Source organism: Amblyomma maculatum, chromosome 7, assembly GCF_055883805.1.
Source record: "Amblyomma maculatum isolate TAMU_Amacu chromosome 7, ASM5588380v1, whole genome shotgun sequence".
NCBI lineage: Eukaryota > Metazoa > Arthropoda > Arachnida > Ixodida > Ixodidae > Amblyomma > Amblyomma maculatum.
The window spans coordinates 106,700,173-106,772,261 of NC_139350.1; positions in this window are offsets into that span (position 1 = coordinate 106,700,173).

A 72,089-nucleotide genomic window follows, 5' to 3' on the forward strand; every position below is an offset into this window, starting at 1 on the left:
TTAATTCGGCAAATCGGTTAATTAGACGTGCATGCGAGGTCCCTCCAATTATACATAGGAGTCTATGGGGCAAAACTCTTGTTAATTCGACCAAATTTTGCCACACGTCTGTTAATTTGACGTAGCTCCATAGGCCCGTAGCGCGCCATTTCGAATTTCACTGCGAAAGGGGTAAAAAAAAAAACACTGCCAAGAGCGGCGCAAGGCAGCGTATGCCATCCGCACTGTCATCGCCATCAGCAGAATGACGCGAGGTCAGCCGGAAGTGCGTTCTTTCCTAGCCCTACCTTTGCGCAGTGAAGTCGTCGAGCTTCGCCTCAGCGTGTGTTGTCGCCACGTGCTTTTTGCATCTACGGTCACGCTTCGCCTACGTGTTTACTGCTGCGTGTGTGTATAGAGTGCTGTGCCTGCGCATCTTGACGCTGAGTGCTGCTGCGATGGCGACACCAGCAAAGCAGCTGAAGTATGAAGCGAAGGACCTGGCCACAAAAGTGCAAATATTGAAAGCGATCAAGGACAGCGTTACACGCCAAGACGCGATGAACAAGCATAGAGTGAAGAGGACAACCTTGGCCATGTATGTCAAAAATGAAAACAGCACCTTGGAGGCGTTCGACAGTGAAAGCGTCAATGCTAAAAGGAAAAGACTGCGGACGGTGGCTTGCTGATTACATCACCATCAATGATGGCGTTGCAGTCGTTGGACAGCTGACTGAGGACATAATTCAGGAAGTTAAAAGTACCAGCAACGACGATTCATCAGAAGATTATTGTGAACAGCTGCCCCCGTCGTCGAAGCGCACGGTTAAAGAAGCCGCAGAAGCGCTGTCTGTTCTGGAAGAATTATGCGAACAGATTACCGATGGTGCACATGCCTCGGAGCATCTGGCAGCGATTAGTGCTATTGTCGCCGGTCAAATTCGCCCGAAAAAACAGATGGTGATAACTAACTTCTTTACCAAATAAAAGTATGTCATCCAGGGGCTCACTTCGTTTTTTTCATTCGATAATTCAACAGTCGGATAATTCGACAATTTTTCACAGTCCCTTCGATGTCGAATTAACGAGCTTTTACTGTACTGTGCTGTTCGGTATGAATATGTTGGATAAACACAAGCTGCCGCTACTGGTTGTCAAGGAGATTTATCGGCACGGCACAGCTACGATAATGACAAGGAATACATCACCCTCCTCGGAGTCCTATGCCTCGTGGTGTACGCTTAGAAATAAGAGGAGCCCACATTGATCAGACGGTGTTTTGAAAATGTTTGCTTCTTCAGTGAAAGCATTGTTGACGCCGATACAGACTACCGATGTATGCTTGACGTGGGAGCAGAGTATTGCGACCGCATCAATGCACTCTGCGCAGAAGATGGCGAGTCCAAAGCAGTCGGCTTCGCAGAATATCTGAACTTTGAGAGTGCTGAGCAGATAGTTGAGAGTGAGGTTACTACTGTTGTCCCCCACCGGGGTGGCGCAATGGTTATGGCGCTCGACTACTAATTCCAAAGATGTGGGATCGAATCACGGCCTCGGCGATCCCTTTTCGATGGAGGCGAAAAGCAAGGCGCCCGTGTACTGTGCGATGTCAGTGCAGGGTAAAGAACCCCAGGTGGTAGGAATTTCCAGAGTCCTCCGCTACGGCGTCTCTCATAGCCCGAGTCGCTTTGAGACTTTAAACCTCGCAAATCAAACCAAACCAGTTAATGCTGTTGCAAACATACTTATTGACTGTCGCCATTAATGCTTTCGCATGAAAAGAGTAACCCCAAACCCTTTGCAATATTTTTCTCATAGACTGTTCTATGGTCGTCAGGTGGTGGCGTAGCACATGCCACCAATCTTTCCATACGTGGACTGCAATGGCTCGCCGGGCTAATCTTCACTGGCGCTGGGAGGTCCGATACCTACTTGCACATCCATGGCAACCGTTTTTTTTTTTTTTTTTTTTAATCAGCCATTCGCAACTTTTGTTTTCGACCCCTAGGCATCACGGTAGAAGGGCAAAGTGGTGAACTACACTGTTTCGTGCAGCAAACCATGCTTGCCGGCGTTCGATCGGGAGTCAAGATTTTACTGCTTTCGATTTTGAGCGCGTAGAACGGAAAACCTTGTGAGCCAGTAACATACCAGCTAGGTTCTACTGCAAATGCAACTGGACGGAAACACAGCAGGACATGCTTTCACCTGAGTGCTCGTTCATCCAGGGCACGTTTGGCTGAAGCCAAGGGACAGCTCGTCTAGGAACCGCGCTTTGGAACACTAAACCTATTCATGCTTAAGTCCCTCCACCTGCCTTGCTTTACTAACACTTTTGGGAAAACAGCTCTAGTTTGAAAATTGGGATGCCCAATCTTTCGGGCATGCTTGAACATTTGCAGTCTTTCATTGCATCATAGCAAGCCCCATAGATCAAATATATATGAGAACACTTGAAATTTCGGATTAAAGCGACTATAAATTGCAAATAAATTGGCATATTAAGTGCCTAGCAAGAACAATGCCACGGCTAAAGTGACGACACTTTTCCAAACTAATCGGGCGCTCTTGATTTGGCAAACTCGAGCCATCAAAGGACCGAACGACTCTGCAGCGGCGTTAAGCATACAAAGCAACGTGCACTCAAAGACTTCGAATGTCACATTCGCCCCCGTGCTAAATATAAAGAAGAGAACTCTCGAGATGAGGCATGGAAAATCAGCGACAACTACCTGAACACTGCGCAATTCCGGCCAGTAAAATGGCATGCTTCGGAACTCTTCAGCAGTCGCTGACATTTCCATATTCGCCGCACGTGATGGCATGGCAATTGATCTGTTGCCTTCCTTCGGCCCGAGGGAAAGATTGATGAACTATTTCGCCTTCAGCACAATCGTTTGCGAATAATAAACGCGAACTCAAGCTCATTGAACGCCCCGCTGGGCGCCATGCACACATTGCCCTGCGCGCCGCCATGTTGCCGTTACTGCCGAAGAAAATAATTCTCGCAATCTGCGATCTATATTTGTCACCTTAAATTACTTATGGCAGCATAAAAAATAAGTTAGTTTACTATTTTATTGTTATTATTGTGGAGTCCGTAGTTTGCATTAGTAAAATACGAAACCGACCACCAGCTCGAAGCAAACCATGGAGAAAGAAAAAAATTGTGCAGACGGAGCAGACGATGGCTTGCGTGCTGTGGTAAACGACTGGTCAGCGAGAACGGTGCCCGAGTACGGCAAAGAAAAGGCAACGCTTACTTCACATCACGTCTAAAAAGTAAGCATGCACATGCATGCCCTACGATGTGCATCCATACTGGCTTTTGTCGTGATCAGTAATAACGTGAAGGTTTTTCCATTTATTTCGTTTGTGTATTTATATATCTCGTTAGCCACAGCGCCTTTTGGCATTACAGTGGGGGCTTTATTGTATTGGCATTATTTTCGAATAGCACATATCGCATTAAGTACATGTTGCTGTTATCCAGCCTCTAGGACTACAGTGCACATGATCACGACTAAGTGCCAGCATGCATATCGCATATATTTACCTTATGTGCGTGTTGTACGTGAATTATGCGCAGCCGTTTCCTCGCCGAACTCGGGCACCGTTCTTGCTGGCCAGTTCAATCCTTTTGCAGTTTGCTACAATGCGCAGGTCATCGGGCGCTCAAGCCGCGTTCATCGAAGCTGGCTCATAGCAACACTTCGTTGCCGTGGGCTATTTGAAAATTCGTCACGTTATTCGGGACGATGGTGCCGGTTGATGAGAGGGGTGCACAGCCGACCTCAGCTTGCCGGTTAACCTTTGAAGCCAATGCATGCCACGATACATGTGGTCGGGTTACACGTGTACAGGCAAAACGAGGGTGGCAGAATTTATTGGGGCAGTCCGATTTGCTGCTTCAAAATATTGAAGTCTGTCAAAATGTACACTATGAAAATTCGAAGTCCCCAATTCAAATCCCGCTGAGGTTCTAAATGGTGCTCAGTTACCCGGGAGGCCGCCTAAGCCTTGGCAGCCATGTTGAGGCCGGATGGGTACGACAAATATTAAAGTTTACAATTAAGCGCCTGATCCCCTTCCGCTCGAAATACCGCAGATGTGAAATTGAACGTCTCATTAAAATTCATTTCTGCAATAAAGAAACGGCAATCGTAAACTTACTCTGGCGATGCAGTTGGATCGCTTAAGTTGAAGTCGGAAGAGCAAAACACCTCCATCATGGCGCAAAAATGCACTCCTTTTTCGAACTAGTACTGCATTCAATTTTACTTTTATGATAACATTCGCTGCTGCAATTAATAAATTGCAATCGTAGAGTATAACTTTAGCGGTAGATTTGGATTTCCAAGGTAAATTCAGAAAATCGAAGCGGTAAGAAAACGGAAGTTGAACTTACACAAAACTGTCGTCTGGCTGATTACAACGCTGTTCAAAGATGGTTCCGTGCGCATCGCTATTTATACATTTTGGTCATGTGACCCTATTTGTTCACGTGACTAAATTTGTTGAATGGATAGAATATAAGAGCATCCCCTTTGAAACGGAGTGGTGGCAGATGCCACCATGTTCAGATTATTTTTTGTATATCTTGAAGTTATGATAAATTGATCAACTAATTCGTCATTACAGTTCCTAGTGTTTTATTTCTACACTGCTATCCTTATGTCACCTTTCTCCTCAGCCACTTCTTAAAACGCTTAGTTTGGTTTTTTATTGGATTTAGCTTCCCAAATCGGCTCAGTGGAGGGCTCCGGAAATTTCGACCACCTCTGGGCATAGAGTTCCTTACACTAACTAGAGGGAAAGCTGAGGGCGCTGCACTTCAGCCACCAAGGGCGCGCTAAGAATCATGGGCCGGTGTGCTACTTGTTGCGGGGCAGTCGGTTTTCTCGGGTACGGGGAGTGGCGTTACTGCGATGTGTCTTTTTCGTCATCATCATCATCATCTGAAGGTGCGTACATAGACCGCGAAAGCCATAGTAGCGAAGGCGCAAAAGCAGACGTCACCAATAAATGGTTTTTGTTTCCCGAAATGCCTCTAAAAGCTTCCTTCAGTGATTCCACAACCATAAATTTTTTGTTACGTTTTTTTATTTAAAATTTTGCCTATTAAGTGCAAAATATTGGTATTTGTGCTGCTCAAAACTAAGCCAATAGGGGAAAAAGCCATCGCTTATATTGGATAAATATCACACTGACATGCTGTTTCTCTCTCTTTTTGCAATTTACAGTCACAATATTCAATCTTAGGATATTATTTATGGTAGAACAACGTTTACCTTTGCATTAGTTTTGGCCAAAAGTTGTAGTTCTGCACTCGGTACCTCTCCGGCCCATGATGCTTTGAGCGCCCATGGTGGCTGAACTGGCCGTCTGGAAACTCCATGTAAACTCCCATAGACGGCAGCACAGCTTTCCCTCTAGGTAAGAGTAAGAAACTCTATGCCTCTGGGGTTCTTAACGTGTACTCCACAACGCACAGCACAAAGGTGCCTTGCTTTTCGCCTCCATCGAAAAGCGCCAGCCGCGGCTGGGATTCGATCCCGCATCTTTGGGCACACTACTCAAATGCCGTAACCATGCACTGCACCACCACGACGGATTTCAAACGCCTGCTTGATAACTCATCGTCCCACCACGGTGATGCAGTGGTTAAGATGCCTATAACGGCTGTGCCGGAGAACCCGGGTTTGATCCGGGCCGCCGGTGGCTGCGTTTCGGTGGAGGCGCAACGAAGAGGCGTCCGTGTGCAGTGCGATGCCAGCGCACATTGAATATCCCCAAGTGGTCGAAATTATTCCGGAGCCCTCCACTACGGCAAATCTTTCTATTCACTTAGACACACCCGCCTCACCCACAATTTCTTACTGACAAAACAAGACAAACCGCTCTGCGAAAGGCGCGGTAATGAACTCACAACTTAGCTACATCTTAATTGCCAGTTCAGAACTAGATCTAAGGAAAAAATATTTTACATTATTTTATAAAGAACACATCCCATTACACCCCATGCTCCTTTTAGGTGAACAAGCACTTCTTAAGATTCTGCGCATATTTTTAAATTCCTTAAGATGTCAACATTTTAAACAAACTATAACAATCAAGATATGCCATTTTCACATCGTCAGTTTTAACCTTGTGTTTGGCGCAGCATAGCCTTGGTCGCTTTTGCGCCATAAAACCCAACATAACTAGCTAACTTCTTTCCTCCCTTCCTTTACGGCGTGGCACCGAAACAAATGTGACAGATACTGCGCGTTTCCCTTCATGTGAACTGTTAGGTTTGGGGGTCGCGTGCGCCTGGGTAGCATACCGCTGCCAGCAGATATTACGTGCGGCGCGCGGCCCCTCGGTAGCGTTGGCCTGGCGGCTCCGTGGACGGCGGACGGCATCAACGGTTCCAGCAAAGACGAGGCGTCTTCTAACGAAACAACCTTTACTAAAACATCATAAAGGAGCAGGCAGAGAAGCTGACCCGGAGAGAATACACACACGTTCACACAGCTGGTGTCTAGCGTCGTCTCAACGGCGCGTCAAAGTAGTCTCTATCTCAGCGGAGTCGGCCGCTGCTTTTTATAGGTTTTCCAGTTCACAGGGAAAGGGCAATCCTTCGCAGGAAATGGAGCGCCCAACACGTCTGGGCAAGATGGGATGACTCAATCGGAGGTGGTCCGAACGCATCTCCTCCGCCTCCTGCAGACGGGCGAGGGCGGCGCACTCTCTCACGAGCTCCAGGCTTGGCCGGCGTTTGCACACACACTCACGCACACACATTTGGCGCGTGGCAGGATCACGTCGAGTCTTGCCCGCGGGAGGAAGCGTTGCGCGGCCGATGAACGGCGTCGAAATGGCCGATCCGCTCGCGGTTCTGCCTGTTGCTATGCGGTGGCCGCGTCAGCTGTCCCACTTGTCGGTGGAGAAACGTAACAGACTGGCCCGCCGGTGGAGGGAGATCCCGAAGGGCAGGGGACTGCATCCGCTGTCCGGAGGGATCGGGATGTTGCTGCTAGCCGGGGTCGTCCGACTCAGCTTCTCTTGAGCCCAAACAGCCTGAAGAAGTCCTTGGCAAGTCCGGTCTCCAAGGCACTCTGCAACTTGTCTTCAGGAGAGTTTGCTGAGAACCCACAACGTCACAACCACGCTAAAGATTCAACCGTTCAGCCAGTAAGCACGGCACAATCTTCACGAAGTTATGCCAGACTATTTCCCTCTTATGCCCCCATCTATATTAAAGGGCAGCTCAGCAGCACTTGGAACGCGTTCACAAATTTGAAAATCGCGCTTTCAAAAACACCATTCTCAAACAAAAATAGTACAATGCAATCTGTTCAAAATCGTATGTCAGGAAGAAAAACACCAGCAAGTGAAAACTGAGGCTTCTCACGTTATGGGCTTCGACTGAAGCCATCGGCATTGCCGTTGAGATCACCCTTTTCACTAAAGCTTCGGCTGTCCGTTTCACGGAGCAACCTTACCTTTCTGTTTCTGTGCAAAGGAACACATGAGCATGAATCGCTCATTTTTTTAAACAACTTATCCCTCTCCTTACGGGTTGCGCACCAGTCACGCATTTTCTCGGCACGGGCACATTTGTGCCGTTGGGATAGTCGCTTTCTTTTTCGCGATAGCTTCAACTTGCTCCGTTCTTTCTCGCGCCTGCCTTTCCGCTTTTTTCTACAGCAGCCCTGAAACACAGGGTTTCTGCTTTCTTTTCGCAATCTTTGGAGTTTGCTCTCCTTACGATGGCAGCATTCTTTCTCGCGCCTGCCCTTTAGCGTTTTTCTTCGGCAGCGCTGGAATACTAGCCTTCTGCTTTCTTTTTGCAACCGTTTGAGCTTGCTCTCCTAACGACGGCAGCAATCTTTATCGTGCCTGCCTTTCCCCGTTTTTCAGTGGCAGCACTTGAATACTCTAGTCCTACTTTCTGTCGGCGCGAGCTCCGGCAAGCTAGCGGTCAACGTTCTAGCGCGGTAACCGGAGCTAGTAGGGTACGGATGTCGTCGAAACGGTCAAAGTGCGGCGCCGTGCCTGATCCGCGGCCAGCAGCGCATGATTCACTCTCAAACAAGTCCGAACAGCAACGGCTGACGTCAGCCGCATCAGTCCCCCTTCTAGGCGTTTGCTCTGGCGGCTCGCCACTCAGTGCGTCGCCTCACGATCCAGCTCTTTCGACAGCTGGGGCGCTTCGGATTGCGTGAGGGTCATATGTGCTACGTCCGCGTTCGCACTGGGGTTGCTTTTCTCGTGAACACAACCTAGCGTGGTATTGGGGCACGAACGATTCTGACTTTGCTCTGGTCGTTCACTGTCGCCTTCGCAAGTCCCGCTCTCTACAGCGGACGCGCACTCCTCGCCGGTCTGCCCTGGCTGATCACAACTCGCGGGCTGCGCAGTTTCCCTGATCGGCACTTCGTTTTTCTGCGTGCCCTGCTCTACGACACAGCTGATTTCGGAAACTGAAATTTTATCCTCTCCTAGCTCGTTTCCAGCTCCGTCGCGCTCTACACAAGCTTCTGCATTCGACTCGAGAGGCGGTTCAGTTACTACCAGTTCCCCACTTTCATTTGATGGAACTGTATCTTCTGCAGCTACTTGGGTCGGCGTGCAGTTCACCTCGCTTAACGGCGTCACCTCGGATTTCTCGCCGATCAAGCCTGTGCTAACCGTCTCAGCTGGTGGCTCGACCAAGGTAACAGGATACTCTTCTGTTCGAGGCTCGGTCGGCTCGCTACTGCGGTCACATTGCTCGGCCGCTTCCCCAAGCTGTTTCTGACACTCCGATGCAAGTTCGATTTGCTCCGGAACTTCCGCACTGTCTAGCCATTGGCTTACAGCGGCTTTCAACTGATAGGCCAAATCAAAGTATGCCTCGTCACAATGTTTCTCGCTCTCATATCTCTTCCGAAGATCCTGAGGCGTTATCTGATATCGCATCAGCAGTGACTTTTAGTTCATCGTAATTTTTCAAGCGGTCGCCAACCAATCGCTTGATTTCTTCCGACGCTTCAGCGGAGAGAAGAGCTACCAACTTCTGCGCCCAACTATCTCGCTCGAAACGCTTACTTCTGCAGACATTCTCGAAGTCTGCCAAATACTCGGCCACATCCTCGGCAATGAGGAACGGTGGCGGATCATCTGGTGGTATTGAACCATTACAGTGAATGGCATTGCAAGCTTTAATCCTTTCCACGCTCCTTTTATGTGCTGAAATCTCTAGCTGCATCAGTTTCCTTACGCGGGCGTTCTCTTTCTCGTAACGTTCCCTACGTTCACGCATCTCTTTCTCGTGACGTTCACGTTCCTCTTTCTCATGACGTTCACGTTCCTCTTTCTTGTGACGTTCGTCAATGATCTCAAGGCATTCCAAAAGCTCGTCATCTTCAGCTTCCAATGCAAGAATAGCCTTTAACACTTCTGGTTTTCTGAGTTTGTCTGACAAATTCAGACCCAACTCCTCCGCAAGCTCCAGCAATTTCGGTTTGCGCAACGTCTTCAAATCCAAACCCATGGCTGTTCCGAGTGCTGCCATCTCTTCTGCCCACTATTGCCTTGCTGCAATTAACCCAGCAACAACGACAACACAATTACCAGCTCTGTTCTCTACTCAACAAAAGCCTGGCAAAACCCAGTGGAAGAAAGTCCCGCACTCACCAAACCTCGCAGCCAAGAATCCAACGCAGTCGTTCCGCTGCAGGCAACCAGTCATCACACAGGGCTTGTTGCACTGCTCCCGACTTTCCGCTGAGCTGCTTTGATTCACGGGTAACGCCTGGGACATCTCCGCTCTTCCCACCAGATGTTGCACCCTGGTCAGGCCTAGCTCGTTTCACCGACCACGGTCACTGCTTGGTCATCCTCGTCCTTCCGCTGTTCACCAGTTGTTGGACGGCGGTATCGCCTGGCTCGTCCCTCCAACCACGGTTACGGCTTGGTCGTCCCACCGCTGCCTACCAGTTGTTAGGTTCGGGGTCGCGAGTGCCTGGGTAGCGTACCGCTGCCAGCAGTTATTACGTGCGGCGCGCGGCCCCTCGGTAGCGTTGGCCTGGCGGCTCCGTGGACGGCGGACGGCATCAACGGTTCCAGCAAAGACGAGGCGTCTTCTAACGAAATAACCTTTACTAAAACATCATGAAGGAGCGGGCAGAGAAGCTGACCCGGAGAGAATACAGACACGTTCACACAGCTGGTGTCTAGCGTCGTCTCAACGGCGCGTCAAAGTAGTCTCTATCTCAGCGGAGTCGGCCGCTGCTTTTTATAGGTTTTCCAGTTCACAGGGAAAGGGTAAACCCTCGCAGGAAATGGAGCCACCATCTCTTTCTCTATGATGGAGCGCCCAACACGTCTGGGCAAGATGGGATGACTTAATCGCAGGTGGTCCGAACGCATCTCCTCCGCCTCCTGCAGACGGGCGAGGGCGGCGCACTCTCTCACGAGCTCCAGGCTTGGCCGGCGTTTGCACACACACGCACGCACACACATTTGGCGCGTGGCAGGATCACGTCGAGTCTTGCCCGCGGGAGGAAGCGTTGCGCGGCCGATGAGCGGCGTCGAAATGGCCGATCCGCTCGCGGTTCTGCCTGTTGCTGTGCGGCGGCCGCGTCAGCTGTCCCACTTGTCGGTGGAGAAACGTAACAGAACCAATAAAAAAAATAGAAAACTCATTCATCCGACCACTGCCCTAGGGCATCAGGGAGAGCGACTGTGCGGGCTGTATCTGCATCGGTGGTGATAGGGCGCCGATGTCAGTGCATTCATTCATAAATCTTTATTCATAAGGATGACCTGGGGCCAAGTGATGTTGAGGGCGCCAGACTGTGACATGAAGTCTAGCAGGGCAGTAAGCTTGCTTTTGACATCGGTATTGTGTGGGCTATCCAGTCTTCGTAGGTCATGCACGGATGTGGTACGTGAGCAGATGTCTAGCGGTCGCGGAGGATCGACACGCCAGGACAGGTCCGGATCAAGTGCTGCAGGTGAACGAAGTCAGCAGGGCAGTTGTGACAGCCGATCCTGGCTCAGCGCCGTCGAGTGTCCGGAGTGTACGCTGCAGAGGCTCGATTGTTCCTTGTGAGTGAGAACATGGCCAGAAAGACTGGCTCAGGGCAAGAAGGACCGGAAGGAATCCGAGGAGTAATGTCGGGGACAATGTCCCGCAACAATTAAGCCCGCTTATTTTTAAGCCGTGTGATGACAGAGCGGTATGATTAGGGGGATGGGAGAACAGTAATTAAAGGGCAACTCCGATGGTTTTTTTTTCATTATTTTATGTTTTTGGTTGAATTACGTTCCTCGGCACGTCCAGACTCCAACACAAAAAACCGTTTTTCGAAATTTCAATTAAAAGTATTTTCAAAAAGGAAAAACAGCAAATCGACACCGAAACTGCTTTCATGGCCAGAAAAAACGTCCCAGTTGGCGAAATGGTGACGTCACACTCAGTATTATAAAAGCACTCGTACCTGCGTCGGATGGTGAAAATAAAGTATGGAAATCATGACGCACTGCATAAAATGTCTGAGGTAGTTCAATATAAACCTCACAATTTCATAATCACGCGGGAAGTGGACAGTAACGCCGGTATAAATTGTGACGTCAGAAATTCAGTGTTGCCCACAGAAAGAGTCTCAACTTAAGCCATGAAAACTGCATTTTTAAAGTCGTGTTGCGCGTGAACGGATGATTGTACGGCACCTAAATTTTGTAGAATGCGTTTGGACGGAGAGGAGAACCAACAGTAAAAATTTTACTAGAATATTCGAATGTCAAAAAACCTCCGGAGTTGCCCTTTAAGGTGGTCCGAGTTGGACGATGTCAGAGCTGCTAAAGCCCCTACGCCTTTTCACAGCCGCCGCGCTGCGACGCAGTAGGTAGTTTGAAGACAGAACCCGGGTCTAAAAGTAAAGCTGTTAAAGTTGGGTCAAAGAGACGCTCCCGCGACAGAGTTACGCGGCTGCGCACTCCTCAACACGCTCCATGACCGCTGCGGCGGCCGCGGCGGCGTCGACGTGTACGGGGTAACTTTAAGAGCGCGGTTCGAGAGGGAAACTGAAGATGGAGGGGGTGAAGAGGCCGTCGGCTGGCTACATGGAGGATGGAAAGAAGAAGGAAAGGAAGGAAAGAAAGAAAGGATTAAAGTGGAAAGGAGGATATGTTGCTCTTCTGGACGGATGTGACGTCGAATAGCTTTTAGTACTTGTTTTTTTCTAGAAGTAAGCCTCAAACCCAGATCACCCAGATGCTCACTGAGCCGCCCAAAGTATGGCCCAAAGAAGGAAGGCTGGCGCGCTTTTCAGACAACGAGCATTTGCGCTCGTTGTTTCATGTTTTCCGCGCCGATCGTGTAAACGGTAGGGGCGGTGGTTTATTAACTTTGATATCGTCAAAATTATGTCACCGGGCAAAAATAAGCAAAACAATAATGAATCCTGAGTGTGAGATTTTGGCTGTAGATATCACATTGCCGCATTGTGGCCCTGTCACAGTCGCTAACGTCTACTGCCCCACAGGTGTACGTAGCACAGACTATTTTAACAGATTACTTACAAATTCTAATAGGGTGATTTTAACTCGAACCATACTCTTTGGGATAACTACTCCGACTCATGTGGACAGCTGTTATGGACGTGGATGTCGGCAAATGCTGTGCGCTGCTGCAATTCTCGGGCTATAACCTTCATGCGCGGAAATTCGCAATCTGTCATCGATTTATCCCTGGCAGCAGGTGGAATAGGTATAGGAGGTGTTACATTTGTGGTCTCGGGCGCTCAGCTCACCGCTGACGCCAGTTGTTACATGCGGCGCGCGGCCCCTCGGTAGCGTTGGCCTGGCGGCTCCGTGTACGGCGGACGGTATCAATGGTTCCAGAAAAGACAAGGCTTCTAACGAAACAACCTTTACTGCAACATCATGAAGAAACGGGCAGTGAAGCTGACCCGGAGAGAATACAGACACTCTCACACAGCTGGTGTCTAGCGTCGTGCCAACGGCACGTCAAAGTAGTCTCTCTCTCAGCGGAGTCGGCCGCTGCTTTTTATAGTTTTTCCAGTTCACAGGAAAGGGAGAGCCAAACACGTTGGTTCACGGGATGACTCAATCGCAGGTGGTCCGACCTCATCTCCTCCACCTCCTGCAGACGGGCGAGGGCGGCGCACTCTCTCACGAGCTCCAGGCTTGGCCGGCGTTTGCACATACAAGCACGCACACACATTTGGCGCGTGGCAGGATCACGTTGAGACTCGTCCGCGGGAGGAAGCGTTGCGCGGCCGATGAACGGCGCCGAAATGGCCGATCCGCTCGCGGTTCTGCCTGTTGCTATGCGGTGGCCGCGTCACCTGTCCCACTTGTCGGTGGAGAAACGTAACAGACTGCCCCGCCGGGGAAGGGAGATCCCGAAGGGCAGGGGACTGCATCCGCTGTCCAGAGAGATCGGGATATTGCTGCTAGCCGGGGTCGTCCGACTGCTTCTCTTGAGCCAGTCAGCCTGAAGAAGTCCTTGGCAAGTCCGGTTTCCAAGGCACCCTTCAACTTGTCTTCAGGAGAGAATTCTGACAACCCACAACGTCACAACCACGCTAAAAACTCAACCGCTCAGCCAGCAAGCACGGCACAAACTTCACTAAGTTTTGCCAGACTATTTCCCTCTTATGCCCCCATCTATATTAAAGGGCAGCTCAGCAGCACTTGGAACGCGTCCACAAATTTGAAAATTGCGCTTTCAAAAACACCATTCTCGAACAAAAATAATACAATGTAATCTGTTCAAAATCCTATGTCAGGAAGAAAAACACCAGCAAGTGAAAACTGAGGCTTCTTCTCACGTTGTGGGCTTCGACTTAAGCAATCGGCGTTACCGTTGAGATCACCGTTTTCACTAAAGCTTCGGCTGTCCGTTTCACGGAACAACCTTACCTTCCAGTTTCTATGCAAAGAAACATACGAGCACGAGTCACTCGCTTTTCGGAACAACTTATCCCTCTCCTTACGGGTTGCGCACCAGTCACGCATTTTCTGGGCACGGGCGCATTTGTGCTTTTGGGATAGTCGCTTTCTCTTTCGCGATAGCCTCAACTTGCTCCATTCTTTCTCGCGCCTGCCTTTCCGTTTTTTTCTACGGCAGCACTGGAACACAGACTTTCTGCTTTCTTTTCGCAACCGTTTCAGTTTGCTCTCCTTACGATGGCAGCATTCTTTCTTGCACCTGCCCTTTCGCGTTTTTCGTCGGCAGCGCTGGAATACTAGCCTTCTGCTTTCTTTCTGAGCCGTCTCTGACAAGCTAGCGGTTAACGTTCTAGCGGTAACCGGAGCTAGTAGGGTACCGGTGTCGTCAAAGTGGTCGAAGTGCGGCGCCGCGTCTTCACCGCGGCCAGGAGCGCATGACTCGCTTTCAGTCAAGTCCGAACAACAACGGCTGACGTCAGTCGCATCAGTCCCCCTTCCAGGCATTTGCTCTGGCGGCTCGCCACTCAGTGCGTCGCCTCGCTCAGAGCTAACCGGCGCACGATCAAGCTCTTTCGACAGCTGGGGCGCTTCGGATTGTGTAAGAGCCATGTGTGCCACGTCCGCGTTCGCACTGGGGTTGCTTTCGCGAATACAACCTAGCGTGGTATCGGAGCACGAACTATTCTGACTCTGCTCTGGTCGCTCGCTGTCGCCTTCGCAAGTCTCGCTCTCTACAGCGTCGGTCTGCCCTGGCTGATCACAGCGCGCGGGCTGCGCAGTTCCGCTGATCGGCACTTCGTTTTTCTGCGTGCCCTGCTCTACGACACAGCTGATTTCGGAAACCGCAATTTTGTCATTTTCTAGCTGGTTTCCTTCTCCGTCGCGCTCTACACAAGCTTCTGCCTCTGACTCGAGAGGCGGTTCAGTTACTACCAGTTCCCCACTTTCATTTGATGGAACTGTATCTTCTGCAGCTATTTGGGTCGGCATGCAGTTCACCTAGCTTAATGGCGTCACTTCGGACTTCTCGCCGATTAAGCCTGAGCTAACATCTCAGCTAGTGGCTCGACCAAGGTAACACGATGATCTTCTGTTCGATAATCGGTCGGCTCACTACTGCGGTCACGTTGCTCGGCCGCTTCCCAAGCTGTGTCTCACACTCCGGTGCAAGTTCGATTTGCTCCGGAACTTCTGCACTGTCTAGCCATTCGCTGACAGCGGCTTTCAACTGGTACGCCAAATCAAAGTATGCCTCGTTACAATATTATTCTCGCTCTCATATCTCTTCCGAAGATCCTAAGGCGTTATCTGATATCGTATCAGCAATGACTCTTTTAATTCATCCTCATTTTTCAAGCGGTCGCCAACCAATCGCATGATTTCTTCCGACGCTTCAGCGGAGAGAAGAGCTACCAGCTTCTGCGCCCAACTATCTCGCTCGAAACGTTTACTTCTGCAGACATTCTCGAAGTCTGCCAAATACTCGGCAACATCCTCGGCAATGAGGAACGGTGGCGGACCATCTCGCGGTATTCAACCGTTACACTGAATGGCATTGCAAGCCTTAATCCTTTCCACGCTCATTCTATGTGCTGAAATCTCCAGCTGCATGAGTTTCCTTACGCGGGCGTTCTCTTTCTCGTAACGTTCTCTACGTCCACGTTCCTCTTTACGTTCGTCAGTGATCTCAAGGCATTCCAAAAGCTCGTCACCTTCAGCTTCCAACGCAAGTATAGCCTTTAACACACTTCTGGTTTTCTGAGTTTGTCTGACAAATTCAGACCCAACTCCTCCGCAAGATCCAGCAATTTCGGTTTGCGCAACGACTTCAAATCCAAACCCATGGCTTCCGAGTGCTGCCTTCTCTACTGCCCACTATTGTCTTGCTGCAATTAACCCAGCAACAACGACAACACAATTACCAGCTCTGTTCTCTACTTAACAAAGGCCTGGCAAAACTCAGTAGAAGAAAGTCCCGCACTCACCAAACCTCGCGGCCAAGAATCCAACGCAGTCGTTCCACTGCAGGCAACCAGTCATCACACAGGGCTCGTTACACTGCTCCCGACTTTCCTCTGAGCTGCTTTGATCCACGGGTCACGCCTGTGACATTTCCGCTCTTCCCACCAGATATGTTGCACCTCGGTCAGGCCTGGCTCGTTTCTCCGACCACGGTCACTGCTTGGTCGTCCTCGTCTCTCCGCTGTTCACGTTGGACGACGGTATCGCCTGGCTCCTCCGACTACGGTTACAGCTTGGTCGTCGTCGTCCCACCGCTGTTCACCAATTGTTAGATCTGGATTTGCGCGCCCCTCGGTAGCGTTGGCCTGGCGGCTCCATGGACGGCGGACGGCATCAACGGTTCCAGCAAAGACGAGGCTTCTAACGAAACAACCTGTACTGCAACATCATGAAGAAACAGGCAGTGAAGCTGACCCGGAGAGAATACAGACACTCTCACACAGCTGGTGTCTAGTGTCGTGCCAACGGCGCGTCAAAGTAGTCTCTCTCTCAGCGGAGTCGGCCGCTGCTTTTTATAGTTTTTCCAGTTCACAGGGAAAGGGTAAACCCTCACAGGAAAGGGAGAGCCAAACACGTTGGTTCACAACGAGATGACTCAATCGCAGGTGGTCCGACCTCATCTCCTCCACCTCCTGCAGACGGGCGAGGGCGGCGCACTCTCTCACGAGCTCCAGGCTTGGCCGGCGTTTGCACACACACGCACGTACACACATTTGGCGCGTGGCAGGATCACGTTGAGACTCGTCCGCAGGAGGAAGCGTTGCGCGGCCGATGAACGGCGCCGAAATGGCCGAACCGCATAGCAGCAGGCGATTCTGCCTGTTGCTATGCGGTGGCCGCGTCAGCTGTCCCACTTGTCGGTGGAGAAACGTAACAGAGGATGGTCCACAGTAGACAGTGGCACATCTATAGTGACTACTTTCCAATAACATTTATCATCATGATGAGCACAACACGAGATAGAAATTTGGACTGTAAACTAGTAAACAACGCCAAATATGCAGCTTCACTACGCTCCTCCCTCAAATCAAACCTTTGTTCATGTAGGACCGACAAAGCACAAAAGGTATTTTCCTCAATTGCCAATGCTACTTTGGATTCCCAGTTCACACTGCGGTCTACAGTAAACAATAATTAAGTCGCCATCCCCATGGTGGAATGACGCGTGTGAGAAAGCCTTCCGCCGTAGAAAAGCAGCATGGAAAAGCCTTTCTTATAACCAGAGCCCAGTAACACGGCCGCTCGATGGAAGCGCACTGGGTGCGGCCTGCTGCGTCGCGCCGCCGTCAATGGACAAGCGCGTCCATGGGGAGTTTACAGTTGCGCCCGCTATTTCTGCTGAGGGCGCCACTGTTCGGGGACACGTCGCCGCCGGGGTCGCCGGCTCTGAGCGCGCTGGTTGCTTCCGTTCTGGGCGCATTCGCCTCGCGTCTGCGTGGTAAACGCAAACATTTTGTGTACGCGTGTGCAAGCACGTTAACGTTGAGACTGGATGCGTTTGTTTTTTAAGGCGAAAGCCATTCTAGGCTCATGGAGCGAAAATCTATGCGCAGAAGCTGGGCCTGTTATCTGTGCGTCGCATCTGTGCACTGGTGTTCCAGTCGCAAAAGCGGACGGGCAAGGAGGGAGATTAAGAATGAAGATGGTTGATGGTGATAGATAATCAACAAAAGTTATAGACATTGATAGAGGTAATGACTAATGCTAATGACTAATAAGGGTTAATAATGACTAAAATGATTTGTAATGACCAGTATATCACTCTACGACATGTATTGACCGCAATTGATTAGAAATGAGTAAAAGTGCTTAGCGATGTGTGGTAATGACTATAATAGCTAGGCATGTCTCATCATTACTGTTAATGACTACGAAATGACCAATATGTGAAACGACATGTAATGACCACTGCTGATTCTAAATGAGTAACCGGCTTAGTTATGAGTGATAAGGGCTACAATGACTACGCAGGCAGACTCATCAAGACTAAGAAATGACCAATATATAAATGACGAACTGTGGCAAACGATGAGAGGCAAATGATAGCAGAAGGGTAGGCTTTCGCCGTCGTGCGCTTAAGAGACATCTAAGAGACCCTTTAAGTTTATCTGCTGAGCTCGCTTCAGGCAAAGACAGCAGCGAGGAGTGAAAATGCACTCGCTTCCTTTGAAATGAAAGCGGCGCTGAGGTTAAAAAGTTCAGACGCTGAAGCATAATGCCCTATCAGCTGCCATTGAATTTGCTACAAGGAACAGCAGATTGGACTTGTTGGTGATTAATTATAGGTTAACCGTGCAAACAACGTGACGGGAACACAGGAGAAGAAGACGGGCCAACCGCGATAGTTGTGTCGTCCTGTTTTCCTGTGTTCCCGTCACGTTGTTTAACCTATTTAGTTACCAGGGAGCTGGCCAGTGAACTAGGATTTTTAACGATGTGTTATGAAGTAAATAAACACGATGAGGTAGCACCAGAAGCTTTTCTCGCAAGTTATGTTGCGAGGACATATCAGAAAAAGCTACGAAGGTTGTTTTTTTATATAAGCATGCAATTTGTTCTAAATTTTGCCGCGCTAGTCTGAGTGGCCTTGCAAGTAAAGGAGCCTGTGCATACATTTGTTTATACTGTTGAGACTGTTTGAGCCGATGGGATGAAATGAAAAGCCACGTTCGACAGAAAATCCGGCGCCCGCTCTGTCGGCGAACAGTCGGAGAAAAACCTCTCTGGTAAGAGGCACTTTAGTTGGTGATATGGCCAGACGCCTTTGGCGCAATGAGAACAATTTGGCAGGAGCTGCCAAACCAGAGAGAGTCAATAAGATGTAAGGATGAAATGGGAATTATTGAAAGCGGGACCCTTAGATGCCAAGTCAGGCACACTATACTCCTATAGGGCACGTTTGTACGGCTTCGGTAAAGAGGGGCTTTATATAGCTATGTGTAGGGTGCTATTTCATATAATGCGGTGGCTTAAGGCTGTATTCTAATGATATGTGACAGAGGCAGCAATTACTGGATACGGTGAATAAGCAGATAGCAAAGTGCGAGCACTATAACGAGGCTCCTCAAGGAGACTTAAGAACCCCAAGTTTTGTTTATCACTACCAGGTTGTTGCTTAAATTATGCGATATTTGGTAATGGTTTTGAGGCGACATGTCAGTCGAGCAAGAGCCTGTTGCAGGAAATATAGTCAACTGGACCAGTTACAGGTTAATGAAAACCAAGGACAATGCAGGCTTGATGTACCCCGCAAAGGAAGTAATCAAGCTTTGTCAGCTTACGAGCACCTTCATTAACAGGATGATGAAGTCTGAAGAGGTCCGGTGAAGTATAAGCAAGCTGTGTAAACTTTTGGTTTCATCACTGTTTTCTCATTGTACATAGTACCTGCAGCTAATCTATAAAAACAACGATCGGGCCCATGCTAAGGCGCTATGCAAGATATCGTTAAGTTGCTGCCCCCGCTGATAGCGAGCTGGGCTGGAAATGTCAACTGAACAGTGGAGCGATCTGTATGGCTATGGCATAAACCTCTCCCAAGAAAAGTTTTCCGTCTGCGATTGGTAATTTTCTTCCTTTTTTTGTGTGGCCATTAAATAAGCGTACTCGGCTTCTCTCTGAATCTCGGCTGCAGTTGCGCTTTGATGCGTGAACATTCTTGTGATCACAGCTGAGAGTTTCACAACAGCAACACTCGATGCGCGTTCTTCCATTAAAAATTACGAACCAGCAAAATTGTATGGGTTTGCGAGCAGCCAATAAAGATAGTAATAAAAACTTTCGGCGCATATACGTAGCACCTTGAGGCAGACCGGCTCTATCAAGCGTGCTTACTTTGTCCGGTCATGCAAAATACGGGAAGCCATGACAGATAGCGTTCTGGCGTACAAAGTTTAAGTTCTCCAACTGAGTAGAAGATCCCAGGTTATCATCTAGATTACCCCTAATAAACATCTTGACATTTTCACCGTAAAATTTGCCACAATGAGATAGAAGGGTTGGTTACATGTCGCATTTTCACAGAGGTTGCTCATAGTAGGACATTTTTTTATTGGATAGCGCTGGCAGCTTAGAACAGGTTGACATCAATTTGTGTATAAAAGCTGTATGCAGGAATGAGTAAATGGTATGAAAATGACACACGGAATTCGCGACATAGTTAAGTGGTTATGCATTAGGCTACCATGGCTGCTGAACAGCTTCGAATTGTTCACAGCCGGGTCACATTTTAATGCGACGAACAACTGGATTCGATGAAACATCACGGTAATGCGAGCTCTCCATTCGAGTGGCCTTGAACCACCGTGACTATAAGTTTTTCGGGGTACACTCCAGTATACATCCTTGCCGAGCAAGCGCTAAGTGCTGACATGGTCACACTAGACATGACAGTATATACTAATTCTTGTTGCAAAACGCTTCTACCACGCCGACGCCTCCCTCAAAGCGCAGCTCTCCGCGCGCGGCTGTCCCCGAACGGTGGCGCCGCGGCGGTGGCGACTGGAAGTAGGCGCCTCCCGCCGGTTTCGGGCGACGTAGCAGGCCGCACCTAGTGCGCTTCCATCGAGCGGCCGTGCCAGTAAACTGGATAAACTACAAATTTTGTTGGGCGTCATTCAAACGAGCCATAGCGCAGGCAAAGGACGAGTACAACGAAAATTTAAATACTTATTTGTCAAACCCTAAGCACAGGAAGGCTTTGTATCGTTTCATGGAACGAAATAGAAACTCGCACCTTTCTCAGTCATTAAGTTCAGTAGTGTTGTCTCCACAGGAGGCAAAGGATGAGTTGGAACAAATTGCGCAAGGACTAGCATTACGTTTCCAGGAGCAGTGCACAGTTCCCTTGCACGCTCCCATTTCCTGCTCAGACTATGTTGAGGTTGATAGGTCAAAATTCCTATCTATGATTTCTTCCATGAAAAACTCGGCTCCAGGTTGGGACGGGGTTACAATAGGTATGCTCAAAATTTTAGCAAATGATTTCACTCAGGATCTCCTGGATTTGGTTAATGAATCATTAGAATCTGCATGGCTGCCGCACGTCTGGAAAGTGGCGAAAATTATATTGCTCTTGAAAGACCCTGGTAAAGGATTTCATGTTGAAAACATTCGGCCGATAGCTTTGACTTCGAATCTAGTAAAATTAATAGAAAGATTTGTGCATGGCCGCCTCTCAAAGCATATCTCAGAGGTTAATGCTTTGAGTTCTTCCCAGATTGGTTTCCGCAATAAATGCTCAATATGGTCTGCACATGTAGATTTAGAAAGCAGGATTCGCCTTGCAATGTACAACAAGGAGGTATCAGCGTTAGTGACGCTCGATATTGCTAAGGCCTATGACAGCATTGCACATTCCACTCTACTTAAAAAGTTGTCATTATTACGTCCTCAGTTCTACATTTATGCATGGATCAGGGAATTTTTGAAAGGACGAGAATTATTTTGCACTGATGGCTCATTAATCTCAGACACCTATGCACAGACAAGAGGGGTGCCTCAGGGCTCTGTACTCTCCCCACTCCTTTTTAATATATTAATGTGCGATACTCCGGTTCATCCTGATGTCACTGTAAATGTATATGCAGATGACATAGCATTCTTCGCCTCTGCAAAAGATATTCATGACCTATATCGTTCACTACAGGCTTACCTAAATGCACTTGAGGTCTGGTTGGACTAAATTAAATTGGTTTTAAATGTGTCCAAAAGTAGTGTGCTAGTTTTTAAAACCTTAACCCCCTTATATGTTTCGTTAAACTACCGCTCAGATATCATACCTCAAGTGGAATCTGTGCGGTATTTAGACATTACGTATGATGCTAGTATGGATTGGAGGCTTCACATCGTCTAATGTTCGGAAAGGTGAACGTGCCCTTGGTAGACGGCTTCCAAAGCACCGTCGAGCGGCGCTGCTGCTCCTGACAGGGAGCGCCATCTCTGACAGAAAAATAGAAACTGGGGACACACGGCGGCAGCACCACCTAGGCATCCCGTGCAAGTTTTCTCCTTTCGCTCGCTCCCTTCTGCGTACGTGCAGACGTCTCGCGCTGCTTTGTCGCGCGGGCACACACTGGACGCCGCCGGCTCAGCTCGCTGCCTTCACGGCGTGCGCCGTGCGTGCGCTTTCTCTCGAATGAGCACGTGCCTTGAGGCGCCCCCGCAGGCGCACCGACATTGGGTAACCTGACGCGTATTTCCATGCAGGATACTTAATTATAGGCGGGAAACTTTTTATTCACGTCTGCACTGTAGAGCAAACAACAGACGGGGATGAGTATAAATATTGATTGTGAATGCGTCCCACATTAGCAAAAACGTGGGAAGTGCATCTCGAGGTGAGTCCGCTAAGTAATTATATAGTCGTATATAATATGTACAAAAACTGCTAAAGTATCATCAGTATAGTGAAATAAAGTGGCCCGCTTGTTGACCATCACTTTGGCCTGTAGCATGCGATCTATATACACAGATTTGTTTTTATTACTTTGGCGTTACCAAAGGAAATCTTGCAGTAGAAGAATAATTGTATATAGTCCGAAGGAGGTGTTTCTTCAAAGACAAGAACGCTAGCAATCTCATAAGCACATGCGTGCTCCGTGTGCTGCACACGACATAACCGGCCCGGTGGCTCGGAAGGCAGGTGAAATCCAAGCTTGCACTACATAGTGTTTTACTTTGGTTCTTATTAAATGGTTGTGCTTCATTTATGATATTTTGCACTCGCGAACCCTGTGACGCGAATGGTGTGCCCGTGCGAGTAGTGTCAGTCGAGCCATAACTAGTATCACTTTTGTACTGCACTTCCGACATATCTTCGTTAATAATAATAATAACAATAACAATAATTGGTTCACTTATTGGTAAATTTGCGAAAATCTGGAAAAGTGTCTCAACAAGGTATGTCTTCCAACGCCGCCCCCACCCCCGAAAAAAAAAAAGGCCTCGTTCCTAGATATTTTCTTGGTCAATCTAAAAATAAAAAGGCAGCTGTAGACACTTAGGGCACATTCACACATCAGTCTCGATCGCGGACGTCGCATCTGTTGATTTGGTTGCTTTCAGAGCACTCACAAAGCAGGGAGAGAGCACAGAAAATCGACAAATCTAGACACGCGGGGAGCGAAGAGCAGGATACTCTTCCATCCTCTTCACTTTTTATGCGTGGTGTTAAACCACTGTACTTTTTGATGCCTCTCCAAGCCGTCTTTATCAACTGTCAACGTTTCTGAGTTTACAAAGAAAGGGGAAATTGGCTCTTTTCGTTTCCACAAAGAACGCGAGACTTCTCAGAACGCTGTCATGGGGTTGGAAAACAGGTCTTAACGGACACGCTTCCAAAGGAATCTGCAAAGTTTCACACGCGAGCCTCGAATTTTGGTGCTTCGCCTACTATTGTGGCTTCCCATGGCACAATACTACTTAGTACATCCGTTCCGCATCAGCGGATGCGTTTTTGCACGGCCGCTCGATGGAAGCGCACTAGGTGCGGCCTGCTACGTCGCCCGAAACCGGCGGGAGGCGCCTACTTCCAGTCGCCACCGCCGCGGCGCCACCGTTCGGGGACAGCCGCGCGCGGAGAGCTGCGCTTTGAGGGAGGCGTCGGCGTGGTAGAAGCGTTTTGCAACAAGAATTAGTATATACTGTCATGTCTAGTGTGACCATGTCAGCACTTAGCGCTTGCTCGGCAAGGATGTATACTGGAGTGTACCCCGAAAAACTTATAGTCACGGTGGTTCAAGGCCACTCGAATGGAGAGCTCGCATTACCGTGATGTTTCATCGAATCCAGTTGTTCGTCGCATTAAAATGTGACCCGGCTGTGAACAATTCGAAGCTGTTCAGCAGCCATGGTAGCCTAATGCATAACCACTTAACTATGTCGCGAATTCCGTGTGTCATTTTCATACCATTTACTCATTCCTGCATACAGCTTTTATACACAAATTGATGTCAACCTGTTCTAAGCTGCCAGCGCTATCCAATAAAAAAATGTCCTACTATGAGCAACCTCTGTGAAAATGCGACATGTAACCAACCCTTCTATCTCATTGTGGCAAATTTTACGGTGAAAATATCAAGATGTTTATTAGGGGTAATCTAGATGATAACCTGGGATCTTCTACTCAGTTGGAGAACTTAAACTTTGTACGCCAGAACGCTATCTGTCATGGCTTCCCGTATTTTGCATGACCGGACAAAGTAAGCACGCTTGATAGAGCCGGTCTGCCTCAAGGTGCTACGTATATGCGCCGAAAGTTTTTATTACTATCTTTATTGGCTGCTCGCAAACCCATACAATTTTGCTGGTTCGTAATTTTTAATGGAAGAACGCGCATCGAGTGTTGCTGTTGTGAAACTCTCAGCTGTGATCACAAGAATGTTCACGCATCAAAGCGCAACTGCAGCCGAGATTCAGAGAGAAGCCGAGTACGCTTATTTAATGGCCACACAAAAAAAGGAAGAAAATTACCAATCGCAGACGGAAAACTTTTCTTGGGAGAGGTTTATGCCATAGCCATACAGATCGCTCCACTGTTCAGTTGACATTTCCAGCCCAGCTCGCTATCAGCGGAGGCAGCAACTTAACGATATCTTGCATAGCGCCTTAGCATGGGCCCGATCGTTGTTTTTATAGATTAGCTGCAGGTACTATGTACAATGAGAAAACAGTGATGAAACCAAAAGTTTACACAGCTTGCTTATACTTCACCGCACCTCTTCAGACTTCATCATCCTGTTAATGAAGGTGCTCGTAAGCTGACAAAGCTTGATTACTTCCTTTGCGGGGTACATCAAGCCTGCATTGTCCTTGGTTTTCATTAACCTGTAACTGGTCCAGTTGACTATATTTCCTGCAACAGGCTCTTGCTCGACTGACATGTCGCCTCAAAACCATTACCAAATATCGCATAATTTAAGCCACAACCTGGTAGTGATAAACAAAACTTGGGGTTCTTAAGTCTCCTTGAGGAGCCTCGTTATAGTGCTCGCACTTTGCTATCTGCTTATTCACCGTATCCAGTAATTGCTGCCTCTGTCACATATCATTAGAATACAGCCTTAAGCCACCGCATTATATGAAATAGCACCCTACACATAGCTATATAAAGCCCCTCTTTACCGAAGCCGTACAAACGTGCCCTATAGGAGTATAGTGTGCCTGACTTGGCATCTAAGGGTCCCGCTTTCAATAATTCCCATTTCATCCTTACATCTTATTGACTCTCTCTGGTTTGGCAGCTCCTGCCAAATTGTTCTCATTGCGCCAAAGGCGTCTGGCCATATCACCAACTAAAGTGCCTCTTACCAGAGAGGTTTTTCTCCGACTGTTCGCCGACAGAGCGGGCGCCGGATTTTCTGTCGAACGTGGCTTTTCATTTCATCCCATCGGCTCAAACAGTCTCAACAGTATAAACAAATGTATGCACAGGCTCCTTTACTTGCAAGGCCACTCAGACTAGCGCGGCAAAATTTAGAACAAATTGCATGCTTATATAAAAAAACAACCTTCGTAGCTTTTTCTGATATGTCCTCGCAACATAACTTGCGAGAAAAGCTTCTGGTGCTACCTCATCGTGTTTATTTGCTTCATAACACATCGTTAAAAAATCCTAGTTCACTGGCCAGCTCCCTGGTAACTAAATAGGTTAAACAACGTGACGGGAACACAGGAAAACAGGACGACACAACTATCGCGGTTGGCCCGTCTTCTTCTCCTGTGTTCCCGTCACGTTGTTTGCACGGTTAACCTATAATTAATCACCAACAAGTCCAATCTGCTGTTCCTTGTAGCAAATTCAATGGCAGCTGATAGGGCATTATGCTTCAGCGTCTGAACTTTTTAACCTCAGCGCCGCTTTCATTTCAAAGGAAGCGAGTGCATTTTCACTCCTCGCTGCTGTCTTTGCCTGAAGCGAGCTCAGCAGATAAACTTAAAGGGTCTCTTAGATGTCTCTTAAGCGCACGACGGCGAAAGCCTACCCTTCTGCTATCATTTGCCTCTCATCGTTTGCCACAGTTCGTCATTTATATATTGGTCATTTCTTAGTCTTGATGAGTCTGCCTGCGTAGTCATTGTAGCCCTTATCACTCATAACTAAGCCGGTTACTCATTTAGAATCAGCAGTGGTCATTACATGTCGTTTCACATATTGGTCATTTCGTAGTCATTAACAGTAATGATGAGACATGCCTAGCTATTATAGTCATTACCACACATCGCTAAGCACTTTTACTCATTTCTAATCAATTGCGGTCAATACATGTCGTAGAGTGATATACTGGTCATTACAAATCATTTTAGTCATTATTAACCCTTATTAGTCATTAGCATTAGTCATTACCTCTATCAATGTCTATAACTTTTGTTGATTATCTATCACCATCAACCATCTTCATTCTTAATCTCCCTCCTTGCCCGTCCGCTTTTGCGACTGGAACACCAGTGCACAGATGCGACGCACAGATAACAGGCCCAGCTTCTGCGCATAGATTTTCGCTCCATGAGCCTAGAATGGCTTTCGCCTTAAAAAACAAACGCATCCAGTCTCAACGTTAACGTGCTTGCACACGCGCACACAAAATGTTTGCGTTTACCACGCAGACGCGAGGCGAATGCGCCCAGAACGGAAGCAACCAGCGCGCTCAGAGCCGGCGACCCCGGCGGCGACGTGTCCCCGAACAGTGGCGCCCTCAGCAGAAATAGCGGGCGCAACTGTAAACTCCCCAAGGACGCGCTTGTCCATTGACGGCGGCGCGACGCAGCAGGCCGCACCCTTCCATCGAGCGGCCGTGGTTTTTGTGTCGCCAAATAACCGCCAGGAGCAACGCGATCGCCTCGAGTGCACAGGAAGCTAGCGGAGCGTCTGCTCCGACGAAGCGTGGCCTCCGCGATCGGCTCCGTCGCAGCGCCGTTGCTCCGGCCGTCCCATTCGGCGCGCGCCCCAGCGGAAAATTGTAATCGAGGTGGCGACCTGAGCCCATGGCTCGAGCGGCGCGCGCGTGGCCGGCACTGCCTGCGATTTCAGTCACGTCGTCAGTTTTTTTGGCACATTTCCACGCGGAACAGCCGTGAATGCGTTGTCAATTTCTTTCGACTTCTATGTCAAGATCAGGTACGTTGTTAAACACTTAGGATCGCCTTTGCATGCAGTTTTTGTGGCCGTTTAGAAGGTGATTGAGGCAACCGAGGCTTTTACCGTGCAGCATGTCGTCCGGTGTGCATGCTATTGTGCTGAAGTTTTTTGTGTATATGTGTGCGTGCTGCAAAAGTTGCCACGCTATATGACAACTTACGCACGCCTTTTTGTGCCTTTCAGGCGACGTTTATTTATAGCGATCGCTCTCTCTGGCTCGAACATATAATTACGATAAGCGCTCGTGCATTGTTATACGCCACTGCGCTAGTCACAAGTTCTGACTTCTGTTTTTTGTACTTGAGTAGAGTAGTTTGAGCGAAAATACTTTCGTGGCCTTTGTTTTGCTATGTTGCATGTGCTCCCTCTAGGTGAAAGTGGTTTCGCGCAGCTAATGCATGATCCCGCTATTAAATTATTTGCGGTGTGACGAAAGCTGCATCGATTCTCTGTCATCCGCTTCACACGGCAATCCTATCTCTTTCTTTATTTTTCAGATAAATGTATTGCTGTGTCCCTTTCTGTCGCTCCGATAGAAAAAAGAACCACGGAATAAGTTTCCATGAATTTCCTTCAAATGATGAGCGTAGGCAAGCATGGCTAAAGGCCATATCAAGAAAAGATTTTGTGCCAAATGACAAGTCTGCTAGCAGTGTCGTTGCAGCCATCACTTTTTAGACTCGGATTATAATTTGGGGTCCACAAAGGTGCGCTGTCTGAAACGGGATGCTGTTCCGAGCGTGTTCGCGGGTTACCCGAGCTACATGCAGCCGCAACAGCCACAAAAAAGACGTAAGATAGAGCGATTGTCGCAGAATTCCGCACCAAACCAAGAAAGGGCATCAAGTTTATCAAGTGGCCGCGATGAAGATGACGAGTCAGCCTATGGTCGCGAAGAAAGCACAAGCCGTTAATCAACTTCTGCCTGCTCATTTTCTCTAGTGCATGAAGGCAGCCTGATTCATTCATCCTTGGAAGGAGATGAAGCAGGTCCTAACGGTGCAGGATATGAGAAGCAGCAGCCTAGTGATTGCGGAACGCAAACTACCGATGACCTTCTTCTACGCAAGCAGTCCGATGCAAGGGGTCTAAACCGAATGCGAGTGCGATTGTTCAGGAAAGCAGACACTATCAGGAGACTGCAACAAGAAAACAGTCGCCTAAAAAGAAAACTCAGTGGTTATGAAAACCGCACTGTCCACTCGGCGTTGAAAAAAATGCCTGGACAAGGTCGGCACAGCCCAGTTCTGCTTAGAGGACTGCCTAGCGGAACAGATCACCAATGCGTCAAGGCAACGGCCCGTGTGATCTCCAGACTTTGTACGGGAATGTGTAGTTTTGTACTACTTGTCCCCTAAGGCATACCGTTACATACGTAACAGAGGCCTTTTGAAACTGCCATAAAAAACACGCTTCTTCGCTATGTTGGCAAATCCAATAGTGAAAGTGGGATCACACCACTAATGTTCGCCTGAAGCAAGAGGTGGGGCAGTTAAAAGAGCAAGCGCGGTTTTCCTCTATTATTGTGGATGAAATGGCTATAAGCTCCAAATTCATCTATGATCGTAAAATGGACTGTTTTTTCGGTCAACAAACTGCGAGAAGACGCTGGGACAGGGGAGAACGCGAACATTGTGCTTGACAACAGTGTTGTGTTTCGTTGCAGCAGGCCTGGCCACGTCTTACCATATTCCTTGCGGCTTTTTCTTCACTAACCGATGAAGTGGCAAGCTCCTGTATCAGCTGACAAAAGAAGTGATAACTGAAGTTGAAAAGTGTGGCCTCTATGTCGTCCGGATCGTCACGGATAACCACAAGATCGTCACGGATAACGCTGACGCAACAATATTGTTTATGAAGATGATGCAGAAGTGGTTTTCCATCCACAATGTGGCCAACCGAACGGCACATGTGCATTTGAGAAAGCCTGACCAAATGCACTTTTTGGGGGCACTGGAGCAGTGCCCCCTTTTCGTATGCCCAGCAATTGAGATGACCACGCCACAAGCACACTAGCTGTAGTTTTCGACAAGTTCATTAGGCCACTTTTATCCAACGTCGGCGCTACTGTAACGGACCGGGCAGCATACCGCAAGAAGCTCGCCTGCAAGCCACTGCACAGGAAAGTGCTGCGCGTTTAGAATAAAGAAAATGTGAAAAACTGACGCTGAACATCATGGCTCCAATTTTGTCTTTTTAAATAAAGTGCAATTTGTATCCTCAAATGATTTTATCTGTATTCCTGCCAAGCTGTAGGTTTATTGAATTAAACCCTCTTTTTTTTTTTGCTTGCCGAGGATGAAAAGAAAAAGACTAAATCCGCCTTAGTTCCCTCCACTGCAAGGTCAAAAGGCTTTATCCATTGCAATCTGTTGTGCACTGCCCTGGCCAAGATAGGAATGGCACAATGCATTGAGTGGCATCTGCAAGCGCTGAAAGCTAACATTTATTGCACGCATTTAAGTATAAACCAGATTTACACCATGTCTACACAGGAAAACTGGCAGAATTCCTTGATCCCCATAAATGAAAAGTAATTTCTCGTTCTAAAGCTAATATGCACAAGAATTTAAGAATTAAAATAAACCGCTCTGTTCAACTGCAAAATATTTTATGTTTTGAAAACCTGAACAGCTACGCAAAGAAAATTACCTGCATGTTGCAAAAGGCAAGCTCTCATGACGATTTGCCTTTCCCCGGTTCTAAGTCAGCATCAGAATTCAAGAAGCAATTGCCTAATTGCACCAGCAAACTACTTCGTTTTTCACCAGCACTTCTGGGCGGTAATTTCCTCGTGCGCGTCGCACACAGCTTGCGATAAGTGCGTTTTCGTCGTCTGCGCCCGTCCGCATCAGGGGAAGCGAGCCATGGGGAGCGCGCGCCACGCGCGGCGAGAGCAGCAGTCACACCGCATTACGCTCTCTCCGTGCGAATGGGACGGCCGGAGCAACGGCGCTGCGACGGAGCCGATCGCGGAGGCCACGGGTATAGTGCAATATTCTAGAGCACTATACCACGGGCGAAGCCCCATCGTTTCACATTTCGCCACCAAGCCAGGAATGCGGCGCTGCCGTCGCGCGGCGAAACTTGAGCTTGGGTTCCCTTAATTTGGTATGCGTCGAGGTACTCTTCTACTTTAATTGTACAAAGCCTATGTGAGACCGATTCTGGAATTTGGCTGCATTCTTTTTTCTGGGTGCCCAAAATATAAGCTGCATCCTTTGCTGCTTTTATAAAGACGGGCGCTGCGCCTCTGCCTAGGGCTTCCACAGTCAGTCTCTATACCACTGTTCTATACTTGGAGGCCCGCATTCCGGACCTTAACTCCCGTTTCCGCCTTCTGTCAGATCATTCTTGCAGTCATTTGAGACTACTCCCGGTGTGGCTATACCTATTTTTGCGTAAAACCCCGCCCTCTTTCTCGCTCACCAGTGGCCAAGTGTCTGCAAGCCCCAGGTTGTTTTTACGCAGAGCATTTTAACAACGAAGTGTCTAAAGGTACGCCCGACGTATCCATTCGATTCTCGTAAAGATACGGCGGACGTCGATATACAGGCAATACAGGTTCATGGCTATATGCACGTTGAACGCGGCTACATTCCGCTTGCTACGCGTGAATGAATCTTATCCTCTATGATATATCATGCAGCTAGTCGCGACTCTCGATGAGGTGCTACGAAGAGTGTATCCATTCTAACATAGATCACGGTCTCCACTTAGGGTTGTGTACGGCAAGCATCGCTGTCACGCACATAGCTGCAGGCGATGCTACGTACTGCACCAGCTCCACCAGCTGGCATCGAGATACGCATATTCACGAACAGCTTTCGCTTCGCACTGAACTATCACCTCGATCTGCCCATAATGCGAGCGAGCTATTCCTAGCATTTACGCTGTCTTAGGCCCTGCATCGACCTCCGAAGATCTAGCGCCGGCACAACACACACACACCTCGCCGTGCAGAACATTCGGCAGTCCAAAGTATGTATATATACGCCGTATGTGAAATGGCCTTATGCTCGTTCGTCACATGCAGACAGAGGAAACAGGATGTTTCTAGTTAAATTCTTCGTTTAAATTCTACATCAGAGCCGTGGCAGAAGACATGCCGAATCTACTAGAGGTCTGCGCTACTACTGCGGCGAGCTGCACATCGACTCGTCGAGGCGAAGATCTACTGCACCGCACCGCAAGAGTGCACAACCGGAAAGCCGGAAGCGCGAATGATCCGAATTCCCCGTGAACGGCAATGTTCTTTGGTATTTAGGGGAAGACTAGACTAAAGTGCTTAGCCTGCATCTTTTTCTTGTCATTGAATTTTGCGTACATGTAGTTTAAACTCCCGCATGCTCGAGGTTAGCATGACCCGACTGAACGGCCGCGCAGCTTTGAAACGATCGGGATCGATATGCATACATCGCCGGACTTAGGTACGCGGTAGAAAATGTGTGCTGCACATTTCGTTGCAGAAGCTGACTCTTGGAATTTTTCAGAGTGTGCCATGCAAGTGATCATTGCTACAACCACGCATCCATGTTCCAACGGCTGGCCTACCCCGAGGCGCATAAATGTTCAACCGTGGACGTATCAATGATCGAAGAGAGGACAGATTTTCACACTATTGGGAGCGAAATTGATAGCTACCAGTGCTCAGTGTTAGAGAAATTCTGCCTTGATCATGCGCAATTCAGTGTTTCAGATGTGGTCAGTAGCTATAAGTTTGAACAGTTCGCCTGTCAAGTCAGCGGCGCCAGCGGACTGGCGGAGCGATTTTCCACGCTACACCGCTGTCTTGCTAGAAAGCCTACCTAGGCGGCGTTTGACATTCAGCTGCTTTTTGTGGGCCCCGCAATTGAAAGCAACGCCTTCAGAAACGCGTTAAATGTTCAAAAATGTATTCTCTTCAACAGTTTCAATCCAGGCTGTCAAAGCAGGCGGACGTTGATAAAACAGTTGAGCACTCCTGTCTTTAGAAATCTGTAGAATCGCCTTCAGTTTGTAAAATTATTGGAATAGGTCACTTTCCGATCGCTGGGACATAGACCCTCATGACAGCGCTGTCACGTGAATAAGGACCACACCAGACCGAAAGCTTGTCTCATATAACATAGCTAACGAAGGTATACCTTACAGCATTGTGTTGATTTTTATGGTGCATAAGCGACTAATACTGCCATGCACCAAGAACAAGGTTTAATGTATTTATTTTGTGTGTAATGACTAAAATGTTCTTTAGGATGTAGCTTGTTTAGGAACACTTTAGGAAACCAAAAATGCAGGAGATTTGCACGTCTCTCCTAGGAAAGTTTGAGGGTCGCCGGAGAAGGGGTAGGCAGCGAACGCGATGGTTAGATGGCATCCTCGAGGCACTGCAGATGAAGTTATGTGATGTTAGGAAGATAGTGAGAGACCGGAAAGCGTGGCGTGACATGGTCCTTAGGCGTCACGAAGAGTCGGACGCGACTGAACGACTGAACTGAACTGAACTGAACCTAGGATCATGCTGGGATGGAAAGGGATCTGTTGCAAAATTGTACAAAATGTTTCCTCTTATTTTCTCGACTCTGGCGCACGTGTAAGATGTGGTTTTGTGTTAGTTCATCTCCACACTCCTTGCATATTGGTTTGTCCTCTTTCATAAGTATGAAGCTGTGTGTGAGGTGTGGGTATGTGTTTTGTGAAGATGACCTAAAATGGCCTCCATGTTGTGTTTTTGATTACTGCATGATTTCCATTCCTCAATGACAGGTTTGACAAGTATAGTTTGTAGTTTATTTCAATGTTTCAAAAATCCTGCCATTTCACTCTCACTTTTCTTTGTACAAGCTTCTTGGTATCTTCATGCAGCATATTCACCCTCTGTAATTTAGCATTGCGTCAAGGTAACCTGGTTATTTCTTTTCATCACCTTTCAAGACAACTGTCCCGATTTCATAAAGTGTAGGGTTTCTGACAACAGGAACTCCTTGGAAGTCATAGAAATAAATTAGATCCACAATCATGAGCTATCTAGGGTATGCATATACATGTCCATCGCTCAGTGGAATGGTATCAGTATGCTGTTAGAACAGGTCTTGTGGTAACAACAACCATTGTCTGAGGTGGTCCTTTAATGGGCATTGAAATGCTATGTAACTACAGGTACTGATAGAACTTTTGATCATGTTATGTGATGATGCGATCCTTGCATGCATATAGATATACATTTCAGAACCTGCAGTGCACCACTTGACCATTTGCCACCAGTTTGTGTGAAAATGTATTTTTCATGCATGTTAACCAGTATTTAACAGATGACCCCTGTGCACAAGCCAAAAGTGCTAAGAAACAAATGTCACGAGGCCACACGACATGGCAGGAGCTGTTAAGTCAAGCTTACAAAGTTATATTTGAAATATGTTCTGGGACGTTTCAGCTCCAATAGAGGCTTTACAAAAGTTAGCGCCATCTAGTGAAAGAAACAAAAACTGCGCGGCGGCCATGTTTTGCTCAGTCCGCCCGCGCCTCCCATCGAGTACGCTGTCAACGTGCGCCTTTGTAGAACCCGTGCATGCACCGAAAGGTACATTGGAATGTTCACAAGCGATTGTTTCATTTTTTAACATCACAGCAGTCGCTGTTAGCTCCAAGCTCTATTCGGAATGATGCCAGCATGTTGTTGCGTGCCCTTCTGCAGCCAGCGCACCGTCATAGACGCGCACGGAATCAAGGTATACGCGTGTATGCGACCGTTCGTTTGCAGTCCTAATCGGCTTTAAAAGGGTCACTTGCATCATGTAAAGCATTACTGCACGTCCCTCTGACTGGGAGCTAGCTCACAGAATGTGTTATCACCTAAAACAGCAAGGTTAATTGTTTTGCGCACTATGGAGCCTTGTCAACTTGAAGAATAAACTTATACTGCAATGGAGGACACGGGAGAAGGAGCAATGCATGTGCAACGAATGCTATTGTGCAAATACGTTCTTTAAAACATTTTGTACGTAGGTTACATTTACCATTGTGTATTTAATTTAAGACACGGGCATGATTACCGAAACTATACTTTTTACAGTCGTACGAAATGGTAGTGCTTGGTGCAGAGAGCAATAAGGTTGTCTAGTGCGCCCGAGGTGCGTGTTTCACGCTGCAAAAGCAAGCGGCTGCCAAACCCACGGCGTCTAGAAAAGCAGGAAAAGATGACATCCCACTAGCGTGTTGTAACATGCTCACGTACAGCCCGTTTCGACCGGTCCACGTCCAGAGCGCGCAGCTCAGGTTTTATACCTGCCAGAGCGGCCAATAAAATAACGAAGCGTGCGCTTCACTTTTGTGTTTTTTCGAGTCACCCGGTGGTTCGCTAACTCACAGCTACCTGTAATTTACTGGAATTTTTAGATATGTCGATTTCTTGCTTATTCCCTCTGTCAGAAAGTAAACATTTGAAGCCGTAATCTCATATGAAAGTGCTGACATTGGAATCTTCGAGGAACTCGGGGGAGGAAGAACTCGGCTGAAACGAAAAGAAATTTGAAAAGTCAACTCACATTACTGCGAAGTGTTCGTGCTTTGTGCAACTGGCTGTGTTCATAAAATCAGATTTATATTATATCATATCGTTATAGAAAAATTAGGGGGTCACTTAAGCTCCGCCGTTAAAGGTATAACGCGATAGTGTCTCTCTCTCATACACACACACACGCACGATGTTTTTTTCTTCGCGTGTTATATTTTAGCTCTTTTATTAATTTAATTATTTTGTTTACCAAATATTGCAGGCCCTAACTGGGCCCTAGCAGGAGGGGCGAAAAAAATACAATGCAGTGAAATATGAATTCATCAAAAGTAACATACTACACACAAGTGTAGTATGTTATATATTGTTATATATGTTATATTTCTATGTTACGTATGTTATGTTATATTTCTGTCGTTTCTTTATTATTTTTATTTTTTTCTGACGTTTTATATTTTTATACACCAATACGCATGCGTCAGCAACAATCGGCTTTCCATTCTGAGCAATTTGACACTTTTGAACACATTCTTCAATTATTTCAATTAATCAATTACACATTATAAATTTTCTTCCTTAGCATCACCAAGCACTGGTTTTTCATTTTGACACCTTTAACCCCTTACTTTCCAATTTTTCCTTTTTTTCGTTTATTTCATCAATTGATCAACTACAAAAATTTTATTAACTCGTCATCGCCTATCGCACACCAATCAATATTCAATCACTGGAAGCACAAATTACCATGGCACTTTTTTTTTTTACGCAGCCCCCGATTATTTCCGAGACTAATGCCAACTGCTGCGTCGACGGCATGGGAAGGAAATTGCTAAGCGCCAGTCCAACTTACGTCAAATTACGCATGATCCTTTTATCATAAAATAAAATGCATCCTCGCTCATTTCACCAACCAAGTATCTTCCAGTGGGATGAGCGACGGTGATTGCGCAAACCAAGCGAACTCGCGATGATCTCTCATAGGCATTTAAGTAAACAGCAAAGGCGCACACGCAAAAAAAAAATCCACATTGCAGAACTCTGGATACTGTACCTGGATAGGGATGACGCTGCGGATTGCCGAGGGGGGGGGGGGGGGTCAATGCACGACTCGTAGAGCAATTTGTAACGGCGCTCGGCAGCGCAGCCAGTGGGCCCCGTCACGTCTCGGCTGTCAAAATAAGCTTCAAGGCGTATTTTGAAACAGAAACCGCCAGGGACCGAACAGAGGTCCAAGCACAGCACACTAGGTTAAAACGTGAAAAGCGCAAACAGAACGGCGAGCGCTGACGGACGGACACGAAGCGAACGGATGGAGCGAACAAAATATGGCGGCCAGCGCGAAATCAGGGTGCCGCTCACGGTTGCCAGACGTACTTTTGTAAACCCTCTATTAAGAAAGGTTGAGGCTTACAGAGGTCTATGCCAGGTTGTCTATCACCTAACAGGGCAGCCTACGACGTATGCTAATCTGAGATAACAGAGACATGAATTAAGGAATTAGTAATTATGTTTGTAGCAAAGGGCATGTAAATTAACGGGAATCCACAGTGGGATCTGCAGACAAGAACCATTAACGCTGGCACACCATACCCTTACAGGTGGAGATTAGGAGTCTCCCTAAATTTTTTTTCTGCTCAAAGCTTGTCATTTCCTTCGTTCTTCCAGATGAGGAAGATGTGAAAATGATAGCATCGAAAATTCCAGAGACCATCGTTAACAAGGATGCTGATCCCAACAGCGTAAAAAGGAATTTCAGAAACGATGGGTGACTAGTAATGCTGGCAACAGTTGAAGCTAAGTGGAAAGGCATGAAATTGAAATGCAACGCATGCAGAGACATGTTGCGAGACGACCAGTCTGTGGTGTGCGAAATCTGTCTCCATTAGTTTCATCAAGTGATTGGCCAAAGCAGATGGGGCTTGTGGTTTCGTGATAAGTGCAGTGTAGTAGCATAGATGCAACCTTGCCCATTAATAATTGAAGTGGAGTAAGTGCATTGATTTGTTTTTGGAAGATGTTCATGGTTTCCATGCAAACATTATGAGAAATTTTTTCCTAGAGAATGTTTGCTGAATATAATGTGCAATAAAACTAGTGTTTTCTTGCTATTTACTTTTCCTTGTATACATTAGTTCTGTGAAGAAAACCACTGGCTAGAAGGAAATGTAATGGCATGCATTTTGATACTTGGCCCCGTTGTGCTGGCTCAGTAGTTAGAGTGCTTGGCTGCTGAACCGAAAGATGCAGATTTGGTTCCAGCCACAGCAGGGGCATTTCAATAGAGGCGAAACAATAGGCCGCCACGCATCGTGCGGTGTCAGTGCATGTAAAAGAACCCCAGGTGGTCGAAATTATACCGGAGCCCTCAACTATTGTGTTCCTCATAGCCGTAGTTATTTTGGGATGCTAAACCAGATATATCTATTCTTTAGCGAGATCCTGAACTCTTCTGCCCTCCCCCTCACCGCTAATTCGTTGATGGGTTTCTTTCTTACTAATCTATTGCGTTCCTTCTTCAGATTTAGGCTAATTCGGGACCTCACCATCCTGTGGTCACTACATCGAACTTTCCCGATTACCTCTACATCCTGCACAATGGCGGGGGTTGAACACATTATGAAGTCGATTTCATTTTTAGTCTCTCCGTTAGGACTTTTCCATGTCCATTTCCGGTTCTTCCGTTTGCTGAAGAAGGTATTCATGATTCGTAAGTTATTGCGCTCTGCAAAGTCAACTAGTAACTCCCCCCTGTTATTCCTAGAACCAATGCCATAGTCACCTACTGCCTTGTCTCCTGCCTGTTTTTTCCCTACCTTGGCATTGAAGTCGCCCATTAGTACAGTATACTGCGTCTTCACTTTTCGCATTGCCGATTCTACATCTTCATAGAAGCTTTCAACTGCCTGGTCATCATAACTACATGTAGGTGCATAGGCCTGTACAACCTTCAGTTTATACCGCTTATTAAGCCTAATTACGATGCCTGCAACCCTCTCATTAATACTATAGAATTCATCTATATTACCCGCTATATACTTATTGACAAGGAAACCTACCCCTAGTTGTCGCCTCTCTGGTAAACCTCGATAACACAGTACATGCCCATCCTTCAGTACAGTATATGCCTCATTCGGCCTCCTAACCTCACTAAGCCCTATGACATCCCATTTCATGCCCTCTAGTTCCTCTAACAGCACTGCTAAACTAGCTTCACTAGCAAGGGTTCTAGCATTAAACGTTGCCAGGGTCAGTTTCCAATGGCGGCCTGTCCAGCGGAGCCAGGCTTTCTTAGCACCCCCTGCTGCGTCACAGGTCTGACCGCCGCCGTGGTCAGTTGTTCCGCAGCCGCTGGTGACTGAGGGCCGGGGTTTTATGGAGCTTATCATAGGAGGTTGTGGCCAATTACTGCACCAGGGTGGCCAACTCCTGTTCTGGTGAGGGAGTGCGTTGCCGGAGGTGTTTACCGGTATCAGGTCGCACCCCAAACCTGTATATGCAATTCCATCGACACGCGGATTCTTTTTCTTTTTTTTTTTTTTTTCATCCGGTGGAGAATTGCGCGGCACCGGGATTTGAACCCCGGTCCTCTTGCATGCGAGGCGGATGTTCTACCGCTACGCCACCGCTGCCCAAACCCAGAGAGTTCTACTTAAGTTGAGGACAACCCAGAGGGCTATGGAACGAAAAATGGTAGGGGTAACATTAAGAGATAGAAAGCGTGCAGAGTGGGTCAGAGAAAGAACTCAAGTTACCGACATTCTAGTGGAAATTAAGAAGAAGAAATGGACATGGGCAGGACATGTAGTGCGGAGAGAGGATAACCGGTGGTCGCTTAGGGTAACAAACTGGATTCCAAGGGAAGGAAAGCGTAGCAGGGGGAGGCAGAAAGTTAGGTGGGCAGATGAGATTAAGAAGTTCGCAGGGGTCAAGTGGATGCAGCTAGCACAGAACCGGGTTAAGTGGAGAAATATGGGAGAGGCCTTCGCCCTGCAGTGGGTATAATCAGGCTGATGATGATGATGATGATGAAACCAGATATATATCACATCATACTCTGAGTAAGATGCTATTCATGGTCAGTTAATCATACACTAAATGATCAATTTTTTTCTGCATGGCTCAGCAGCTGTTGTACAATTTTACTTTCGCCTTCATGAAGAATATCACACTGGCTCCACATGGCTTTCTGTTGACCCTTGATATGGTACAGCAGCTGTTGTACATTTTTACTTTAGCCTTCATGTAGAATATCACACTGGCTCCACATGGCCTTCTGTTGACCCTTGATATGCGTCACAATCACACACCCGAGTATGTATTTGTCTAAGGGCCCCTATGCATGCAAGGAGGGGACCGTTACTTTCCATTTGTCAGAACTGAAATGCACGATCCACATCATTTCTGTAATTCAACTGCCTGCTATTTGAACTGTCCAGCATTGATGCAAGTTTCAAAGAACTGCAATTAGCAAATTAATCCAAGCAGGAAACCATGCAAGAACTGCTTCGGTTTCATCTTTAACAACTGTTTGAGAACTAAAATTAGCCAAATGTTGCAAAACATAGATGAGAGGTTACAAAATCTAAAAGACAATGCAGCCTACCTGTGGCATGTAGGGTTTCACATCCTAAAGTGACATATGTAGCTATGAAAAATACCATAGTGGAGAGCTCCAGACTAATTTGACTGCCCGGGCTTTGTACTTTGCACTGACATCTTGCAGGAAACAGAAGCATTTGCATTTCACCTGCACCAAAGTGCGACTGCCATCACTGGCATTAAACATCACGACCTTGGGGCAAGTAGCCGAACGTGCCACTAAAATGTTGCAGCGTCTACGTACATGCTATACACGTCAACCTTTCTAGCATTAAAGCTGTCACATGCATGGCAGATATTCATGTTCAGCTTTGGACTGACAAGTTTAAAAGTGTACTATTTGTGTTTGTCTAGCATGAAAAACAAAGGAGACTAAGGAAAAACGAAAAAAAAAATGAACATATGTTGAAAAAGCACTAGTCACTAACACATAAAGCATATTCGTTCCTTTATAATTGATAAAGTGGCCTTCAACAATAGTACAAAGCCTGAACATTTATGAAGGTGCTGTGCCAAGCAGCTATTTTACAGAAACCTGAACCATTTCACCTGTAGTAATGCGCATCCCGGCGGTGTGGGCTGGGCACTTATTTTTCGGTCCACTTCAACATGCGAAAACTGCATCATGTGCATTCCCATTTTCCGAGTTTTGAGCTCTGTATGCAGGCTAACAAATTGTCGATGACTTATTTTCGTCTGATTGTTGCACAGCGCGTGTAAATAAATTACCACTGCACCTAATAAACACTGACATGCACGTGCAACATCGCCGATCATAAACGAACACACTGATGTCCGTCCGGACATCGGCGCACTCATCACAGCACTCTTCGTAGTCTCACACAGCACTCTAGTAGGACGTAGTCCGTAATCACAGCATCTCACGGTAAGCACAAACCACACCTCCAGTTGTACAACAAACACGAATGACGCGATGCTTGGGCTAGAGACACGCCGGCGGTGCCCAGCTTTTTCAGCGCCGCTTGTACTACGTAGAACTTGCAGCACCAAACCTCAATGCGAGCAGAAAGCGATGCGTTACGTGACGCATCTCATCACAGATGGAAGTGAGGAAACTTTGAAGAATCAAAACTACATAATTACATAACGACTGTCGTAGACGTTAATCCACATAATAACGAGGACCAAATGAGCGGGCGTGCGGGCCGCGGGCTGGCCGTCAACACCGCGATTACATGCGCTTGCGCTCTGGTCGTGCTTGCCACCCTGCCGCGGTCCAACTCACGTAAACCTATCATCATGCGATCACGTAGTATATCACCCATTCTAAGCACTATTCTTGCCACTGTACTATTCTTTGTAATTTCACATTTCCCGCATGCAGTATGTAGTACATACTTCTTGCACCTCACACGTACACCTCATACCAACTTCGATTTGGCTACATATGGCTACCATGTTGTTGCTACAACCTACAACCACTGGGGATCTCGGATCCGTCCGGCTTTCCCGGCGGGTTCTTCGGTTCTTCTACCATGGCCCATATCGGAGAAAAATGCGTTCGGTCCGTCGGAAGAACCCTACCGATCGGGTCCGTCCGCCGTACCTCTGAAAAAATATTTCCCGGATCCGTCCGTCGTACCTTTAGCCACAGTCTTTTACAAAGGCGGAGACTCATGACACGCACCGTGGCAGCAGTAGTTGGTTGGTTGTACAACTTTTAATTCCATCGGAAAGGGGAGTCGTGCGCCCGCGGATTAGAGGCTGGCAGGTAGCCCTTGGCTTCTTGCGGCCTCTTCCGCCAGATGGACGGTGCGGTGCTGGATCGCAGGGTCTGCGCTTCGCAGCAGGGTATACCAGGCTTCTCTACTTGTAATATTTTGCCCTATCCCTGGAGATTGTGGGCACTCCCAAATTATGTGGTCGAGGGTCCCTCTCCCCCCACAGTGTTTGCAGAGATCATTGTCCCTAAAGTCTGGTAGCGCGTGAAACGCCCAGACCGGGTTCATGAACGTATTAGTTTGTTGCCGCCTCTACGCGATAGCTTCTCTATTATTAAGTCTAACATCTGGCGGGGGTACCAATCTACGTCCCAATTTATAATGGTCGATGATTTCCCCGTAATTTTGCAGACGCTCGTCGTATGCCCAGTGTTCGGGGGGCTCGACGGCTACCCGGAAGTAGAGAGCTCGGGCTAGCTCGTGAGCCGCCTCGTTACCAGGGACGGCAGCGTGAGCGGGTGTCCAAATCAACTGAATTTTCCTATTTATTGTTCTTTGGGTGAGGATTTTGGCCGCCTCCGGCGATATCCTCCCCTTCCCAAAATTTTGAATGGCAGTTTTGCTGTCGCTAATTATGAACTTGGCTTCTGTTCCTACGCAAGCTAGCGCTATCGCAACTTCCTCCGCAGTCTCTATGTTGCGGCCTCTGATGGCTGCCGCGGATACCGGTGCCCCTCGGCCATCGACTACCGAAGCTACCGCCGCACCTGTTCTGCCACTTGCCGCATCAACATAGACTACTTCCTTTGCTCCCATGTTCTTGAACCGTCGCTCTAGGGCTTCAGCTCGTTTGGCCCTTCTAACGCTTGGCAGGCCTAACGCGTCAAGAGGACCACAGGAATACCAGTTTTTCCGAGGTGGGACTTTGTTTCCGATTTTTTCGGACTTTGTTCGGTGGACTACGTGCTGAAGCTAGGCCTAACGTGGCCTAGCGTCTCGCGGCGCCCTGGGATCGCGGCGGCCCCGTCGGGGACCCACCCCTAGCCTCGTGAAGCTGACTAAAGCTTAAAAAATGAAAATTGTCGAAGGAACGCCGGTAGATCCGGAGGAATTTCAAGTGCCTAGCCAATGGTATACCACCAAGAAGAAGAAATATGTGCCGCTCGAGAAGACCGTGCAACAAGTTGAGAAGCAGCGAGCTGCTGAGAAGCATGCTGGAAGAAAAATGGCTGCGAAATCGGTGGAAAAGCAGCATGCTCGCCTACCCGATGGCGCCGAGAAAATCATTTTGAGGCCACGTGGCGGCCTCGTGCGTCTGCTCAAGTTTGGCAACGCAATCTTGGCTGACGCAATAATCGTGGCAGCTGGTATCCACCCAGGCGAGGCCGGGGAGGACGTCATCTCGACGAATATTAAGCAGCACTCGATCCTCGTGGCAACTACAAGCGCCGAAAGGAAGAGACGCTACGCGAGCCTAACCCACCTCGTGTTCGAGGGGGAGAAGATCGAATTGACTGCCTACGTGGCGACGCCGGAAGATTGCGGCAAGGGCGTGGTACATGACGTGCCACTTACTTATACCGACGAGATCATCATGGAGAGGCTGAGAATCCACGGCAACCCGCCAGTTTTGGGTGTGCGGAGACTCGGCAAAAATTCCAGAACTGTACTAATTCTCTTTGAAGAGAGAGAAGTACCACGATGGGTTCGCCTGACTCCGATGGCGCAGCGGTGTCAACTTTACCGCAAAAAATATGAGGTATGCAATGCCTCACGGACGGGGGGGATATCGTGCTAGAAAAACTGGCCACCCTGTATACGCAGTGCCTGGTGTCATCGACGGTACCGGAAGCATGGAAGAATGCAAACATTATCCTCATTCACAAGAAAGGGGACTCTAAGGACCTTAAAAATTACAGACCAATCAGCTTACTGTCTGTTACGTATAAGGTATTTACTAAGGTAATCGCTAATAGAATCAGGACAACCTTAGACTGCAATCAAGCAAAGGATCAAGCAGGGTTTCGGAAACGGTACTCTACTATCGATCATATCCATACCATCAATCAGGTGATAGAAAAATGCGCGGAATATAACCAGCCCTTATACATAGCATTCATTGATTACGAAAAAGCATTTGACTCAGTTGAAACCTCGGCGGTGATGCAGGCATTGCGAAATCAGGGGGTAGACGAGCCGTACGTGAAAGTGCTGGAAGATATATATAGTGGCTGCACAGCAACCATAGTTCTGCATAAAGAAAGTAACAAAATTCCCATAAAGAAAGGTGTTAGGCAAGGAGACACTATCTCCCCAGTACTATTCACAGCTTGTTTAGAGGAAGTATTCAGAGACTTGGAATGGGAGCAGTTAGGGATAAGGCTAGATGGAGAATACCTCAGTAATCTGCGATTTGCTGATGACATTGCCTTGCTAAGCAACTCGGGAGATGAACTGCAAATAATGATTGATGACCTAGACAGGAAAAGTAGACAGGTAGGCTTGAAAATCAATATGCAGAAGACTAAGGTAATGTTCAACAGCCTCGGGAAGGAACAGGAGTTTACATTAGGTAGCGAAATACTGGAAGTAGTAGGCGAATATATCTACTTAGGACAGGTAGTAACCGCAGATCCGGACCATGAAAAGGAAATAACAAGAAGAATAAGATTGGGATGGAGCGCATTTGGCAAGCACTCGCAGATTATGACTAGCAGCTTACCGGTAGCGCTCAAGAGGAAAGTATACAACAGTTGCATCTTGCCTGTACTCACCTATGGGGCTGAAACGTGGAGGCTAACCAAGAGAGTTCTACTTAAGTTGAGGACAACCCAGAGGGCTATGGAACGAAAAATGGTAGGGGTAACATTAAGAGATAGAAAGCGTGCAGAGTGGGTCAGAGAAATAACTGAAGTTAACGACATTCTAGTGGAAATTAAGAAGAAGAAATGGACATGGGCAGGGCATGTAGTGCGAAGAGAGGATAACCGATGGTCGCTGAGGGTAACAAACTGGATTCCAAGGGAAGGAAAGCGTAGCAGGGGGCGGCAGAAAGTTAGGTGGGCGGATGAGATTAAGAAGTTCGCAGGGGTCAAGTGGATGCAGGTAGCACAGAACCGGGTTAAGTGGAGAGATATGGGAGAGGCCTTCCCCCTGCAGTGGGTATAATCAGGCTGATGATGATGATGATGCAATGCCTGCGGAAGACTCGGTCACAGGGCGGACGTCTGTCCGGACCCGAGCAACTTCAAGTGCAGAAGCTGCGGAATGGAGAGGCCACCGCAAGGTCACCGTGCGAGGCAAAATGTCAGCTATGCGGCAAGGGCCACCTGCTTGGTGACCGAAAATGTAAGGAAATATTCAGGACTCCGTACGAGGTGAAGAAGAAGCAATGGGAGCGAAAAGTCAAGGATAAGCCAGCGCACGACGACAACAGAGGGCGACCGAAAGTCAAGCAAGAAGGAGGAGGAGACTTCCGCGTTAGAGAAGACTCCTTCCCAAGTTTGGAATCTACCACCAACGAGACGCCACCGCAGCAGCGAGGGCGTTCCAGTTCTCGCTCCATGGGACGCTCCAGGTCTGGGTCCAGGAGACGCTCGAGTTCGAGGGACGCGGCCAACCCATGGACCAAGCGGAGCGCCAGCGGAGACCGGAAAAATGTAAGCTTCAACAGCGGGGCCTCCCAGGCTAAACCTAGGAAAGATAAGAAAGACGAGGAAGTCGAAATTCTTAAAAAAGAAATTGAGGAACTTAAGGGGGTGATTAAAAAGCTCACGCAAAATCCAAATTCGAAACAGCATACAGAAAAGCAGGGGCCTCCCACTCCCGCGAAGCAGCTGCCACCTGCTCAGCCAGTCGCCCCGCCACAAGCGGCGCCACCGGCGAAAGGGGATGAGCAAATGGCGACTGAGGCGTCTCGCCCGCCCCCGGTGAAGCGCAAAATTAATGAAACCGACCCGTTCCAAGCACTCGAAAATAAGCTTGACGAAAAATTGAATTCATTCATGAGTCAAATGACCCAATTCATGAACCAATATCAGAGCCAGGTACAGGCACTTGCAGGGGAAGTGCAAAGAGTTCGAACTGAACTCGTAGCCGTCAACACGTGGCAGCAGAATGTCGTGCAAACGCTAACCCAGCTGCAAAATGGCCAGGCGCGTAAATGAAAACCAAATTTGGCAGTGGAACTGTCGCGGCTTCCGGCGCAAGAGAGCGCTACTGCAGCAATACCTTCCACTCATAACTGAGACCCCCCTCGCAATCGCCCTTCAGGAAACAGGGAAGGGAGCCAAACTAATGGGATACCAGGTGTTCAACAGCGATAGAGGCGTGAAATCGACGGTGGCGACCTTTGTCAAGCGCAATGTAGCGGTGATAGAACACGATTTGAATTCGAGAGATATCGAGAACGTATTCCTCGAGATATTAACGGGACGAAAGAAGGATCCCAGTCTATTCCTTCTTAACATTTATAGCTCACCCAAGCAAAAGAAAATTAGATTTAGGGCCCTTATGCGTAAAGCCATCAAGGCGGCCGGGAATAATCCCTTGCTGATCGTTGGTGACTTTAACGCCAGACATCAAGAATGGGGCTATGCTTTACAGGACACCAAAGGTAGGCAGCTATGGGAGGACACGCACGAGCTAGGTCTCACCCTCCATACGGATCCCGATCATCCAACGAGGACGGGTAACAGCGTATGCGCGGACACATCCCCAGACCTGACATTTTCAAAAAACTTACAGGGCTTAGACTGGCAAAATTCTGAGCAAAATTTTGGCAGTGACCATTTCATTATCGTTTCGGTCCTCAAAGAGGGCGTCAAGACGCACAGGGCGTGCCAACCGGCCGTTACAGAATGGGATCAATTTAGAGAAATCAGGGCAACCGCGCAATTAGAAAGAATTGAGAACATTGAGGAATGGACGGAGGCACTCAAACGCCACGTTGGTGAGGCGACAAAGACGCTGGTAGGAGACGACGCTCCTGGTATAGCAGATAGCCGACTGCTCCACATGTGGGACGCTAAACAAAGCATGGAACGCAGGCTGAAGAAACAAAAGTGGAACAAGAATCTTAGAAGGCGAATCGCGAGGCATAACAAGGAAATTGAAAGCTACGCGATCAAACTGTGCGAACAAAACTGGCTCACCAGATGCGACGAAATGGAGGGAGGCAAGAATCTCTCCAAAACGTGGAGCATGCTCCGGCATCTGCTGGACCCAACAAATTCAAAAACTCAATCGGGAATAAGATTGGCAAAAGTCAGGCACGCCTTTGAAGGAGACGATGCGGCGTTTATGAATAAGTTAGTAAAAACGTATGTTGCAGACAACCAGCGTTCCCCACTCCCGAGCTACGGTGGCACACCCAATGAGGCGCTTGACGCCCCCATCACGGAGGCAGAGGTAAGGGCGGAAATTGTAAGACTAAAAACTAAATCAGCCCCGGGCCCCGATGGGATCACCAATAAAATGCTAAGGAATCTAGACGATGACTCTATTAGTCTACTAACGGAATTCATTGGAAAAGTTTGGGAAACGAGCCAGTTGCCAGATCAGTGGAAAACGGCAAACATAATACTAATACCCAAACCGGGAAAACCCCCGCAATTGGAAAATTTGAGGCCGATTTCCCTAACCTCATGCGTAGGGAAGTTGCTGGAGCACGTAATACAGACAAGATTAACGTGCTTTATGGAGCAAAACAACCTGTGGCCGCACGAAATGGTCGGTTTCCGACCACACTTGTGCACGCAGGACGTAATGCTCCGACTAAAGCATGATATCATAGACTCGCGATCGAGAGACGCCAAAGTGATCCTGGGCCTAGACCTCACCAAGGCCTTCGACAATGTCAGGCACGAGGCTATTCTCGAAGGGCTCGAAGTGCTCGGAGTAGGGGAGAGAACGTACAACTACATATAAGACTTCTTATCGGCCAGAAAAGCCTGCATGATATTTCAAAATTTAGAATCTCCTACGGTAGAGTTAGGAAACAAAGGCACACCGCAGTGCTATCGCCTTTTCTATTCAACGTGGCAATGAGAGGCCTCCCGGGTAAACTTAACCAAATCAAGGGGCTAAATTTTAGCATGTATGCGGACGATATTAACCTCTGGATTAACCATGGGAGCGATGCGAGTACGGAGGAACGCCTGCAAGCAGCGACCGACATCATTGTCGATTACGCGGCTAAAAGGGGACTTTCGTGCTCCCCGCATAAATCTGAGTTGTTCGTTTATAACCCGAAGTACCTCCGCTGCAAGAATAGCAGGGAGTTTCATATTCAGGTGGAGGGCAAACCGGTGCCAAAAGTAGATCAGATCAGGATTTTGGGGATGGTCATTCAATCCCACGGTCACAACGGAGAGGTCCTGAAAAAATTAGAAAGTTACGCGATGCAAACCCTCGGGCTCTTGAGGAGGGTCGCCACTAAAGGAAGAGGCCTCAAGGAGAGAAATTTACTAAAACTAATCCAGGCATACGTAATAAGCAGAATCAGTTACGCCACGCCCTACCTGGACATCAAGGCCGGCGAAAAAGAGAAGTTAGACTGCCTGATTCGAAGATGCGTTAAGAAGGCGCTAGGACTGCCCATGGGTACCTCGAGCGAACGACTGCTCGAACTCGGGGTGCATAACACGTGGGCAGAATTGGCGGAGGCAGTGCGAGTCTCCCAATTAGAGAGACTAAGCACGACCGAGACGGGCAGGGTAATCCTTGCAAAAGTGGCAGCAGTAAAACGCTGCTGCCACGCACAAAATACGTCACCCTACGTCATCATAAACTAAGCAAAAGAAGAAATGTGCGCAACAGCAAGTGAAACATTTATAATACTAATTTATAACTTAAAATTGTGGCTTAAAAAAGTTATTGTTCATTTTCTTAATAATTTTAACTTATGTAGGTATCGGCGGCGTTGGCATGGCGTTGGCGCGTTGGTCATGGCTTCATGGCGTTGGTCGCGTGAGGCCCTGACGTCATTTTTTTGAAGCCGGCGCGGCCGCGCCGCGACCGGACGCTGCAACGTCTCTCCTCCTTCGTTACCCTTTCTCCGCGACGCTCACGTACCTAAGGCCCTTAGCAACGCTGTTGCTAGTGGCCCGAGTTTTCATAGCAACGCGTCGCCGTTGCTAATGGCCCGACTTGGCTAACCCTAAATTTTGACGTCACTTCCGTCACACTTTCTCCAATGCATTGAGAATGGCAAGGGCCTCTCCTAAGTTGTTTCCTTCCTCCATGGTCGCGCACTTGTACTCATGGCTTATTTCCATGCCTATTTCAGTCGAAGCGTTTCGTGTACTCATGTATCAAATCCTCCTTACTAATCTCCTTGCTTATCTCTGAATTAGCAAGGAGGATTTGAGAAATCCGCTCTTGGTTGCTACAATCAAGCGCGGAGTTTGGACGCGCTTTATTGTGACGTACAGTTGCAGACGAAGTTTTTCTCGTGTAGTGCAATTTCTAGCTTCGCTCTGGGCTTCGGGTTCGGCTGTGCATTGTGCGCTTCATTCGACGCAAGGGAATTAGGCTCCCCGTGGGCTGCTTGTCTTGTTCTGCCGAAGGTATTCCACCTTCAAATACGCAGTTGGTGCAGTGTTCTGTTCCATATAGCTCTAAGGCTGTACGTTATGGCACTGCATTTATTTACCTCCGAATTACTTTTTGCGGTCAGCTAGGCTACGTGTCCGCAATTAATAATTCAGTGTTTAATGTATCTGATAGCGACAGGGAATACAGGCTGTATGGCCGCGGTTAATATCGCTTGTCAGAAAGGAACTGCAGGCAGCAACAGCTGGTGAATATTCGAGGTTGCTTTGGTTGCCTTTGGTACTTATATGAAACTATATATGTATGACCGCGAACTGGGTTTGCATTATGGCTCAGCAGTGTGGCTGATCAATCTGTAAGTCAGAAAAAACGGTACATAATGCAAACTCCTGTTTTTGGAAGGTGCAGTTGTACTGAGTGTGCCCTGTATCTGAATTAACTCAGCAGTTTTCGTGGAGCCTCCCCGCCCATACTTCTATAGTTTCCATCTTTCAGAGATTTGTTCAAGTCAGTGCAGTGGCACCGTCTTTTGACTTGTTATTATGCGAAAGTTGCGATATGGGCAGTATGGTATGTTTTTCATCGAGACACTGGCCGAGTCAAGAAAAAAAAAATTATGATTTTCAATTGAGGTTTGCAGTTGCAAAATTTCTAAATATGCTTTTGGCACAGACTTGAAGCACCAGTTTGAATAAATTGAACATTCCAATTAGGCAGTTCAGCTAAGGCTTCCAGTTTTAATGCTTATTATGCTGGCACTGACCTGAAATGGCAGCTCCAAGTGGGCGACAGGCAAGCATGCATTCATATGACACATAGACCATAGGAACACTATATATACCCGAAGAGTTGACACGATCTTTTCTTTGTTGGGGCTTAGCCTCGCACATTGGACCCTTCTCTTGCATTCAGTGGCAGATCTTCAGGAGTCAGAGTTACCTTCGTTTAATCACAACTTATGTGGTTATAGAAATTACGCAAACTACACAGCAGTTTAAGTTGTAACATTTTTCTTTTGAATGTTCAACAGGGCCTTCCAATTGAATGTTCCGAAGTAAGTGCCAATCAGAAGTAGAGAAACCATTTGAGCTACCTGATTACATTCACAAGTCCAGCTGGCATGTCTTAATCTATTTCATTCCTATTAGACACTTGGTGTCTTTTATCCTGGGGTAATTTGGCAGCACACTTGGCAAAGTTACTGTTCAAAAGCAATTAAATTACATTACCAATTACTTGCTAAGCCTTAAAAATATAATGAAATTGCTAAATACTGCTCCCAAAAAGTAATGACATTACAATTACTTCCGCAGAGCAAATTCCTTCTCATTAATTACTGTCTGGATTTCATCTGTATATAAACTAAGTAAAGCTCGTGAACAAAACCTCTCCAAACACTAGAGCACATTCTTTCATCTTCCTGCCAAATTCTATCCAGTAAGACTATTCCCTCCCATTTTCCTACAGAACAGGCTATTAAAAATATAAGACAATGGCAACAAAAACAATCATGGTCAAACACGCCGTGAACATTTCCGCCTGTCTCTTCCCCCAAACGGCCAAACCCCTTGTTTGCCCGTGATGGCAAGTGTAACCAGGTGCCACAGTGCCTATAGCCAGTAGGCAACAGTGAGTGCTACTGCACGCTTTCAACTAGTTTTGACCTTCTACCATTTTGCACCACCTGTCACTTCGATGGACCCTCAACGTCTTACATGTATACCTTCTGCTTAGAGAACGGTTGTGATCCGAAGACACAGGGCAGGTCTGAGGCCTTGAACATATAGTTCTACTCAATTCTGTCTTTTTTTGCTCATCCATCACTGTGGGACAGGCTTGCTGCATGTCATTACTGTTTTCTTGGCATCGTACCGGGAGTACATAGTATGAAGTATAGGAACAGCAGTGAGTCACTTTAGTAAAAGTAATTTTGAAATGAATGAATTACTTTCAGTGCTTAAAGTCTGGCTCTATCAGAGAGACTCTAGAAATTTGAGCGCAATTGTTGAGGAGGAACTAAGAGGGTGAGAGAAAGGGCTGGCGGCCTTTGCACATGTTTCTATTTAAATGGGAGAAATTATATCATCATCATCATTATCATCAGCCTGATTATACCCACTGAAGGGCGAAGGCCTCCCCCATATTTCTCCACTTAACCCGGTTCTGTGTTAGCTGCATCCACTTGACCCCTGCGAACTTCTTAATCTTATCCGCCCACCTAACTTTCTGCCGCCCCCTGCTACGCTTTCCTTCCCTTGGAATCCAGTTTGTTACCCTCAGCGACCATCGGTTATCCTCTCTTCGCACTACATGTCCTGCCCATGTCCATTTCTTCTTCTGAATTTCTACTAGTATGTCGGTAACTTGAGTTATTTCTCTGACCCACTCTGCACGCTTTCTATCTCTTAATGTTACCCCTACCATTTTTCGTTCCATAGCCCTCTGGGTTGTCCTCAACTTAAGTAGAACTCTCTTGGTTAGCCTCCACGTTTCAGCCCCATAGGTGAGTACAGGCAAGATGCAACTGTTGTATACTTTCCTCTTGAGCGATAACGGTAAGCTGCTAGTCATAATCTGCGAGTGCTTGCCAAATGCACTCCATCCCAATCGTATTCTTCTTGTTATTTCCTTTTCGTGGTCCGGATCTACGGTTACTACCTGTCCTAAGTAGACATATTCGCCTACTACTTCCAGTATTTCGCTACCTAATTTAAACTGCTGTTCCTTCCCGAGGCTGTTGAACATTACCTTAGTCTTCTGCATATTGATTTTCAAGCCTACCTTTCTACGTTTCCTGTCTAGGTCATCAATCATTATTTGCAGTTCATCCCCCGAGTTGCTTAGCAAGGCAATGTCATCAGCAAATCGCAGATTACTGAGGTATTCTCCATCTACCCTTATCTCTAACTGCTCCCATTCCAAGTCTCTGAATACTTCCTCTAAACAAGCTGTGAATAGTACTGGGAGATTGTGTCTCCTTGCCTAACACCTTTCTTTATGGGAATTTTGTTACTTTCTTTATGCAGAACTATGGTTGCTGTGCAGCCACTATATATATCTTCCAGCACTTTCACGTACGGCTCGTCTACCCCCTGATTTCGCAATGCTTGCATCACCGCCGAGGTTTCAACTGAGTCAAATGCTTTTTCGTAATCAATGAATGCTATGTATTAGGGCTGGTTATATTCCGAGCATTTTTCTATCACCTGATTGATGGTATGGATATGATCGATAGTAGAGTACCTTTTCCGAAACCCTGCTTGATCCTTTGCTTGATTGCAGTCTAAGGTTGTCCTTAATATATATATATATATATATATATATATATATATATATATATATATATATATATATATATATATATATATATATATATATATATATATATTAAAACCAAAAACCTCCTTAATATATATATATTAAGGAGGTTTTTGTGATCATTTTATGACATGCACCTGAAAAAGTGATTCCTGACCTCTGCCAGCATGATCGACGATCTGTGATGTAAAGCAGCTTATAGTGAAACAACAAAGTGTCAGCACTTGTAACATATGCAATATTTCTTTAAAGCACTTTATATAGAAAATGCAATCTTATTTGCATGTTAAATGTAAAATCAACTAAGTAAAAAATATATATGCTATAATTTTTACACTTCAAGTGAACACAATGAAAATTAGCAAAAAATACTGTAAGAGCTACCAGCTTGGTTTGTCTGGTGACAAGTACATCATCTGAATAAGATTGCGTGAGCATATTGACAATTTGCTCAGCTAGTACCAAAACACTGTGCGAACCGGCAAAACCGAAGAGATGGCATGTGAAAATACCTTAATTAGTTCCAGCCTCTGTGTAAAGGGACTAACTTTTGTTTTCTTCATCACAGGTTTTAGAAAATTCTAATTCTTACTAAAATTAAGTAATAATTCTTACAAAAACTTGCTGCAAAATTTTCTAACAATCATAAGCTTTCTCTGATTGCCACTGAAAAGAATAAAATTCGAGGACACTTTGGCGACTAAAGTGATGAAAGGCGAAAGCCTGAGTGCTGCATTCTGCTACGCGACTGTTGCGCATGTAGCGATGAGTGCTGCTACAAGTAAAGCGAGTGACTACTCTTTCACATTCTGCAAGTGCATTTATTCAGTGCATTCTGCTTGGCAGCGCAGTGACAAGATCGCGCTCCGTGTATCTTTGCAGTTGTTCTACATTTACTGTTGTGTGGTTGATTTTACCAGGTGTGTGGCATTAATTAGTAATTATGAATGAATTAGGCAATAATGTGTAAGTAGTAATGAAATAAATAATAAGTCATTTATTTGCAGTTAGCCATTAATTGATTAGTAAACAGTCATTGATTGCCATATGGCCATATAAGCCACGCATTCGCGCATACTGTGGTGGTGCTCTGTGATTGGTCGAGACCTCCATGGCGTCTTCCTGTCTCGACCGATCAGAGCTGCCGCAAAAGTGTGATACTTTGGCTGACGACAACGATGAGGCAATAAAGGCCTTTGCCAAACAGATGCACCTGCTTCATATTTGCGCAGTGCTGGACACCGGATATATTCAAGTGCGGGGGGTCTCAGACCTCTCGTAAAAACTGATGAGGGTTCTTAGACATAATGACACCCCCCTGACTTTAAGTGATAATCTTTTCATGTATCTAAAATAATAATGTAGGCTATTGTGAATTGCACCTTTATTGTAATGATAGTGTAGTGCATCTGGCAAGTATATTCCCATTGAAATCAGGGCTAGCAGCTGGTAATCGATATGCCTCCAAGAGCAAGTATATGATACCTTGCTTGTGACCATTGATGAGATAGAAACTTCAAAAAGGCTTGAAATTGAATCTAAGACAGCAGCAAAGGTAGGAAGAGAGCCTAGTGGATTAGTGAACCAGCAGGAGCTCAAAGGCAAGATATCCAACAAGTTAGTTGTAAAGGAATGAATTCCAGGAAAAGATATATGTAACAAGGGGACCCAGATAGTCAGGTGGCCTGGTGAAGTAGATAGCTTATAGGGATAAAGCAGTTTACACTGGAGAGGGTTAGTTGGAGAAAAACTATAGATGCCTTTGTCCTAGCTGTATAGTGAATGCGATTATGCTAATGATATGTAACTTGAAACTTACATGCCCTGGAGAGGCATGCTGTGTTGAACATTTTCATGTCTAAGAGAAACTGAGATATTTAATGTTAAAACATCTGCATTGTACCGTCATATATTTAATACAAGCTGTTTTCATAGGCAGCTGAATTTGACACACATTTAAGATAGCGCACATATCAAGCACATTAATTTGAGCGTACTAAAATTGCCCTTAGTAACTAGGTTTAGGTCGGTTATCCCCATGAATATAGACACCTAGTAGACTTTGTTCAAACGTACCCATTTCAACTGGAAAAGCACATTTCCAGCTGAATTTCTAGATGGACGGCCATATTTTCCAGCTGGAAAAAAATGATATTCCAGATAGAGGCTTGACTGGAGGTGTAAATTTTCCAGCTGGAAATCTCAAAATTCCAGCTGGGCATGCATGATTTCTGGTTCCATAATCTAGCAGAAAATAGATGTCATTCCAGCTGGAATTGCTTTTTCCCAGCCGGAAATCACAGTTTCCAGTTGGATAATTTAGGTACACGGTTTCATAATCCAGCAGGAAATGAGTGTTTTTTTTCGTCTGTGATGAGCTTTAACATCTTAGAGTGGCTCAGGCTATGCGACATGCTGTAGTGGAGGGCTTCATAAATTTTTACCACTTGTGCACTGACATCTCATAGCACATGGGCACCTCCAAGCAGTCTTCACAGCCATGAATCGATCCCATATTCTTCAATAGAGCAGTCGAGCACCCAATCACTGAGCCATCAAGTTGGAGCGCTATTTAAATACTTATACTTACCATGTGGATTGTATATAGACATATGCACATCAAATGAAAAAAAAAAAACTGAAGTTATCAATAGGCGGCAAAATGGAACTGCAGTTTCACTTCACTAGCTGTACCATGCATGTTCTGCAGAATACAGTTTTACTGATTCTGACAGAATTTATATGATAACATCGATAGTATTAATTGGTAACTCGGATGCATTTAGAAACACTGAGCTTTGTTCACCACTTGATGCAGCATATAACTATACAGTAGAACCCCGTTGTAATAAACTCGGATATAGTAAAGTGAAACTGAAGTCCCAGTTCAGCTTCCATAGACAGATGTACTTTTTCCCCCCTTTAAGTAAAGATAATTTTGGTAAAAATCGGTTATAGTAAAGTGGGCCTGGCTGCGCCGACGACTCCCAAGATATGACATCGCCGCCCACGTACTACCTAAAATCGCGAGGAAAAGATATATATATATATATATATATATATATATATATATATATATATATATATATATATATATATATATATATATATATATATTGTATTTCAAGACAAAAATAACACCGAGTGTCCTTTAAGTGGCTTTACCACTGGACTTAGCAGTATTTAGAAGAAGCCTACTTTACAAAAGCCTTGGAGCCGTGAGGGAAAGCACGCAGCGCGTAGGATAAAAAAGGAAAAAGCTGTCTACAAACATGGAAAGGAAGCGGCCTGGTCCGTTCAGAGAGTAAAGGAGAGTAAAAGTGTACCAAGAAATAGTTAAGGGGAAGAAACGGGCGAACATTCCCAGCACTGTGCAGCAGAAAGCATGAGGCAGCGGTGGCAAGAAGTGAAGGTGCAGCATGTGTAGTTTTGCAGCACTTGACTGCCACTCGCATTTATCATTTATTGCCTTTTAAAAGACAGAAATAGCAATACGTGACACCATGTTCATGCAAGGCTTTGATTTTCACTTGAAATTAAACTTGGTTGTATTCGTAGCCAGATCCTCATTTTTTAGAGGTACTTCCACTAGATGTAAAAAATTTTTGTAACTGAAAAAAATTGCATGAAGACATGGTAAGGGAGGGATGGAAGCTATTTCAGAGTGTTTTTTTTTCATTAAGCAACAAGACATGTTCATTAAGTGCCCATTCAGCTACTAGACAGCATCTTCAGGACCATGTCATCACCAGCAACTGATGTAGCAAAGACCCTGATGCTATAGTGGCTCACACAGCAGTCAGCTCAACCGCCAGAATGTGCTAATGTGAAGATATGAAGCAATTTGAGAACAAATTCTGTGTTCCATATGACAAGAAATGAAGCTCATTAATGTAGCAGATTGAACATGTTTATGTTGCATGAAGGGATGACAGCACACAAAAATGGATAGGGGCACATATAGCAACAAACGACAAGATGAGCACTCATTTGTCTGGTCATTCCTTTAAGAAAAGGAATCACGAATAGTGTCTTCATCATTTCTGAGCTGTTCATTCCTGTCTGCCAAGGTTTCAATAATCTTTAAAGGAGGAGATAAGAAAGAAATATCTAACTATGGACCAATCTCCATTCTATCCGATTCTTCAAAAGCTCTAGTTATAGTTAAAAAAACTGAGAACTCTTCAAAAAACACTCTTACTATTAATGACAGTCAGTTCGGCTTTTGCAAACGATGGTCCTCTGAATCTGCTCTGCTGCTGCAAAAAGAAATTATTTTTCAGGGTACTGAATGTAAGAATACAATGCTAAGTATGTTTTTAGACTTTAGTAAAGCACTTGATCTCCTCAATCATAAAATATTGCTTAATAAACTTGAAAGGTACAGCATCCGCGGCTCCCCTCTTATTCTGTTTCGATCGTATCTGAGTCAATGTAAACAGGCTGTCTGTATTGATGGTATTCTGCCTAGTTTAAGAGCTATACAATGTGGAGCTTCCCAGGGTAGCCTTCTGGGTCTGTTTCTTTTTAATGCTTAATGATATAGCTATATAAACTTGCTTTCGACGTTATATATGTTTTGTATGCTGATGATAAAAGCTTTTTCTTACTGATTCGTCCATATATAAGTAACCTATTAAAAAGCGGAAACATTGTTCTTCAGTCACGGTTAAGATCAAATGGACTTGTTAAAATTGTCAATAGTAAGACATCTCTTTTGACTTTTAAACTTTAAAGCAATTTCATCAATGCCCATTTTATTTACCTTAAAAATTAATAACAGAATAGAAATTATCTACAGCTTTAAATCGTTGTGCATCATTTTTGATGCACATACGGAAGGGACAGAACAAATTACATACATTGCAAAGAGAGGGCCACAGTCTGTTGGCGTCCTTTGCAGATGTCTCAGAATTTTCTCCAAATCTAAAGTTGATAATCTACAACACAATATTTGAATCTTATCTTAACTATTGCCATTTGGTCTGGGCCACCACATCAAGCACTAACATTAATAAGTTACTAATGCTTCAAAAGAAAGTAATTAGATTAATTGTCGGGGACAGTTACACAGCTCATAACAGCAGATTTGCTTTCTTAAATATAAGAATATTTGCATTAATGTCCTCTCTAAATACCAGCTAGTACATTATCTGAGGTTCTCTTCTCCCACAGCAGCTGCTTTTCTTGTGTCCCTCACTAAATTAAAACCAAAAGAGAAATATATCTTCACCCAATGCACTGATAAATTGGTTCTGCCACCCTTAAGAATAAATTATGCAAGACACTGCAGGCACTAAAGTAGTTCTCATTGCCTCATTTAATTGGTAAATAAATATACTTCCAGGGTAAATGATTTCTTTTCCCCATCTCTGAGGGCACTAAAGTTGCATTTTGTCGTGAGTATGGTTGATGTACACCAACATTATTATTCCATTATATATATATACATATTGCCGTGTAATTCGTTAGCTTTGTTTGTAAGCTCCCTTGTATGCCATTTTGTTGTTTATATTGCTTTTGCACTGGGTCACACTTTCAAGCTACAGAGTGGTAGCTTTTTCGTCTGCGGTCGCTGAGTCACAACCATATATTCTCCATGCAGAATTTAAGGTACTTGAGGCATCGAAGGTCCGTCGAAGGGACAGATTGTGCAAAGTGGTTGAAATTCAAAACTAGTTGAAAGTGCTCAGCAGCACTCACTGTTGTGTCAGCTATAGGCACAGTGGTGCCTACACTTGCCGTCATGGGTGAAAAGGGGGGGAGGGGGAGGAGGGACAGGTGCAAATGCTTATGGCGTGAACATTACCAACTGCAAGCTGTTGTGGTCAAGTGTAAAATATATAATGTTCATTCATTCATTCATTCATTCATTCATTCATTCATTCATTCATTCATTCATTCATTCATTCATTCATTCATTCATTCATTCATTCATTCATTCATTTTATGGATAAGGAGACATGAAGCAGTAACATCTACTGCTTTTGAGCACTGCAATTACTTCATATTTGCAGTCTTCTGAAAGTGAAGCTTCCAGTACAGCACTTGGAAAATATTAATTAAAATATAAGACTGTTGGTACTGTGGTTGCTTCAAGTACCAATGAAAAGAAACAAGCCATATATATCTCCTGCTTGCTAACTTCACCTTGAAAATAAACTGACATCTGATGTACAGACCAATTATGGCTAGCCAATTGAACTTAATTGAGCATAGAACTTGCTACAGCAAACAGCTCACGGTTACATTTAAGGAAAACTCAAGTCCCAGTTCGTCTTCCGCAGACGACTAATTTTTTCACTTTTATAGTAAATACATTTTTGACAAAAATTTGAAGTGCGCCTGGCCGTGCTGACGTACTTCCCATGAATTAAAATATACCTATAGAATCGCAAAAGCAAAGTTTTTTAAACTCTTTACCACTAGGATCAGCAGCTCTGATAAGCAGATATAGTAAAGAAATTTGCTGGTCCGAGTGACTTTACTATAAAGGGGTTCTAGTACTAGTACTTATTCAAACTGAATCAATGCTTTCAGGGCCTGCATTATACGAGCTCAGTCAAAAAAGACCAATTGGATATTTTCAACTGTAACCAATTAATTTTCTAACTGGAACCAATGGTGTTTTTTGACACTTAACCCATTGCAGACAATGGGTGAGACCAATTGCACTCAGTGGGTCCAATGGGATGTGCCAATGGTATGTATATACAATGGGTCACACTCATTGCATACAATGGGTCTAACGGAACATACCGAATGGGACAAAAGGTAGACTGACTTACAATTTGCATGGAAACATGCTTGATGGATATCAAGGAGTACAGGCAAGCATACGTCTCACATAAGAAATGCAATACTGTACAGTTTCACAGATGCATGTAACACAAGATTCCATACACCCAGCAAACATACTTCTTCCTACTCTCATGCTGGGGCCAGTCTTGCCATTCGAGTGTAGTTATTTCATTTAATTTTGTAGGTGCAGCGATAGTAAGAGGAAGAATTGTGTTTTACAGGTTAAGCTACTGATAGTCATATATCCAAACCAACTCGTCCAGTTTTCTGTCTTCCAGGAGTTTACTGCTGATCGTTGTTATTTTGAATATTGTGTTTGTTTTCTTTGTGAAATATGGAAATGTTCCCATGGATACACCCAGTGCAGTTGGCCAGACCAATATTGTACTCAGATGGTAATTGTCTCACTGTATGTAATGGGTTTGATAAAGTGGGCTAACCAGTTGGTAAAGATTCATCTAAATGAGTAATCATTTGGAACATATATGAACTGATTAATACTATAGTTATGCACAGATGGCACTCTATAGACTACTTTGCACAAGTAGTTGCAGGATCCAATTGACCTATCAAATTGGAACCAACTGGAATCAGATTTTCAAATGGAATCAAGTGTTCCAAATAGACTTTTCAGTGGGTTCCTATGAATTCCAACTGGAACCCATTGAGCCCAATTGGGCTGCCCACTTGAAAGGAAAATTCCAATTGGAAAAAAATTGAGTGCGTCAGTACCGATTGACATTCCAGGGGGTTCCAATGTTGTTTTTTTACTGGGGCCACTTTAACTCCCTCTTTGCCATCGCAGAGATGAATCGTAAGTGTATCATACTTTCTTGTGGTACACTAGTTTCGACATTGACATTTGTTAGCACTACATATTTACAGAATTTACCAGACAGAATTTTCAACCTCTTGTTGCTTATTTCATCTGGAAGTTTTCTAAATGACATGAAATGAGGAAAAGTTTTGGTCATATATAAAAGACGAAAGAATATTTTCCAAGGGCCTTGAAAAGGTTATTCTAAGCCACCTCGACATAGTCAAGCACAATATTTTATCAAAATCTTGGCATGGCTTTCGAAAGGGCAGGTCGATCCGCCCTTCTATGGTTACAACATTAAGGCTGACATATTCACTTTTGGCATTTTTTTTTATTATGCCATGTAACTCTTTATAAATTAGATTGTTATAGTGCCCATGCTCTTTTGCAATCATATCTGACCGGCTGAACTCGGTACATTCACATCAATGGATATATTATTCTAATTTGCTATGCCAGGTGAAAACCTTAACTGGTCTAACTAGTTTAAGGAACAAATTTCCAGTCAATCGCAGTTGAATTACAGTTGGGGATCCATTGTTATCCAACTGGGATCTGGAAATTTGTTCCTTAAGCAAGTTAGATAGATTTGCACCTATGTTCCTCAAGGCAGCATTCTTGGGCTGTTCTTAAATCTAATTTATACATAAATGATCTCATGCATCAACGTAAGTTTGTTTTTAGCTCAACTAATAAACTTGATATGTTTGAAATGGCTAACAGTGTGCACTGTAAAAACTACTTTAACTACCAAATAAACAGCCTAAAAATTGATGAAACTAAAATCAAAGGAATTTTATTTGCACCTAAAAACAAACATGTTTCCCCAAACCTCAATTTAAAATTAAGAAGTAATGAAATAAATGTTGTGATACAGCATAAAATCCTAGGTGTATATTCTCAAGTCAGCTGACATGGGATAGTCATATTGAGCAGGTATCCAAAAAACTGTCCTGTGTTGTAGGTATGCCCTCTTTCAGACTCAGTATCAAGTTTACCATGTCATATTCTGTTCCCACCTTAACTATTGCACGCTGGTATGGAAGGCAACTACTAAAAAAAAGACATCAGTGCCCTTCTGCCTCTAGAAAAAAAAAGCCGTTTGTTTCATAAACAATGTACTGTCAAGCTTCAAAAGAGCTAATCATTCAGCATCAAATTGTCTATCTATATTATTTCTTTATAATTTATTATTACCGTCTTTTTATCATTTGCACTTTGATGACGAAAAATGTCAGCAATTTATTAACCCAATCAGGGGCAACATTGTTTTAATATTTTGTACCTGTGAAAAAGGGATGATTTGACATTGCCAAACTAATTACCTCCTTTAGTCTTTTAACTTGTACAGTGCTGGTTCTACTAAATAAACTGTATTTTTCCAATATCAACCATGTGAGTGACAAAGTTTTGTGTTCAATATTTCTAGAGGGACCTGTGTTTTCTATTTTACTGTGCAATGCATGGTACCTTGTTCACTGAACCTATAAATGGGAATTTCGTGTGCATTTTGCTATGTTATTTTAGGAATAGTAATGTTGCATATTGGCGGTACTTTGGTTCATCTTTCATTTATATGCATGCACTCAGAAAAGGCTGAATATCTTTGTTAGAAATTAACTTCTTGTTTGAACTTTTGATAATTCTGTCACTGCAGCCTCCCTTACCTCGTCCTAAATTGTCTCTGCAGCTTTTTGTCCGAGAGTTCATAAATGAAATGTTCAGCATAAATTAGATGAATTGAATTAAAATAATTTGAATTACAGCTCGGCTTTTGAACAGGAAATCACTTCTTTCCAGCAGGAAACCATGTTCCTGCCAGAATGACATAGTTTTCAGGCTCGATTATTGAACTACCTATCCATCTGGAATGTATTTTTGTTTCCAGATTGAAAATTTACATCTACAGTCAAACAGCTAAACAATTTTTAGCTAGAGGGACTCCAACAAGTCATATAATGACATATATATAATCCTGCACAACACTAAACAACATATACAACTGGGTGCACTCACATCGATACCATGCATGGAGCCAAGCATATAATAACCAGGCCATAATTAAGAGGTGCTTTATAGTACTTGGTTTTATATGCTAGTGTACTGATTGTGTTTGTGTGATATTATGTAGATATGTTAACGTAATTGCTTAATGTCACACCAGGTGATTCATATGAGTGGGTGAAAATGAGTAGCCGCGGAGCCCTCTGTTTTATTGTTCATGTAAATAGAAAAAAAAAAGGGTGCCCCATGGGGTAGTGATGAATGGGTAGTAAGCAAACCTTTGTAACAAAATACTAATCTGTGCATGCGCTCTGTTGCAGGCAGAATTTAAGAGATTTAGTTGCAAAGTACTGTTAGTTTAAAATGTCTTCGCGGTAAGAGACAGGGAAAATTCTGCAACCCACTGCTTCAAGTATATTTTTATCATGTTGTTTTATAGTCATTATTGAAAAAGTGCATAACAATGTAGAGAAGGCTATATCAAAGGGATTTTGCTTTGTAATGTTAAATGCAATGTTTATAATACAACATAATGATATTCTTTGATAATTTATAACAACATTATATATTGTAACATTGAAAAGATCAGATAATTACTTATGTAACACAAACAATAATACAACTTACACAATAGTTTTATTATTCTAATGTTGCTACCAGCTGAAGAATTATTTGGCAATTGCTGATTTGCTTCTTGTTCATTGTTTATTGGCATAGATGAAGAATGTATCTATGAGCGGAAACAGGTCTTGTCATCACCTTTGCATGCGGTTCACTCTGCGGGCAAGCAATTTACATTAACATGACCAATATATGTGCAGCAATCCCATTCTTTGAGCTAAATTGTAGAATATATTTGTAGCAAAAGTTATAAATTTTCAACATGGATCTTTTTTATCAAATTAACCAATTCCTATCACTGCTTTGCCGGCTTCCACCCACGACGCAGCATCACAGCCAGTGAAGAGGATATATCGGGTACTTTTTTGTAAAAAAAATATCATAATGAGTGGGCTTTACAGCAACATAAGTTGACGTGCAGAGAAGCCCCCTGTTTGTATACTGAAAACGTCCTTGCGTTCCATCATTCTACAGTGTTCCTTTTTTTTTCTCTTTCAAAAACAGCGTACCTGGAAAATCATTGAGATGGGGCAGTAAGTAAATATTTTCCAGCGTTGAAAAATTCGGCAGATATAATATGTGCCGCGTGAATATAGTTCAACCCGCATGCATTAAATAAACATTTTAGTTTTTTATTACTATTTTGCATGATCACCACAGCTCGTTTCGTAATATATTCAACCAACTGTTACGCCCAAATGCGAGCACCCTGTTCTTTCTGTGGTACATATGTCTCACTTGTAATATGTGGCACATATGATAACAGGCCGCGCGCACTACCGCGACCCTAGTGTGATTTGCATTTCATATAACCTAGAATTGCTTACACGGAAGCTCTACGGATAATATATAGCTACGCTTCGGCGTCGTTAGGTCGGATGTCCTGTTCACTGCAATTCTCTGAGACACTCGAAGTTGTATCCTATCTTCAGTAAGATGTGTTGTCGGCCTAGTTGGTGCATTACTTCAGACATCTTATAGTAGCGCGAACAAAAACGCACACAGGACAGGGTACAGGACGTCCTATACCCTGTCCTATGTGTGTTTTTGTTCGCGCTACTATAAGATGTCTGAAGTATTGTATACTATCTCCTGTATGGTGTTCTCGTGTCTCCCAGGCCGCGTCGTCTGCGATTTCAGCTGCAGCCATGGATGGTATAACAGAATTGACAGGTGAAAACTAAAACACACCATCTATGCGGACCTTTATAGAGCCTGAAATATAATTTTTAAGTGCAATATTTTCATTTGCGGTTGCTTTCTTTTTTTTTTTTTGTCAACAATTGGTACAGTGCGGCACTGCTTCAAGCTACTTTCACTGCGGGACGTATTACAAATGGCGGCGAAGAGATGTGTCGTTGTAGTAGTGTTCTAACCACTGTAGTTATAGAGGCTAGTCAAATGTGCTAGCCTTTATAGTGTCGTGTCTCTTTCCAGGGACTGTATTACCACATTGAGAACACTTCCCGCATTGACTGTCTTGGTAAGGCTCTCTTAGCATTACTGAAAGTTATATAAAAAGAATTCACAGTGGATTTATTGAATCAGTCATTTATCGTAAAATTTGCGCGTAGATACTTCAATCATCTGTGCTGCCGGTTTCTTCACGTCGTTGGGATACAAGCGGGACAGTGTGTGTACTTGCGAGGTTTGTGTACAGTGCGAGTTGCTTACAGCCCCTTCGGTCACGTCTTCTCCAAGTGTGCAGTGCTGTACTTAGTAGTACGTAGTACATGTTAATTTGGTGTGGTAGCTACCCGTATAGCTACTCGCTGTTGCAGTATCTTTTTTTTTATGTTGCTTTCCCGAGAACTGGCCCTCATATGTAAGTGAATCGTTGTTGCTTTCAGCTGTTTTAGGCACAGCCTGCCTGTATGCTAGCACACCGTTTGTGTATGCTTCGCCCCTCTGTACTTGTGCACTGCAGAGAAGCACCAGGGCAGATGATCACTGTATTTTAGTTCATGTCATGGGCCGCCGGGACTTCATGTTCTGCCTTGTTGTACATGCTTACATTTTAGTTAACTGTTAATTCGTAAAATATAAACAAAGGTTAACTTTTCTCATACAGCTGTAAATATTTCGTCATACTGTCCAGGATGCCAAATGAGTTGAAATGTCAGGATGACGCTAGAAATATATTGATCCTTGTTTACCCTTTTGTGCTGTGCTACCACCACAAATTCTGAACAGAACCAGTCAATTCATTTTCTATTGCTGTCCAAAAGAACTTAAGTATACTTTCTTCATCAGTTTAAAAGCACTTCTGCTTGTGTTGCCTCATATATGTTCTGTTTTCACCCAGAACCTCTCCACCTTCCCCAGTACTTTAAGAAATAAAAGTAGTCACTGAGCCGAGCTTAATTGTCCTTTGCTACTTTCACTAGAAACACATGACCCTGCTCGTCCATGTCATGGGCACGGTTAATGCTGACTTTGCAGAGTATGCTTTTCTTGTCTGCAATATTTGGGCATTTTCAAAACATATTCATCATTGCTCGTAGCAGGCATGCCCATGTGGACGAAAATACTGACTCTTCTAGAAATGAGCCCCACCTTGGCTTATGTGTCATGACATCAACTGTAGTTGATGTTGGGACTTGAGTCACAGGTGCTGACTCTAACTACAAAAGGCCTCAGTTCAACCGGGAAGGGCATTCTTACACATCTCTTGACTGTGGACCAGTGCACTTGTGCTATTTCGAAAACTAGCAAAAATACAGATCAAAACAGGATTGCTGTGCTGGGTGTTTAAATGTTTGGTTACTGGACAGTAGGTGCAGCAATTTCGCAAGAGTCCATGTGCCTGGTACATTGTCACAAGAGTGCACACAAAGAGACATATATATTACTTTGGTTGTTTTTATTCTAAAAGTCTTGAGAGCTTGAAAAATTCCTTTATGCTGACAAAAGTATGTTCTCTGTGCGAGTTCAAAGTGTTGTGGTGGTGCCTGCTGGCCACAAGGTCAAAAGACATGCACAGAGAGAGAGAGAGACCCTTTAATGAAGAACAGAGATTTTAGCCATTTAAATTTCTCTGACATGCTACTCTGTGTAGGAAGGGGAATTCGGGAGGTAAACATGGAAAAAGAATCCTGAGGAGATTAAAAGGAATGAAGAGGGAGACAAAATGCAGCCATTAAGTGTGTTCTAAGGTGCATCGTGGAGTAATGGTATAAAATGAAATGGTGACATGCATAGTCCGATAAATGTGCTTATATAGCTCACAGCGTGAAAAATGCCACAGTGTGACATTCAAGGTGAACTTAGTTTGTCTAAAAGTCTAATGTCTTTCAAATACGTAAATAAAAAGTTCATTGCGAGTCTCTGTTGCCTAGGGCAGGCTAAGAGACCTAAAACAATGCCCATTGTTAAAGGCACTGGGGAGAGCTTTTCTATGCTATGTTCGTAGTATGCACGCTCGTCAGCGTACGCAGGACACTCAAAAGACATGCACGTTTATTCAAAGCTTTAGGCACTAAAAAAAAATTATTACTGCTTAGAAGTGTGCTTCCTGTCATAGCAGTATGCATACACATGCATGTCCTTTTAAGAACCAGCTGGCAGTAAATTTACTACCAGTAGATTATTATACCTACAGCTGTATGCGCTCACATTTTCTGTGATTCAGTTAACTTTCTTTTCAGCCGTATAATGTGCTACTCCTGTGTGGGTAAAGAAAGATCACTTGGGGTTTACTTCTTTAGTTAATGGGTTTAACGTCTCAAAGCATAGTAGAATAGTCCAGAAATTTCAACCACCTGGGTTTTATAACGTGCACTGACATTGCACAACCCAAGGGCACCTTGGTTTACCTATCACAAAAGGGGTCGCCGCAGCATGGAACTTAGGGTCTACCTCAGTCTTTTTGTAAGCCCAAGTATTCAATGTAAGTGTAGTTAATGCAAAAATGGTCATACTTAGATCTGTGCTGTAACGAAGAAATGCTGCACTTTTGCTGTTATATAGACCTGAAAAAAATGTTTAATGTGGGAAATTTAATAAAGCAAGCAAGAACACTAGTTTGGCGTAGTTTATTTTGATATACGTGATATAAGGTGTATGTAGATGACTGTCTGTATCTTCTTGCCTGCTGTTCCTTGTATCGCTTAGCAAAAAGTTTCTCGGCATTTGACAACTGCCACAAAGGACCAGGCCTGCTATTTTAAAGCAGATTGAAGATCAGGACAGTTTACATGGTTAAACCACATGAGAGCATATGTCGCTGCTGATGTCACACGCACATTTAATGCAAGCAAACACAAAGGCAGGTAAATTTAAGACAGATGATGTCACAGAAACAGCCGAAAAGTGGCAAGGCATGCCACCTGCCAGAGGCATGCTGTGAGGTAGGCCGTAATGTGTGCTGCTCAAGCTGCCAGGAGGGACATAGATATAAAGCCCAACTTTAACCAAGCCGTATAAATGTGCTTGTGTGACCTAGGGTAGCATGTCTAGCCTGGGACCCAAGAGTCCTAGAAGGCGATTCTGATCTCACCCTCCCATCTCAATGGCGAAGCTAAAATTAGCAGCACTTGCCGATTCAACCGTGACATGCGGTCTTGTGACGTCACAGGAGTCACCTGTTCATGTCGCCTGCCAACTGCAAGAGGCATCCTCAAATAGTTGAAGACAAAGGCCACGGCATCAGACATACCTCACATCTTTATTTACCCTATGCTTTTGCAGTAAATCTGAATTCGACATAATTTTTGGCTTTTTCTTGGTTATTGAAAAGTCCTATCTTTGTTAAGAACGGAAGGTGCCATTTAAAAGCACTTTATGAAGCAGAATGTATATAATAGGTCACAATCTTTTGACTCTTTTATGAGGCACAAATAGCCCAAAGCTCAAGATGTATGTAAGGTGAGGATGGGTCTAGTCTGCTTCCCTGAGAAACTCTGGCAGCTTCATAAGTTCCCCATTGTGCAGCTTAACTGCACACCCCAAGGCATGGGGTGCTTTGACCAACCATGCAGGTAACCTGCATGCAACAAGTGTGCTAAGAAAGCTTTAGTAAAAGTTCACAAGGAATCTGTGCTTGGCTTATTGGCTATTGCTGTCAAGCCTTATGGGCCACAATGTCATGCAAAAGGTGCTGTCACAGATACTAAAGCCAAGGGAGTAGTAGACTGGGCATTGCGACAAAAGCAAGCATTTTTGAAGAGTAACAAAATCATAGGAAGTGCCAGGCGACTCTACTCTTTGCTCTTGAAGAGAATCAGGGTCTTCCATTATGGTACTCTCGGTGGGGTGGCACAAAGAAAACATGGGGGAGAGTACTGCTCTTCATAAACATAATTCAAAAGAAAAAAAAACAATTGTACCTATGAGAGCTTCACATGCTTACCAGGAAGGATGCATTATATGAAAGTGTTCTTTCTGTCAGGGCCCGAAAGGGGCTATCGGATAGCTTTGTAGATGGTGCCCGCCTGCCACCGTCTCGCCTTCCTTCGCCATAGTCATTGCATACAGTGCCTTAGGAGTGCACAGTAACTGTTCAAGCTTTGCAACCTGTCACCAAAGTTGCAAGATCACTTGACTGGGTGGCAGCAGTGCCCTGAGTACTGCATGGGCTAAGATGGCCTTAGAGTTTGGGTTTAAAGTTGCGGCTCCATATGCAGAATTTCAATGTCTATCTATATGAGGTTTTATGGCGCATAAGCAACTGTGGCTATCATGCACCAAACACAAATGTCTTGGCTTTTGATTCATTATTGTCAAGTGAAGTAAACTTAGGGTGTTACAGCAGACATGGATGAAATAAACTATAGTGCGTGCCAAGAAAAAAGTCAAGGTTTATATACCTATTTTTTTTACTTTTACCCCGCCACAGTGACTCGATGGTTAAGATTATCAACCACTGAACCAGGGTACAGTGGTTTGAGCCGTGGCAGCCGTGTTTGAATTGATGCAGACCGCATAACACCCGTGTACTGTGCACAGTCAGTACCTCTTAAAAAAGTTAAAGGTGATCGAAATGATCCAGAGCCCTCCCTTACAGTGTCACTCATAGCCCAAGTTGGTCTGGAATGTATATAGCTGTTGTGCTTTTCGTCCGGTTCGATCATGAATTCAACCTGTTGTTACGACCGTGCATCATCCGCACTTGCGCGCTCTATTGTTCGCCTGTGGGCATGGATAAGTGCTGTTGGTACAATGGCTCTAAGTGAGCCTGTTTCCATGAATCCTTTTTTGTAAGCCTGTTTTGCTATGTTGAGACCCTGCAAATGCCAAATTGGCCCTGTCAAGGGAACGTCTAGAAAAATACCAAGAAATGTCCCCCTGCGGGAAATAGCTGGAAGTGCTTTCGTTCAATTGTTCACCCTTCTCGTCGAGAAGCGCTATTGTCCAGTGAGGAATGCCTACTGTCCAAAGGAGACGACAGAGTGACACGTCCGCTGACGTACAGGACAAGAAAGGAGCAAGGTGATTACGGCCATTAGAGGATTTCCCGGGAATGCAGGAAATATTTGCAATTGCTGGAAAGGGACAATGCTGGGAGCAGTATGTGGCGCGCACGTGCACTTGGGTTTCTGAGAAGGAAATCCACTTACCGGAACCAGCCTACCGGATCTTTGCTGAAGAATAGAAATGTACCTCCTCGCCGTTCCCAAGCTCTTCCCGCCAACAAGTGACCACGCCCAACGAAACAATGCCGGACCAGTCAGTGCATCAGACCATCAGTGCAGTGATGTGTTCGATTGGATGCCAATATCTGAGGGGCGTGCCCTGGAACTGGTTGGTCAGCATCTTCAGAGAGGGGCTGGACATAGGGGGTTTTAAGGACATTGCAGAGCACGAAATGACGCTCTGAGCCCTGGGTAAACGGCTCATCCAGAAGCTTCTCGCTATGAACTCTTAACGCTTGCTATTTTGCTAATGTACCCTTCTTTTTCGTGTAAATAATCATGTAAATAAGTTTTCTCAAAGTGCCATTAAACCTGCTTGTATATATTTTACCAACTTCGTAGAATCAATCCTTCATGAACCCGGACCCTAGCAAAAAAATCCGATAGAAAACTAATAGCCTATCAGATTATTGATATTGGTTTTATAGGTCTGCCAGAGTATTGGTCTTATGGGTATCCTAGCCGATTGGTTTTACAGGTCTACTGGAGTATTGGTTTTATAGGTCAATTGTTTACTGGTCGTATAGGCTATGGTTTTATCGGTCCTATGGCATCTGATAAACTGATAGGTCTGTAATGCTAGTACACCCATAGCTGTCAATAACCTGATAGACCTACAAAACCAGTAGGCTTCCTATTGGTTTTGTAGGCCCTATGGAATATTGGTCTCATCGAGTAGCTGCGGGTGTTTTACCTCTCCGGACACCTGAAAGAAGAGGGCAGCTATGTTCCATTTTCTAGGGACGAGTTACGCAGCAGGTGCATGTATACACATTTTATTCCACAATGACAGCGGCAATGCATACTGGCACATAATCCAAACATTGACTGCATCCAGGTAGCCCTCGATTCCAAGATTGCGGATTTCGGCCCGATGATGTAGTCTCTCGAATGCTAAGGCACCTGAAAGAAATAAAAAATTGCGTTACAGCTTGAAAAATAAGCGATTTCAAGAACGCGACACCACCATGACTTCAAAAAATCGGTCCACACATATACCGGCAACCGCGATTGCGCGCGTCAGTTAGGAGAGGCGCCGCCATTACTGAACGCCGAGGTAGCTGCTGAACCAACATTCCGCCTTGCGCCGCACCACAGGTTCTGCCACTTAAACACAGTGCGCACGATATTCGAAAACAGATTAACGCTAAAAAGTTTCATCAATACTTTCAAGAAATCGTGCCGACAACTTTAAAACTCGACGCTGCGTTATATCACACCGCGCGATTCAAATTCCTTTGTTGGCGTGCAGGCAACGGCATTCTGCAACGCAAAGCCACATCATACACTGAGAAAGTATAAACGTCAGCCCGAAGTTGCAAGTGATGCACACGCACCTGATCAAAAGCTGAACGTGCGCTGGAACGTTGATATCCTCGAGAAGCACCCCGAAAATCGGCGAAAACTTGTAAACACAGGGCACTGACCGAACTGCCGCCCGATCAGCGATCGCGCCAGCGCCAATGCCTCTACGGAGCTGCGCATGCGCGCCCAGAGGAGAGGTGGAAAGGAGGATGAGAGAGGCCAGCACGGGAACGCTTGCGCGGGAGTGGGAGTGAGAGAAAGGAAACCTACCTCTCCGCTGCGAAACGCCGCCGGCATCGCGCTACCGCGTCGGCAGCTCGAGCCGTACTCGTCGCGTGCTCGATGTCGACTCCTCTCGCTTCGGCGGCGGTTGCAGCGTTGCAGTTGCTTGGACGCGCGCCTCTCAATCCATTTGCACATGTAGGTGATTGTGACTGAGCTGGGCCCCGACAGAACCGTGCTATATCCGCGTGCTTTCCCATCTCCATTCAGTGATCCAGTAGCAACAGCGTCGCGCGTCTTGCGGCTCCAACCGTACGTAGTTTGTTGAGACCGCGCGCAGCGTACTCAATTGTTATTGCGGCTAATATTGTACGTTACGGCAACACTCAATAAACGGGATGAATGCGTGAGTTTTGGGGATGTGTCCGAGATGGAAAAGGAAACAATGACAAAGACCTAAAATCTCCAACGTAGTGATCCTGCATGCAAGACCCATAAACAAAGGCATACTGATGTATCAGACACATGAACCAATATGTAGTAGTCTACAAGACAAGCATGTATCAGCCTATAAGATGTATGGGCTTCTGCACTGGTCTGATTACAACCCACCGATAAACCTATGAAACCAATACTATTGCCTATAGGACAAATATGTACCAGTCTATAAGATTTATGAGTTTCTGAATAAGTCTCATAGAAATGCAGATAAAACACATAGCATACCTACAGAAGCAATACCGATTCTTATAAAACCAATAACGCACCCTATTGGTCTTTTTTGCTAGGGGAGTCTCTGCACGCTAACAAGTGAAGGCCGGGTCGACTTAGCCCCAGCGTCACGACAACTGGTGACCAGCGTTGGGATCTGAATCTACAAGCCACAACATCTGGTGATTGGAGGTGGATCTGAAGCTACAAGCCACAACATCTTGTGATCGGAGGTGGCATCTCAAGCAACAAGCAGGAGCAACAATCGGCCAACAAGAAAGCAGCTCGGAACATCGATCGCATGTGTGGGTGAGTGCTTGGCTTTTCTTCTGATGTGGACCAGGTTCTAGAACAGGGTTAGATTTTAGAACTGGTAAAAATAGTGTGGAAACGCCTTTAGGTTTGATAGTTTGCACAGTTGTTTTGGAAGTAGCCGACACTCGGAGCGATCATGGACCTACAAAAGCTGCAGAAACCGGAACTGTTGCAATTGTGTGAGGAATTGGGAATTGATACAAGTGGTTTGGCACGAAAACCCTTGATTATAAAGGCAATCACTGATTTGGGAACCGATGATGAGGAGCTCAGTGAAGCATGGAACCTCATCGTACAAAAAAAGGAGGAGCACCTCAGACAGCAGAAAGAGCGGGAAAAAGAGGAAAAGGGGCGTGAGCGTGAACTTGAGAGGGAAAAAGAGGAAAAGGAGCGTGAACTTGAGAGGGAAAAAGAGGAAAAGAAGCGTGAAATTGAAAGAGAAGCAAAAAGGCTGGAGCTAGAAATTGAGCTCCGGAAATTAGAACTATAGTTGAGCAAGAGGTCGGGCAATTGTCCCCAGCTAGCGGTACCTCTTCTCAACAAGGAGGCAGATTTCAAGATGTCAAAGTACATGCAGCCATATGTGATATCAGGGGATATCGGTCTGTATCTGGCTAACTTTGAGCGAACCTGCGAAAAACTATCCTTCCAGCGAGACACTTGGTCTCAGAGATTATTGACGGTTCTGCCCTGCGAGGCAGCGGAGGTTGTCGCGCGGCTAAGCAAGAAGGACGCGGACAACTACGAGAAGGTCAAAGCTTGCCTTCTGAGAAAGTATAGGCTTAGCACCGAGGCGTTCAGACAACGTTTTCGGAACGCTACCAAGTCCAGGGACGAGAGTTACCCTGAATTCCTATACAATTTAAGAGTCAATTTGGGCGAGTGGCTAAAGAGCACTGATTCCTACAGTGATAGGGACGCT